This window comes from Ambystoma mexicanum, chromosome 3q (assembly GCF_040938575.1).
Source record: "Ambystoma mexicanum isolate Mex_15411 chromosome 3q, UKY_AmexF1_1, whole genome shotgun sequence".
Lineage (NCBI taxonomy): Eukaryota > Metazoa > Chordata > Amphibia > Caudata > Ambystomatidae > Ambystoma > Ambystoma mexicanum.
Window position 1 is genome coordinate 603,661,701 of NC_090926.1, and position 72,089 is coordinate 603,733,789.

General features: G+C 42.3%; 1 protein-coding gene across 1 annotated transcript; it reads right to left on the reverse strand.

Moving 5' to 3' along the window:
• Positions 1 to 36,291: 36,291 nt before the first annotated feature.
• RCVRN (recoverin) lies at positions 36,292 to 43,656 on the reverse strand. The gene is made up of 3 exons (XM_069654471.1): positions 43,172 to 43,656; positions 37,496 to 37,607; positions 36,292 to 36,795 (listed from the first exon to the last, which is right to left on the reverse strand). Exons 1-3 carry the CDS (start codon positions 43,550 to 43,552, stop codon positions 36,680 to 36,682), a joined length of 609 nt encoding a protein of 202 aa, XP_069510572.1. The 5' UTR covers positions 43,553 to 43,656; the 3' UTR covers positions 36,292 to 36,679.
• Positions 43,657 to 72,089: the final 28,433 nt, after the last annotated feature.

Sequence of the window (72,089 nt, forward strand, 5' to 3'; positions counted from 1 at the left end):
ATTCCCTGCGGATTTAATTGATGCTGTACTTCGCTGGCATTTGATAATTGAGAATTTAAGTTCAAAGCCTGGGGTCCATTTTCTTTTGTCGGTACTATCGCCTTGAGTTCATTTGAACGTTGAAGAAGGTATGCGTCCACAGCAGTTTTAATTTCATCAATCTGGTAATGGTTGTTTTTTATAGCAGCTGCTTGCTGAGTTACAGCCAGCAAAGGGGCAGAATTCATTATATGTATGGGTTCCTCACAAGTTCTTTGTGCATTTGGTTTGGTATGTTGGTCCGGAATGTCTGCCTCAAGTACTGTAATAAGTTGATTTAAAGGAGAGTGACTCATTGGTAATTGAGGCTGTATTTGCGTTTGGTTTGGGAGAACTTGCTTTTCAGACAGTGGTTCGACTCTGCCCGATTGTTCATCAAGACTCTTTGTGGGTTTTGTTAAGTCAACCATAGGAGTATGAGGTGGAGGATTGCTAACTTTAATTATTCTCTTGCTTAGTTGAAAGGGTTTAGTAATAAGATGTCTTGCTTTACCTTTGAGACAAGGACATTTAGTGAAAATTTTGTAAGTTGCTTTGTTAGACTGGTGGTTAGTTATTATAGCATTGTTGTCTACACTTATCCATGAGGAGTTCGGGTCCACTGTTATCGGAGCATCCGATTCAATCGGACAGATAACATGTTCAAAGGCAGGAAGACTTGACGGGAACGTTGAAGGTATTGTCATAATTTCCATACTCCTGGACATGTCATTTGCAGATGTATTCTACTGCAGGGACAGCTCTCTCTTATGAGGATGTGTTTGAATCCATGTGGTAATTTGATCAATCTTTAACGATTGTAAATTGATTTTTAATTCAAGGGTTTCGAAAAGTTTAAATAAACTTTGAATAGTGGAATTTACTGCCACCAACGTAATTTCCAGTAGGCCAGAATTTGCTGAAGTTACAGCTTTTTCTCTCGATGAGGCTCAATGTCTCAGCGTTGGCAGAATATATGAAGCTGCCATGGAAATAGAAGAGTCCATTGAGCAGCGCTGACGGTGACCTGTGGCTGCAGATTGCAGAGGCGAACTGTTTCCTCGAGTTACAGTATGAATCGACAATTCTGAGAACACGTCTTCATTTTCTTCGACATCTGAGATTTCTTCTATTTGATCTAATTGAAGTTGCGGTTGCTTGTCTTGTTCAGAAAGCTTGAGCGTTTGTAACATGGTATTGTCAGATACCAGAAGATTCTTGCCGATTTGGGGTTCCTCATAATTCTTCGCTGGAGCCTCGTACGGTTCGCACTGTGGTAACAGATGGCTGAAAACCATTGCCGTGAGTTTTGGGGGAATTTGTAGTTCTTCATGATTCTGTGAAACTGTCTTGGGAGAGCCAGCTTGAACTGGGGGAAGAGATACGTCTGCTTCAGTAAAACCATTCTGAGGAGTTAGAGTGACAGTGTCTTGTGGCGTGTTCTTCAAAGGAGGACAAAATTGTCTAATATATTTACACGCAGACAGAGTTTTTGTGTGAGATTTAGCTTGCAGTGTTAGTGTGATTGACGTGTATGATGACACTCTTTTTAGATTGCCTTTGGATTTACTCGAATCAGCACACAATGGAGAGCCTATTTGTATAACAGAGTTAGGTATATTAGATTTAAGGGTGTATGGTAACATACTCATGACAAAGGTGCAACTAGTAGGGCTAGTTTTCTGCAAAGGTGATATAAATAATACAGCCAATGATATTAACAAAATGACATAAAATAGCATAAAGTAAATAAAAAACAAAGGGGCATTCAACCCTGCATAACAACAACTAAAGTGTTATAAAAATAAAATCAAAGTCCTCTAGCCCCAAAGCCGCAACTCTGCAGCTAAGCGGCAAAGTGGGACTTGAGGGGACTTGCTTGGGTGCGCGTGCATGGTGTGCATGCAAAGCTGATGTTATATCTCTGCCTCTGCAGGCAGCCAAGCCTTCTGGTAATTGGAGTTCTTTGCAAAGTACATGTACAAAGGATCCTGAAATGCGACCATACGCAGGTAAAACAGCAGCAAAGGTCTCCCGCGGTAAAGCGGGACTTGAGGGGACTTGCTTGGGTGCGCGCCATTGCGTGTGTGCTATTTATTTTTTTAGAGGTGGCAAGGGAGACCCCAGAGGTCGCAAGGGAGATTTCAGAGATCGCAGTTGCCACCTCTGGTGACCCCTAAATGACGTCCCTGGCAGCTAATCCCTAGCACGTTGTCTAAAATCAGGGGTTCGTCTCTGCCGTGGGATTCATTAAGAATGGTGGAGACGTGTTACAGGGGGGCACTTTAATGTGGATTTGGGTATCCAGACTCCCCTAGTTGGAATCACGGTGCCATCTGACTAACACTTTGTGATTCTTGGCAACTTGCTTTGTGACCCTATTTTATCTACCAAAGCCTGTCACACTTACAAAACGCCTGAAGAAACAGCCTACGCACCAAAGGGAAGTTTAAAGGAAAATATAAATGAAGTAAACCACCTTGCTCCCCCGGTCTACATTTGCCCCACGCAGTGGCCTGGTACAGTGCTGTAGGTTTGGTTTGCAGCTGCAGGATGGGGAGAGTGGGGTGCAGAAAGGGACCCCGGGATGGAGAGGGAGATATGACATGATATGAGATTGTGTTTAGATATTTCAACGTTTGTTGGCTTGAAATCCTTTCAAGGGCGATTCTACTGTGCCAATGATATTCTTTGTGCTCAGATCTGCACTCCAAATGACTTTATTGTGGCTGAAACAATAATGTCTAAATATTTTTTCTCATATGTTGTCACTTGCAGTTTGTGCGACTCCTGCACCAAATATAATACAATAGATTCTTAGTTTTTTTATTACATTCCAATCATCTAAGTTTACATGAAAGCACTTTTTCTCCCAACACGTGTTTCTCCACAGCTTTTAGCTGTGGTTCCTCAGGAGAGATTCTGCACAAAAATGAACAGTAGTTTAGTATACTTCTAGAAGTTTAACTCAACCCAACATTAGTTTATAATGATTTCACCATTTACACATTATTTATGCATTTTCCAAAGCTTTTATAACATCTCTGTATATGAAAAGCTAAAGAAGAGGAACTCTATTTTATTACATTAAGTATTTAGGTTAAGTCACCATATTGTGGTGTTCACTTTTTGAAAGATAATTTGTGATTTTTTATGATTTCAGAACTTGAAAGTGGGTTTCCTTTATACCAAATTTGATAAATCTGAAAAGAATTTCAGAAGGACCGGTTATTTTACTATTATCCTGGCACATTTTTTGTTCAATTACCATTTCTTAGCTATTTTCTAAATAAAAAAAATAAAAAAATATATAAATGTTAAGATTTTTACTTCTTTCTCTAACGTGGCTAAGTTTGGGTAATCAAAAAGTAGAAAATAGAAAATAAGGATGAAAAAGTGAAGCTTTACCTTAATCTGCTTTATATTCGCCAGGTCCGATTGCCTAGAACATGCTCGCCAGGATCCGCGATTGTTGTGATGTTCATTTCGTTCCGCTTTTATAATTGAATTTGGCACGTGAAGACGTCATCGCATGCGCGTGCCGCAATGACGTCAGGACGCTCAAAAAGACATGCCGCGGCCATCTTGGTATACGTATTGTTTCCCGCAAGACGTTCTTTTACTGTTAATTACATTGTATTGGATCTATTTTATGGTGATATTGACAGAGCACTCCAAAAACATGCTGCGGCGATCTTGATGATGGTTTTACTTAATGTAAAGCTTACTTTACTAGTAATTACATATTGTTAGATCTGATTTTATGGTGCTGTTGTACCTAATGAGAATGCATCAAAATTTAGATTTTAAATTTTAAAGCTGCTTGCAATTTATCTTGAAAAGACATTTTTTTGAAAGTTACTCAAATTACTCTATTTATGAGTCCTAGTTCACATGATATATGGTTAGAAAAAAAGGAATACATGTATACATTCACATAATGCAAAACCTTAAAGAAGTGGAGTTCAATTCAATGTTTAAACAAACTGAACAAAAACAACATTTTTAAGCAATTTTGAAGTGATGATTTTTTGATTACGTATATATGGTTGTTATAGAGGTTCTTTTGTGTGTCCATTTTCATTGTCCCTGTGTTTTGATGTGATCTTCTTCTTACAACCAATGAACCATCTCATGATCTGTGTTCAAACCTGTGGAGCAGGTAGAAATAGATTCACGGAGGAAATAAAGACGAAAAAACAAAAAGCTTTCATTAGGGTTAAAATAGACTACAAAATTGGAAGGGTATACACATATCAACGGTAATATGACATTAAGAATCAAGCAAGATTCAAACAACAAGCATCTGCAGCAATGAATGTTGGCACACTTACTCAATCATCAGATACAGAGACCAATAGTGAATCAGACGGAGAAACAATTTCAACACCAAGTACCTCCACAAGTATGCAGGATCCATCTTTTTTAGAAGAATTTCGCAGACACAAACAGACTACAAGACTTTATACTCAACAAACCAATTCTTCCAAAGCAAGGCCAAATCTCAATCTCGGCGGAAATATTTCAACCAATTTCACAAAAACAAGAGGGGGAAGAGAGGAGGTGCAACAAAAATAAAGGTCTAGGACAAGGAGGCATGCTAACAAGATCGAAAAACATGAAAACCAGAATGAACCAGTGAAACTGATCCTTAATCTATTGGAACAACATGTGGATAAAACAATACAAACAGCACTTAACAGAGGGCTACATTTTAGCCCGACTAACAAAACAGATTACTTCCACACGCAAGTTGATCTGTTCAAATTTTGCAGGAAGCTTAAGTTGAGAAAATATTTTGCAGAAGCACCACTGAAACCAAAAACATCCAACCTCAAAGACATCTCACCCCTCACTGTGGAACTAGCAGAAGGAACAGTCAATATTATGAATCTGACTGAGACAAGATTCTCTTTAGAAAATTTAATAGAAGAGCAAAACATAGACTCGTTTCAGGCAGAAGAAACTTACCTGAAACCCAAATGTAAATTCATTCCAACTTTGACGGAAAACAACACCATAGATATCTTTCAGAAAGCAGTTAGTCAGGAATTACGAAAAACGTATTTGAAGAACAAACCTTCTAAACTCAAACATAACCTCACTAAGGCAGAAAGAGAGGTCCTAAATCGACTATCCAAGTACCAGCAAGTAGTAATAAAATCAGCAGATAAAGGAGGGAACATAGTCCTTATGCAAAGAACAGATTATGTGGCAGAAGGAATTAAACAACTAAGTGATACAAGATGCCACACCATAATTAAAACCAATCCAATCAAGGATTTACAACCAGAGTGGCACCATATGGTCAAAAACTGGGAGGAAATGGGTCTACTGACAGAAGAAGAATCAGCCTATATGGACATAGCCAAACCAGTAAAGTTCATCATTCACTTCCTGCCTAAGATACATAAGAATTATGAAACTTTTCCACCATGTAGGCCAAAAATAAATGGCATTGGATCTCTTACGGAGAGGATATCACAATATATTGATTTACACCTACAACCTCTTACAACGGGACTTGACTCATTTTTGAGAGATACAAAACACCTAACCTTTTATTTGTGACCCTTGATCTAGTGTCCTTATACACTAGTATACAGCATATCAAAGGACTTGAAACAGTAGAATTTATTTTGAAAACAAGGTCTATTTGATTCTTACAACAAAACAATATGATTTTGGAGATGCTTAACTTTGTTTTAGGTAATAACATCTTTATGTTCAATCAATCAATATACAAACAGAAACAAGGCACAGCCATGGGTGCAACATTTTCACCTCTATATGCCAACTTATTCATGGGGCATTTTGAGTTAAATCATGCTTGGCAACATAAAGCATTCAGTGACAACAACGTGGTATATTGGGGAAGATACATTGATGATGTACTTATGATAAGGAATGGAAACAAGCCTGAACTAGACAAATACATCATGTACCCCAACAATAACGATTACAATATCAAATTCACAGAGAAAGTTAGTGCAACAACAATTGCATTTTTGGACTTAAAACTGTACACAGATGGAGAAAAAATACTAACAGATCTTTACATTAAACCTACAGCAGTGAATAACACATGACATGCACAAAGTACCCATGTGAAGCATATCATCAAAAACATCCCATATGGGCAAATGTTAAGAATCAAAAGAAATTGCAGTGAAGAAGAGAGGTACAATATACACCTAATGGATTTAAAGGAGAAATGCATCCAAAGAGGATATACAGAGGAGACTTTGAACCAAGCCATAAAGAAAGCAGAAAAATTTCCAAGATCGAATCTATTGAAAAATAAACAGAAAACCACAAAAACATATTCGAAAATACACTTTATCACCACATATAGCAGCAAAGTGCATATAGTGAAGAAATTATTAAATAAACATTGGGACATTTTACTGACAGATGCAACCCTACAAGAATATCTAGAAGAAAGACCAACAATGGTATACAGAAAGGCCTCGACATCAAAACAAAGGTTAAGTCCGAGCCACCTCAAAAACCTCAAAACAAGCAATCTCAGTGAATTTGTGAAACAGCCAGTACCAACAGGATCACATAAATGTGGAAACTGCGCAATATGTGTTCATATGTTACATGGAACGAAACAAGTCAATTTACCAACCGGAAAAACACAAGAAATCAGACAATTTATTAATTGCAGAAGCAAATTTGTCATTTATGCAATAATATGTGTTTGTGGAAAAAAATATGTGGGCAGCACAATAAGAGAGATGAGAATTCGTATCATGGAGCTTCTAAGAGCTATCAAAAATCGTGACACGAGATATCCTATGGCCATACGTTTTTCAAATGAGCACAATTCAGAAAACATAAAGGACATAAAGGTTTTGGGCTCAGAAAAAATTGCCCTACCGGAAAGAGGTGGTGATAGAGAACTTCTACTACGAAAAAGAGAATCAAAATGGATCTGTATTTTGGACACATGCTCCACAGGTTTCAACACAAATCATGAGATGGTTTATTGGTTGTAAGAAGAAGATCATATCAAAATACAGGGACAATGAAAATGGACACACAAAAGAACCTCTATAACAACCATATATATGTAATCAAAAAATCATCACTTCAAAATTGCTTAAAAATTTTGTTCAGTTTTTGTTCATTTTGTTTAAACATTGAATTGAACTCCACTGCTTTAAAGTTTTGCATTATGTGAATGTATACATGTATTCCTTTTTTTCTAACCATATATCATGTGAACTAGGACTCATAAATAGAGTAATTTGAGTAACTTTCCAAAAAATGTCTTTACAAGATAAATTGCAAGCAGCTTTAAAATTTAAAATTTAAATTTTGATGCATTCTCATTAGGTACAACAGCACCACAAAATCAGATCTAAAAATATGTAATTACTAGTAAAGTAAGCTTTACATTAAGCAAAACATTCATCAAGATGGCCGCGGCATGTTTTTGGAGCGCTCTGTCAATATCACCATAAAATAGATCCAATACAATGTAATTAACAGTAAAAGAAAGTCATGCGGAAAACAATACGTATACCAAGATGGCCGAGCACGTCTTTTTGAGCGTCCTAACATCATCACGACACGCTATGAGGTCTTCACGCGCCAAATTCAATTATAAAAGCGGAACGAAATGAACATCACAACAATCGCGGATTCTGGCGAGCATGTTCTAGGGAATTGGACCTTGCGAATATAAAGCAGATTAAGGTAAAGCTTCACTTTTTCATCCTTATTTTCTATTTTCTACTTTTTGATTACCCAAACCTAGCCATGTTAGAGAAAGAAGTAAAAATCTTAACATTTATATTTTTTTTTATTTTTTTTTATTCGGAAAATAGCGAAGAAATGGTAATTGAACAAAAACGTGAAAGGATAATAGTAAAATAACTGGTCCTTCTGAAATTCTTTTCAGATTTATCAAATTTGGTATAAAGGAAATCCACTTTCAAGTTCTGAAATCATAAAAAACCACAAATTATCTTTCAAAAAGTGAACACCACAATATGGTGAGTTAACCTAAATACTTAATGTAATAAAATAGAGTCCCTCTTCTTTAGCTTTTCGCATACAGAGATGTTATAAAAGTTTTGGAAAATGCATAAATACTGTGTAAATGGTGAAATCATTATAAACTAATGTTGGGTTGAGTTAAACTTCTAAGAGTATACTAAACTACTGTTAATTTGTTGTGCAGAATCTCTCCTGAGGAACCATGGCTAAAAGCTGTGGAGAAACACGTGTTGGGAGAAAAAGTGCTTGCATGTAAACTTAGATTATTGGAATGTATGAAACTAATACATGAAGAATAAAATCACCTATGAATCAAAAAACTAAGAATCTTCCGTATTATATTTGGTGCAGGAGTCGCACAAACTGCAAGTGACAACATATGAGAAACAATATGATATGAGATGTATAACGGGCCTGTACACAAGTTTTTCAGAGGGTCTTGACCCCCCGAAAGCCTGTTTGGAGCAAAGGATGAATAACAGGGGGGTACTGGACAGGGTAGTAAACAGAAAAGTGAAGTCCGGCCTTTTCCAAAAGACATCTCAAGGCTCAGCTGATGTCTCATTCACACAAACTCCAGAATGTCTGGAATCGACAACCGCTGCCATAAAAATACAGAAGCCTGAGGTCAGTCCTGCGAGCTCTGCGTGTCTGTTAAAAGCCCAGGGTTCAGTGCTCTCAGCTTACAACATGAACTCACACTCAGACACTAGAAAATGTGTGCATTTAGGATGAATATACCTCTGCGTATGTCTAAAGCCCGGAGCTTAATGATACCGCTGCATTGCTGCGGAAAAGGCACAGAAACATAACAATACATTGCAGCTCGTAGCCTTGTTGGATAAAATTGCCTTACTATTGTGCCTGTTTTAGTAACTGAGTCTAGTGAAAACCCCATCTGCTGCAATCAACATGTTCACGTGATCAACATTGGGTCGGAGGAGGGGGGGAGTTGAGGTTGTTGTTCTGTGGTGGAGGCTCGGATTTTTCAGTTTATTACTGAAAGAGGAGGTTGGAGGTAATTTTCTATGATTTCTATGCCGAGTTATGACAGGGGCTGTTCAATTGAATGTTAACTAATTAGTAAAGTTGGCTGTACAGGTTTCGCATTCATTTCAATGCTAATAATAGCACAGTGAATTGCGGGTGTGAGATTGATGAAAAGTGGTACCATAGGACATCTTGGGACAGACTTCCAGCTTTTGGCTGGTAGGTGTCGAGATTGTTTTGAGGGCTCAACGACCATTTGAAAGTAGTTGCAAATTTTGGGGACATGTGCCAAGGACTGGTATCCATGGCTCATATGTGAAAGGCCAGAGACATTTGCGGGGCCCTTGGCGGCAAAAGAGGTGAGGAACCCACTAATTGTCATAAATGGCGACGTTAATGAAATCCAAGAATGAGTCTTTTGTATTCAACTGTATCATGGAAGTTAAATGATGTTTCCATGTGTAAGGTAGTATACAAATACACTGTGACAGCCAGTATATGAAATGTCAGTAGTATCATTTACCTATGTAGCACTATCAGGAGTGGGTAAATATGCAGGACTCGTAGAATGAGAGTGCCTTTTGTGTTTCTTAAATACATTGCCTACAAATAAATGGTCTGTTAAATGGGCCATCAATTGTAAATCGCCCCCACTTTAATGCCTTGGTGGCCATTGGTTAAGATTTAAACTGGTCACACGTTGGTTTGAATGTGAGGAGTGTTCAGATGTGGACAGCACTTTGTTTCTCCTTTCATTTCACCGGTGGCAGGCATCTTTCCTCCCATTGACGTGAGTGGGGCAGCAAAATTGCAACTGCAAAACTAGAAGTACTGTGGGTTAATGCACATGAGGTATACAAAATTAAAAGTGAAAGATATCGAAAATATAAGAACAGACATCAAAAAATGTAAGAGCAAGGAATGCTCTCTCCCGGTGAAAGACACAGACCGGGTTGTGGCAATGTACATCCCATGTTAAAGGAAGAGGAACCATAGACTAGCAGGAGGGAACGCTTGCTTGAACATTTAACCCATGGTAATGAATTGCATTGCAAAGAGAAAGCAACTTAAATATGAAATATGCAGCCTGCAAGCTCTGGCCGGTGAGATAGCTCGGTGGGTGTACTGCCTGCTGCAGAGATCTGTGTGCATTGTCTCGTAAGAGCTGTCCTAGGAGGTTGGTGGGGGAGGAACTGGGAACTGGTTCCTCTCCCTCCAATGCTTTGGCTCATTGAGCCCTTGTGCGGATCTTCGCCTCTGCTTCGCGTGTGGGTTATGAGGAGAGCAGGTCAGTGGGAGAGATTGCATTATCGCTACCCTGCTTAGAGTGCCGTATATATAGAGATACTTTGTAGGTGAAACCTGAGTTTTCCGCTGGGTATAGCCTATTGTTCCTTTAGCTCAAGCTCAAAGTGGGTCTCAGTCCCACGCTTTAATTTGGTGACTAAGATCATTTGGGAACAAGGAAATAAGTCGGCGCAATGGGTCAATGTTTTGTGTGGCTGGTCAAGTGTTTTTTCACCATCGTGAGTGTCAGCGAGATGGAGTGTTTGTGGCGGAATCCCGGAGTCTATCTGAGTTTATTGCACAGCTTATTTTGTTGAGTGTCTTGAATCGCTGGAAGTGCAGGGATTTCAGTAGATTTTCGTGGTTGGCATTGTCTTGCATTCTGGGACTTGAAGATTGCCACTCTGAATGTGACAGTTGAGGCCACAGTGGTGTTCTTTTGGCTTACCATGTTCCTATAGGGATTTTAGCTGTTGTCACGTGCCTTCATTATGCAATTTGTGCTTTTGTGAGTAAACTCTATAAGACATTACTGTAGGCATTGAAATCCAAACTATTTGTACCAAGTAAAGCTTGGAAGGTATGTGGTCAAATTTGAAGAGTAGATTATGATCCCTGCTTCACGGATCTCTGCTTCACTGTTCAGCTAATGTTTGCAATCCCCCCAACCCATGGTGTATACCTAGCAGAGTATTATAGGACAGTGGGCATTTCAGGTAGGTTTCTTCGTGGTTTGCACAGAAAATATTGAATGCGGACAGAATAGATGAGAAAAAGAGGGATGCCTGCCACAGGGAAGTTGAAGTGCCACAGAGCAGTGGAAGTGGCCAAGGTGGTGGGTTTAGGTAACCCTGCACAGCAAGGTTCCAGAAACACAGGAAAAGACGAGTTTGGACATGAGGCTTCATAGCGGTAGAACTGAAGTGTGTCAGATGCAGATATGAATTTGGGGGAGAAAACAATTAGTACCAAGTTGTGTTTAGTGTAGGTTGCTTCAGTTGGATTCTTTTCTCCCCAAGGAAAGTTTGTGCGCGGTAGTAGGGTGTTCTGGTCAGCACAAATAGGTGTGGGGGTCGGGGGTGGCAGGCAGTGGGAACATGCACAGAGTATGAAACTACCAGCACAGGGTTGGGTCAAAAGTGCAGATGATGAGAAGGAAGGTGAACAAAACGGGGAAAAAGGACTGTCAATGGTGCCTGTCAACGGAAGGAAGCAGTGTTAGCTTCCCAATGAGATTAGGAAGTTTCTGGTCAGAGTGAAAAAAGTAAGGGGAGGCAGGTTCACTGCCACAGGGTGCATCTGGCTTGGGGCAAGCAGGTATGGCACCCAAGACGCCCAATGTTCTCCTAAGAGCAGAGGATCAGATGGAAGACACAAATGGGGTAATGTGCTAACAAGGTGGTAATTATGGACTCCATGTGGTATGTAAAACAAAGATCTGAAGGAACAACATCAAAGGGGTGGTCGGCTTAGGCCAAACAGCATGGCTGGCTTGTGGCAATTATGTTGGGCGCACTAGATACCCGATCTTCTCCAAAGAGCAGAGGATCAAAAGAATGACATAAATAGGGTTATATGCTGACAAGGTGCTGATTATGGACTCTGTGTGCTATGTAAAACAAATGATCTGAAGGAATGCCATCACAGGGGTGGTTGGCTTGGGGCAAACAGGAATGGAAAAGAGTAAGAGGTCAAAGTACCTGGGGAAATGAATAACTGTATCATGTCAAAGCACCTGGAAAACAGGGAATGGTGTAAGAGGTCAAAGGACCGGATAAATGAGGAAGAGGTCTAGGCACATGGGCAACAGTGAATGGTGTAAGAGGTCAAGAGACCTGGGAAATGTATAAGAGGTCAACACGCCTGGGAACGGAGAATAGTGCAAGAGGTCAAGAGACCTGGTAAATGTTTAAGAGGTTGAAGCACCTGGGAAATGGAGAATGGTGTAAGAGGTCAAGAGACCTGGGAAATGTGTAAGAGGTCAAAGCACCTGGGAATCTGAGGATGGTGTAAGAGGTCAAATGACCTGGGTAATGTGTAGGAGTTCAAAGCACCTGGGAAACGTGGAATGGTGTAAGAGGTCAAGAGACCTGGGAAATGTATAAGAGGTCAACTCACCTGGAAATGGAGAATAGTGCAAGAGGTCAAGAGACCTGGGAAATGTGTAGGAGGTCAAAGCACCTGGGAAATGGGGAATGGTGTAAGAGGTCAAGCATCCTGCGAAATGTTTAAGTGGTCAAAGCACCTGGGAAACGGAGGATGGTGTAAGAGGTCAAGAGACCTGGTAAATGTGTGGGAGGTCAAAGCACCTAGGAAATGGGGAATGGTGTAAGAGGTCAAGCGCCCTGGGAAATGTGTAACAGGTCAACACACCTGGGTACGGAGAATGGTGCAAGAGGTCAAGAGACCTGGGAAATGGTTGGATGAGTAGGAGGTCAGGGGACCTGGGGGAACTAATACATGTGTAAGCGGTCAAAGCACCTGGGAAACTGGGAATGGTGTAAGAGGTCAAGAGACCTGGGAAATGTGTAAGAGGTCAAAGCACCTGGGAAACAGGGAATGGTGTAAGAGGTCAAGAGACCTGGGAAATGTGTAGGAGGTCAACACACCTGGGGACGGAGAATGGTGCAAGAGGTCAAGAGACCTGGGAAATGTGTACGAGGTCAAAGAACCTGGGAAATGAAGCATGGTGTAAGAGGTCAAGCGACCTGCAAAATGTGTAAGCGGTCAAAGCACCTGGGAAACAGGGAATGGTGTAAGAGGTCAAGAGACCAGAGAAATTAGTAAAAAAGAGTTCTATGCACCTTGGGACATGAGTAAAAGGTCAAGACACGTGGGCAATGGTGAATGGTGTGAAAGGTCAAGAGACCTGGGAAATGATTGTATGAGTGGGAGGTCAGGGGACATGGGGGAAATTAATAAATGTGTAAGAGGTCAAAGCACGTGGGAAACTGGGAATGGTGTAAGAGTGCAAGAGACCTAGGAAATGTGTAACAAGTCAAAGCACCTGGGAAACAGAGAATGGTGTAAGAGGTCAAGAGACCCCGGAAATGTGTAAGAGGTCAAAGCACCTGGGAAACGGAGGATTGTATAAGAGGTCAGGAGACCTGGGAACTTTGTAAGAAGTCAAAGCACCTGGAAAATGGGGAATGGTGTAAGAGGTCAAGAGACCTGATAAATGTGTAAGAGGTCAGGGCACCTTAGAAACAGAATGGCGTAAGAGTTAAAGATGCCTGGGAAATTATTAAGAGGTCAGAACACCTAGGCAATGCATAATTGTGCAAGAGATTAAGAATTATCAGTGGGAATGCCACCACAAGGGGTGGTTGATTTGAGCAACCAGGGCCTGCACACTAAGAGCTCAATGTTCGCAAAGCACAAGAGGATCTTGAAAACACAAAAGGGATAATATCTGGGAGTACGAAGAAGAGGCAGGGTCAAGCCACCTGGGGGACAGTAGTGTTAATAACTGCGTAAAAGGCCAATGCACCTGTTGATAAATAACTGTAAGATGACCAGGAACATGAAGGGTAAATAAGTACCTGCAGGTGAAGACGAGACGCCAGGGAAACATAACTGCGTAGGAGGTAAATGAGCTTGGGAAAAGAACACATGAGGAAAGAGGTCAGGACTGGGGAAATAAATAAATAAAAAGAGGGGCACCAAGGAATTGATCTCTGCATATTTCCCCACCCCCATAACCCCAACAGGAACGTGGGGGAACCCCTGATGCTGGCTGCTGCTGGAGAGTCATGGCGGGGTGGCGACAAGTAAAGCAGGGAGAAACAAGGATTATGGGGAGTTGGGCCTGTAGTGAACAACAGGTAAAACAAATTGGAGAAGAGGGCAGGAAATAGAGCAATTGAAGGAGAGGGCATGGGGTGGGAAGTTGTGGGTGGAGGACGTCAAATAGGCTGGGAAAATAGAAATTGGTAAACTTAAAGTGGTTGGGGGAAACAAGTAGATTGCCAATGATGTCTGGGAAACCAAGTGAGGGTGTTAAAGGTCAGGAGATCTGGGAAACTAAGTCAATATAAGATAAAGGGGCAGGACATCAGAAACCAAGGACTTAGGTAAGAGGGCCAGATACCTCTGAAAGCTAGTATGGTGTAAGAAGCTAGGAGGCTTAAGATACTGGGAATGGCGTAACATGTCCGGAGCCCTGGGAGTATTGGGAAATGGTATAAGGGGTGTAAGACCTGGGAAATAAGCAAGGGCCAAAAGGTGGGGAAGGACTGAGGAAAACTCATTACGTTCGTTATGGGGTGGGTGCGCTGGGAACCCATCAACGGCGTATGAGGTTGGGTGACCTAGGAAACTGAGGAATGGTGCAAGCCATGCAGAAGTGCAGGTAACCTAGGGTGGGGTTACAGTAGTTGTAAGGACCCCATGCTCAGTCTAGAACTCTGAGTATGCTTGATAGAAACGGATCACCTGTAAGTTATCTCCTGCCCAATAAAGCAGCTACGGCCTTTCCTACCCACAAAAATTGTGTGTCCTGTTATTGATTGCAAAATAATGTACAAAGGGGGAGGTGGGTTCGGAGCACCTTGGACGGGAGCTCTCTGGGAAGCCACAGGCCGTACAGAAAAGAGAAAAGGAGGGGATGGGAAAGATAGTAGCACTAGGTGTGTGGAGACAAGTAAATAGGGGTTAAAGAAGGATTATGGGGAGTCAGGCCCGGGGTGAGTGACAGGTAAACAAAAATTGGAGAAGAGGGCAGGAAATCTAGCAAACGAAGGAAAGGACATGGGGCAGGAATTTGTGGATGGAGAAGGTCAGATGGGCTGGGAAAATAGAAATTGGCAAACTTAAAGCGGTTGGGGGAAATGAGTAGACAATCAATGAGGTCTTGGCAACCAAGTGAGGGTGTGAGAGGTCAGGAGACCTGGGAAACTAAGTAAAAGGAAGATAAGGGGCCAGGATATCAGAAACCAAGGACTTAGGTAAGAGGGCCAGAGACCTCGGAAACCTAGTATCGTGTAAGAGGTTGTGAGGCGTAGAAAACTGGGAATGGTGTTGCAGGATGTGAGCCCTGGGAATACTGAACAATGGTGGAAGGGGTGTAACACCTGGGAAATAAGCAAGGACAAAGAAGGGGATGGACTGGGGAAAACTGAGCATGATTGTTAGGGAGTGGGAGAGCTGGTCAACTAGCAATGGCGTAAGAGTTTGGGTGACCTTGGAAAGTGATGAAGGGTACAAGCCATTCAAGTGACCTAGGGTGGGGGTACACTAATTGCAAGGACCCCATGCTCAGTGTAGAACTCAGAGTACGCATGGTAGAATCGGATCACCTGTAAATTACTTCCTGCCTAATAAAGCATCTGCAGCCTTTCGGTCTCACAAATATTGTGTGTCCTGTTATTGATTGCATTATAATGCAAAAAGGGGAGAGGGTTGTATGCTCCGTGGGCAGGAGCTCGGAGGGAGGTTGTGAGGGCTTGTTGGAGGTGGGAATGCAGGGGCAAATTGTGGGCTGTCGCTGCCAAGCAAGCCACTTCTATTTGCGCATCTGAAATATTGAATGGTGTTTACCAATGCTTGGATGCCAAAGCAAAGGAACACGGCATTGATTCTATCTTCCCCTACCCTAAACATGGTGACATTTTTGTGCACTAAGGAATTATGAATAAGCACGTTATAGTTCCATGCTGGCATATATTTGGACACAGACAGAATGAGACAATATTTTACATGTCCAGGTTGACATACATTGTTGACACAAACACCATGGACAGGTACTTTACATTGGCATGCTCATAGGTATTGTGGGCACAACCATAAAGGTTTTTGCAGTGGCAATGCTGGCATATATTTTGAGTACAGGCATGATGAAAATGATACTCTACAGAACCAATTATAAATGGTATGGCTCTTCACCCCGTTTTTCTATGAAAATGCGTGGTAAATGTACAATGTCCTCTGCCAGTCCTGCAGGGAAGATGAGGAAGCCCTGCTTGGAGGAAGACCCTGTGGCAGAGCAGGTTCCCGAGTCACACAGGGTGAGAGACAATGCACTACTCGTGTTGTTTTCATGTTGTCATATTGCCTCATCATCTGTGGCCTGTATCACAACACTATAATTTCTGATTATATGCCTACCTTTCAACGTCTGCAGCCCTGACAACACTGGTCTTCGTGTGTGCACAGCACCGCAACAGCCACAACTCTGTAAATGCAAAATGTCATACCACAACACCTGTACAGACTCACACCACAACATTACCCGCAGACAGAGAGACACATTAAAAACACGAAGACCTACATATCAATGTTCCAGAAGAATGCACTTTACAGGTGCACACATGGCCTTCGAGATCCCAATAATAACAACTGCACACTGACACATCTGAGCCGTGTCTGCACATGATACCAGTGGACAAATTCAAAAGTGTGCTTTACCAATACACACCAACACTACACAAACGCTTCCACTGAAGTAAGGATCCCAACACATTTCTCCTTGACACAGACAGCTTTTTAATACATGTGAGCGCAAACAATTCATCCCAACATTCATGTAAAGGCCACACTAGGCACGTAGCAGAATATATGAAAGGTATCCAAGATCTAGTAGCAACGAGTCAGGCATCATCTTGTATGCAGTATCTCCTTTTGAAACTCTAAACATCCTGTCCCAATGGTGTGATGAAGGTCAGAGGTATCCAAGCGGTATTATCATTCTCATTGTCCTTCATGAATAGAAATCTTGTTTCACTGAAGATAACATGCATGTTTCAATTAATGCTTTTTAACATGTTTATATTACCTACAATACATCTTCACCCACTAATCTATTCAATCTAAGAACCATATTCACCCACTCGACCATCCATCCAACAACCGTAAAACCATACTCAACCATTCATCCATCCACTTATACACAAATATTCTCCCTCTATCCCATAGCCATATTTAACAACACATTTTACTGTATACAACCGTTTCCACCATCCCACCCATCCATCCAGCCATCACTACAACTATATTCATCCACCCGCATAACCATTTTCATCCACTCTCCTGTTGGCAAGCCCTGAACAAGAAAGGAAAACCTATAAACTTTTCTAATGCTTGTCGGCATAGGTACCGCTACTATAAAGGCTCTGGCTTCGGAAGTAACTATGATTGCATCTTTGCTTCAAGCTGGACTGTATGAAGTTCAGAAAGGAGATGAAAGCCTGTTCCCTCTGCATTCAGAACATAGTCTTGTAAGTGGTTTCAATCCGGCACACACCCAAATCAAAGCCCAGCAAGTAGTGCACAACTGAAACCCTTATTTATTTTAGTCTATAAATTCAATATTCTGAACGATATACCACTCATATCAAACCCTTCTTCTGGAACCCCCACCCCACCCCCCGGTCACACTGAACCAGGAATCAAGCTAGTTTGAAAAGGTAAATATTTATTTATGTGTTGGAAATGTACTCACAGTATATTTTAATAGGTACACAACAATCACCAATGGAATGACAGAACACAGAATGATGTATTTAATACACTAAGAATGAGTAATGAGCAAAACAAATGCAGCACAAAAAATAATACTTTTGTGTTGGTTCAGATAAGATAGCGCTATGGTTAGAGGTTCCCCCTGAAACACTGCTCAACCCCCAATAGGCAATGTAAAGAGATAGGAGGAGATAGCAGGTATTCGGGAATAGCACAAATCAAACAGAAAATCAGTCCCACCTTCCCCCCATAAAACACAAGAGAAAAACGGAATTGACTTTTCAGCTGTCAGATGGCTTTTACAATTGTCTTTAGAATTGACTGGGCAAAACACCAAATGCGGTCAAAAGTACTTAAATTGTTATAAATTGTTATAAATTCTTATGGGAGCCACTTTGAACAGTTGCACACAAGCATAAGCAATGATTTAGTCAGCAGAAAACATTTGAAATCTTAAAGTCCAAGATGGAAGTAGTTTAAAGCTTTTTTTACACATGTAAACATTTCAGATTTTTTTAAATGCGGCAAACTTTTTATTGCGCGAGATTCGCGATAACAGGATAATCTCACTGTTTTGAAATGCTTGTGATAGCTATGGATGTTAGGTACAAGTAGGAGTTGAAATCTCGTTTCTATCACAAAAACTGAGGGATTAATAGAGGTTTTAGCAAAGGTCGTTTTTGTAAAATAGGTGCGAGAATGGAAAACAGAAATGCCACACAGGGATCTTACAGTCACTTGATCAGGGTGACCTGCCTACTAAGGAAACTCGACTTCTTCAGGTGAGAAAAGGGTCAGCGCAAAGATAGTTCTAACAATACTGGTTCTGAAGGAAAGATAGGATGGGTTTGAGATAGGGATAAGACAATGCAAAGATACTCCTAACAATACTGGTTTTGAATGAAAGATAGGATGGGTTTGAGATAGGGATAAGACAATGCAATTATACAATGGGACACAGTTCTTCCTATTAATACTCACAGGATAAGTTTTTAAATGTTTTTAAATGGGAGCGTCAGTTCTGGTAATGAATTGGGTCTGGTTTAGGAAAGAGAGCACATCAGGCACGGGACTGGATCCTCTAGGCCGGTCGCCGGATTGGCACAGGATCTGCCCTCCTAGTCTGGGGGTATTTGAATCAGCTGGATGGCACGTTCCTCAGGCAAGACTAGTGTTGGCAAGCCAGAGGATTTCAGGATACTGGTTCACAAGGCCTTCTCACACCACACAGTTCTTTACTGGGCAGGGAGAATACATTTGAGGATTTGGGCCTTGCTGGAAATCTATAGTCTCTATTGCTGGCAAGAGTCTTGCATCTGGATCTGGAAGAATATTAAAGCTGGATGAAGGATGCTGGTGCAGAGTGCTTCACCGGAATCAGGAAAGTGGCTGGATCAGTGAGTCCCTCTGTGTTGACAGCTGTCTCTATTTATCCTTTAAAATGACATCACAAAGGGGGTGTATGGGCCGGTTTAGCTAAGCTTGCCCCTGTGAGCTGGGATAGGCCCACACTTCATCTCCACCTTGCAATTTGAGTGATTGGATCAAGGCCGGATGATGTCACATTTTATGATTTGCTTTACAGACCTCAGAGACCTCCCTTTAGCCACTGGTCTCAAAATCGGATTTGATACTAAATGTACATTTCTACATTGGTCACCTTTATACAAATCACACTCAAAGATGCCATATTTTATGTAGCAGCTATTCCTCAAAACCCCACAGCGGTGGGATCTTGTCTCAACTTTCATAATTCTGCCCTTTTTGCTATGAACACAATTTCCACATTTTATGCAAATATCCACAAATGTGCATGTTTAACATAGGGATATGCATGTAGATTTTCACAATTCTAACAGTAATAAATTTAGCATAAAACCATATATATTGCCATTCCTGTCCAGATCATGTCACACAGTTCTACCTCCTCTTCAGAAGTGCAGCCAGTAATTAAATTAACAACTTTGTCCTTTTTATATTTTTCACCCTTTTGGATGACAAGTTATGAGTCTTAAGACCGGTTCTTTGTTCATGTTTAGCAACAGATGGTACGCCCCTTTTTGTCTCCCTGCAGTCCAGTGCATCCCATCCTTGTTCGTTCCTTCCAGTGACCATTTATGACCCCCTTCACACTTCCAGTTTCCTGGGCTGCAGCTTTGTCATTGTTCCTTCGCTTTCTGTAGACAAGATTCTGTTCTAACGCGCAGTGAGTTTCTGATGAGAGGAAGGCCCTCCTTCTGGGAGAAAAACCTGCTTTTCCAGTTCTTGCCGCTTCAGCCAGGCTAATTAACTTCCTAAATTCAGCAAAAACCAAATGTGTTACATCAAACATAAATACATTTCCTTCTTGGCCATAAAATATGTGTGAAAAAACACAACTAAAATCTGTATTCCTTTTTGGCAACAATCCTTTTTATGTTTGCTAATCCAGCAGAGTTTTTAGGTTTAGGTAATTTTAATGTTTCCTCAGTACTCCTCTAACAGCTGTCTTTCAGGTAGCCCCGGGTACTGCATCCAGATTTTGGCCTATGCTGTCAGTTTTCAGACAATCCAGTTTGTCTGAAGAATGTTTTGCTCTTCACATTGGAACTTTGTATGTTCACAATGTTTCATTAGATACATGAATTTTAGCAACAGGCAAGATTTTGAATGTTGACAAGTGTTGTGTTATGGGCATTTTTGTCAAACTCACAAAGGGAGGATAGGGTACTCGACCCCCTCTCCCGAACCACAGAAGCTAAATAGATCGACCCTCCCACCATGGCTGGCACGGGCGCCTAATAATGAATAACACAGGAAGCCAAGTGGCAGCCTATGGGGGAAGAAAGAGTTAGGGAAAGGGGGTGGAATGACAAAGGGAAGAAGGGGAAAACATAACAAGCAAGCACATGACAATTAGTACAATTTGGGTCAAAAACTCCTATACCTGTACTCTACTTATGAACCCATTAACCTCTCCTCCTAATTCCTGAAAATAACCTCCTGCATACAAGGATAGAAAACCATAGAGTACCTACCATAGCATATCCTTGGCACTGGTCATATAAGACATTACTTTCCAGACAAAGAAAATGGGGTTAAATACTCAGACATGACATAATACTGAAGCAAACAGTGGAATATTCCACTTCACACTGGCAAACAGGCGAAATGGCACAAACAAAGGGATATCCCTTGCATGAAGAGACAAGACTCATGGCCCACGGGTCACAGTGAAGCGACAAACAATGAGTCACAACAACTACACCAAACATGTGCCCTCTTGCTGAGGGACACTTTGTAATGTTTCATAAATCAAATGAACTAAAGATGATTCTCTCCTGGAAATTTCATACTGGGTTAGGAATAATGTTAATCAGTTCGTTGCTTAGTGGCGTGATTCCTCTAACCCTCTCAGCAAGGTAAAAACAGATAAGCAACCAAAAGAACACAGATTTCAGAAACAAGCCAATGAAGAAATGCACTTAACTGGCGGTCCGGATGCCTCACGAGGACATCCGGAACCTGAAGTCAGTTGCCCATCATGAAAAGTAATGCTTATTCACCACGAGGCCCAGCTCCTGCTCTCCTGCAAATAATCACAGCCACGGGCCAGGTGAAGCTTCTTCAGTCCTTCGGCGTCCTAGCGTGGTTTCATCCGCTCACGTCCTCAGCTGCTGCCAGTGCTGATAAACTGTAATTACCTGCACTGAGGCAGGGGCGGCGGTGAACTTTAAGCAGTTCCTAATTAATCACAGCTGGAGGGCCGCGGGAAACCTTTGAACTACACACTCTCAAAGCATGCTGCAAAAAGTAGTTTTTTCCATATTTAACGTCTTTTTGGGTACAGGAAGCGCCATCCTCTACCCCAAACCTTATCCCTGACAGTACCTCCTCTCTCAGGGCCCTTTCCATGTTTTGCTTTCTCCGGATGATGCAAATGAAACTGGCGCACCAACCGAGGTGCATGAACCACACTAGCCGGTTCCCATGAACAATCCTCTGGTCATACCCCACCCATTGAATGAGGTACCACAATTGTTTCTGCCTTCGTCTTGAATCCAGTATCTTTTTCACCTCATATTCCGTCTGCCCATCCTTAATAAGTGCTGGAGGTCTCTGCACTCGTGTCCCCGGAGCTGCGGGTTTAAGCAAAGACACATGGAACACTGGATGTATCTTTAATTTATTTTTGAGGCAACCTCAAGTTAACTGCCACCTTAGATATACATTTCAACACCTCATATGGTCCAATAAACTTAGGGGCAAATTTACAAGGTCCTTTCAATGGAAAATTGTGAGTAGATAGCCATACCTTATCTCCCACCGTGTACTGAGGAGCCTCTCTCATTCTCTTGTCTGCATGCTTTTTATACTCTTCTTTAGCCAGTTCTGAATTGACTTGTGCCTTCTGTATAATGTTGAGAAGTAACTGTTTTCTTTCCTGAAGCATAGGAATATTCTCCATATCCAGTAAATGCTCGGGTAACATATTCTGTACTTGACCATACAAACATTCATTCGGGCCCATACCCAATGATGCGTGTTCTGTATTTTTATACGTGAACTCAGCCAACCATAAGGATTGTACCCAAGATTCTCGGCCATCATTTAAGTAACAGCATAAATATTGTTCCAGCGTCTGATTGACTCTCTCTGTTTGTCCATCCGTTTGTGGGTGGTAACTGGTGGACAAAGCAGAGTCAATTCCCAACATCTGACAGAAAGCTCGCCAGAATTTGGAGGTGAATTGAGGACCTCTATCGGATACAATACTCTGAGGTAGACCATCTAACCTGACCACATGTTGCAAAAACAACTTTGCCAATTCCCCTGCTCCAGGAATACCTTTACATGGTAAAACATGGGCTTGTTTCGATAGATAATCCACCACCACCCACATTGTATCATACTGATCACCAGGAGGCAAATCAGTAATGAAATCCATGGATATATGTGTACAGACCTTTTCCGGAGTTGGTAGGGGCTGGAGCAACCCTGCTTTTTTGGTATGATCTGTTTTACTTCGTACACATCTTTCACACTCTTGAATATATTTAATAGCGTCCTGTCTTAATCCTGGCCAGCAGAAATACTTCTCCAGTATACCTTGTGGCTTTCCTTTGCAAAGCAAGCGTCAGTAAATACAACTTTCCTGCATAATAGGGAAGACCATTGCAAAAAGTTTCTAATGGATTCTCCATTCCCCATTTCACATTTTCCGTTCTTTTCATTTCTTGTTTCACCTGTCTCAGTAACTGAGTCATTACAGCTCCCACTACCTTTTCCACAGGAAGGATAGTTTTAACTTCTGTCATACTGCTTTCAAGATTTTGCGGCAGCTTTTCCATTTTTTTTTCCTGGTCCAAAAGTGACCACAAAATTAAACTCGTTAAAGTATTGTGACCACCGTAATTGCCTGGGACTCAATGTATGAGCTGTCTTAAAACACTGCAAGTTCTTATGATCAGTGACCCCCGTAACCTGATGTTTGGCCCCTAGCAAATAATGTCGCCATTCCAAAAATGCTGCTCTAATGGCCTCCTTGTCACTAATAGAATAATTTTGTTCACAGCTTGTAAGCTTCCGAGAGTAGGAAGCTACTGGATGACACACGCCTTCCTCATCCTTTTGGGACAACACTGCCCCAACTGTCAAATTGGAAGCAACAGTTTCCACTTGGAAAGGTTTTTCCGGATGTGGGTGTTTCAATACCGGTGCTGACATGAATGCTTTCTTTAACTCTTGAAAAGCTTCTTCTGCCTCAGAGTTCCAACAAAACCTAGTGGCCTTCCTCAATAATTTTGTAATGGGTGTGACAATTTGTGAAACATTTTAAATAAATCGTCAATAAAAATTAGCAAAACCCAAAAAGGACTGAATATCCTTGATGCATTGAGGCGCTGGCCATTCAGTAACTGTTTGCACTTTTTTCTTGTCCATCACAATACCAGAGGGAGTCAAAATAAAACCAAGGAATTCCACTTGTGTGGTATGAAAAGCACATTTTTTTAGTTTTACATACAACTGATAATCTTGTAATTACTTCAACAAAGCTCTTAAATGACCTATATGTTGTTCTTCAGTAGATTAATAAATCAAAATGTCATCAATATATACTATAACAAACAAATCTAAGAACTCACTCAACACCTCCTGCATAAAGTATTGAAAGGCTGCAGGAGCGCTGCATAATCCAAAAGGCATGACCAAGTATTCGAATAAACCAAACTTTGTCCTGAAGGCCGTTTTCCACTCATCCCCCTTTTTTACACGAATCAAGTGATAGGCTCCCCTCATATCTAGTTTGGTGTAAACTACTGCCGTCTTAACTTGATCCAATAATACTGACATCAACGGCAAGGGGTACCTGTTTTTCACGGTCACCTTATTCAGAGCCCGATAATCAATACATTTCCTAAGAGTGCCCTCTTTCTTAGGGACAAAGAATAATGGTGACGACACAGGTGAAGTTGAATGTCTAATAAAACCCTTACTCAACATATCATCCCGGTATTCTCGTAAATGCTGTTTCAGTCAAAGCGTATATTCTACTAAAAGGTAATTTAGCTCCTGGTTCCAAATCAATCACGCAATCATAGGATCTCTGAGGTGGTAACCTGTCAGCTCCCCCTTTGTCAAAGACCTTAGACAAATCTTGAAATTAGTTTGGAATACTCACAGCCATTGCTCCCACCATCTGAGATTCTGCCCCTTGCTCTGCCAGAAATAATGCTGGACGCATCTCCTCTTCCATATGATCCTCACATTCCAACCCTGCAAAGACCAGCTTCTGCGTAACGCAATCAATTCTGGGATTGTGTTGAGTTAACCAAGGCATACCCAAAATGAGTCAAACTGAGGAGCTCCTATCAAATCAAATACAATTTCCTCAATATGTCCGGACCCACACCTCATGTGAATGGGCTGAGTCTGTTGACAAATGGGCCCCGAAACCAAGGGTGAATCATCCACCGATTGCACCCCCTCCACCTGTGCTTTCTCCCTCAATGGTAAACTCAACCTTTTAGCCAATCCAATGTCAATGAAGTTACCGGTGACTCCAGAGTCCACCATTGCAGACACGATTTGTTTCGTACAAGCAAAGATTAGTCACCAGAATGTACAAATGTGAATTTCTCTTTCCTGTTGTATAAGCTATGCATGTAGGGAACCTAGTCTTTTCTGGGCCTGTCACCTGAGTTCCCCCTATGGCCGGCCCAATCCTTTTCCCACTTCCACCTTGTTTCAGTCCCCGCCTGCTCCTTTCTTTGGAGTATTTGGACAAGCCCTAATATAATGTCCTGGTTGCCCACAGTATAGGCACAAGTTATTAGCCTTTCGTTGTTCCTTTTCTGCTGTAGACAATGGCCCTATCAGTCCACCAATCTCGATAGGTTCTCCCTCAGTATTCCTATTTCCCTTACCACGATCCAATTTAGCAAAAGGCAACACTTCTGGTCTTTTCTTATCTCCCTTGCGCTCACTTATACGATGATCAAACCTTAATGCTAAATCAATCATAGTTGTGCATGTATTAGGTTGTGGGTCTACCTGAGCAATATCATCCTTCAATTCTTCCTTTAGTCCTTGGTAAAATAACATCTGTTTCAATCACTAACCTGTTGAATAGAGTAACGTATGAAACCAAATCGCGTGTTCCTTGTCTTAAAGCTAACAATTCTTTGTCTTGAGCCAGGGAAACTTCCCGGCAATCAAACAGTCTTCCAAATTCCCCAGCAAACCATCCCAATTATACAGTAGAGGATCATCCTTTTGCACCAAAGCGTTGGCCCAATTGGCCGTATCTCCGGTTAAATATGAAATAACAAATGCAGTTCTAGCCTGTATAGACTCAAAGGCTGTAGGTTTACACAAAAAATGCAAACGGCACTGTGTTAAAAAGGTCATATATTTCCAGGGATCTCCTGCAAACCTTTCTGGTGCCACTAAAGACACCCTACTAGGGGGCTGCAGAATCACCGCAGATGGGACTCTACCACTTTGACCCCCTGTAGAGGTTCCAGCCCCATCCAAAGGGGTTCTTTGTGCTACCAAACCCTGAACCTGGCCTTTCAATGTACTTGATTCTTGTTTGCCTGCACTAACTCCACTTGAATGTCTTGCAGTGTTTTTAGCACGTCCGCTAAAGAGGGAGGATATGTATCCATTTGGCCTGGGTGGTTCAATTACCCCAAAATCGGGGGCAGGTAATTCTGTCAAACTCACAACGGGAGGATAGGGTACTCGACCCCCTCTCCCGAACCACAGAGGAGAAGTTAGGGAATGGGGGTGGAATGACAAAGGGAAGAAGGGGAAAACATAACAAGCAAGCACATGAAAATGACTACAATGTGGGTCAAAAACTCCTATACATGTACTCTACTTCTGAACCCTTTAACCTGTCCTCCTAATACCTAAAAATAACCTCCTGCATACAAGGATAGAAAACCATGGAGTACCTAGCATAGCATATCCTTAGCACTGTTCATATCAGACATTACTTTCCAGACAAAGAACATGGATTTTAATACTGACATAATACTGAAGCAAACGGTGGAATATTCCACTTGACACTGGCAAACAGGCGAAATGGCACAAACAAAGGGATATCCCTTGCATTAAGAGACAAGACTCAGGGCCCACGGGTCACAGTGAAGCGACAAACAATGAGTCAACAACAACTCCACCAAACGCGTGCCCTCTTGCTGTGAGACACTTTGTAATGTTTCATTAATCAAATGAACTAAAGATGATTCTCTCCTAGAAATTGCATACTGGGTTAGGAATAATGTTAATCAGTTTGTCGCTTAGTGGAGTGATTCCTCTAACACTTTCAGCAAGGTAAAAACAGATAAGCAACCAAAAGAACACAGATTTCAGAAACAAGCCAATGAAGAAATGCACTTAACTGGCGGTCCGGATGCCTCACGAGGAGATCCGGACCCTGAAGTCAGTTGCCCATCACGAAAAGTAAAGCTGATTCACTGCTCTCTCCTGCTCCTGCTCTCTCCTGCAAATAATCACCACCACAGCCCGAGGAGAAGCTTCACAGTCCTTCGGCTCCCATGCTGATAAACTGTAATTACCTGCACTGAGGCACGGGTGGCAGCAAACTTTAAGCAGCTCCTAATTAATCCCAGCTGGAGGCCCACGGGAAACCTTCGAACTACACACTCTCCAAGCATGCTGCGAAATGTAGTTTTTTCCATATTTAACGACGTTTTGGGTACAGGAAGTGCCGTCCTCTACCCCAAACCTTATCCCTGACAATTTTGGAGTTTTTGGAAACAAAGCAAATGTCATTTGTAGGCACATTTTGGGGTTTCACTTGCAAAGTGCTGCTTTTCTCTCTGCACTCTGTTTTCTGGTCATGGAGTCCACTGGCACATTTCTGCAGGGTGTGCTCTATTGCACTGCACATGCACCATGGGTGGCAGGTTGTGCATCCTTATGTTTGTGTGCTGAAGTACACGGTTTTTGTAGGTTTTTGGTGCGCACAAGGGTTTTGCCACCATTGTTGCAGTTGCTTTCCCCATAACTGGCAGGGTGATGCTGCATAGCATATCGGAGTGGGTCAGTACATCCCACAGTCTATCAAACAGACCTTCATATGCTTTTCACTTTAATCCACATCACACTACTCTGTTACGCTTTTCTTCCCCAGGACTCTGAGGTGGCCTTTCAGAGGAGTGGTTTAATATCAAATATTATAAATGAAATGCATGCCACCGTCACACTTAAATATAAATACTCAATACCAGCAGTGATATACAACCAATGGCCCTTTAAGCCTCTGCATGTAAAATGCACCCTTGGTCAATTGGATTTACATTCTTTTTCTATGGGTTGTGGCAAGACCGAAGTAGGACTCAGACTCTGGGAGATCATGTTCATGGACTTCTATTATCTTCTCTTACAATTAGTCTGACCTCTTAGTGAGCTTCAAAGAAAATAACAAACTAAAACAATGAAAGTTACCTCCAAGTGATAGCTTCCCTATTCTAAACCTCAAATGCTCAAGGAAAGGATATTCTGGGATGAATAAAAACAAAGTCCCTAGCCTGAATCCTATTATAGCCTACTACATTTATATAAACTAACAGACATACGACTAAAGGATTCAACAACTAAAAATATGCTAGCCCTCTTCTGTTCCAGACTTTCTCCCCAGTATAGGAAGTTCTTCAGTTGCCATTGTGATGGATAAATGTTCCAGAAAAATGTTAAAAATAAAGGCTTATTTGGGATATTTATGTACCTCTTTATCCTGACATGCCTGGGGGCCATTTTCACTTTTCCCTCAATCCGGGCTGTTTCTTTTCCACTATGGGTTTCACACTCTTTCTCTTGATTTAGGTTATTCTCTTTTGTTTCTCTTTCATCGCTGCTCAATAGTATCAATGTTATCTCCCCATTTTCTGGCATTTCTTGATTTCTGTTTCCCTCTATCAGGGTATCCTCACTCTCACACCCTCTCTTGGGGTGTCTTCACTCTCTTGGGTTATCTTCACTCAGAGTGAGGGGATGAATCTCTTACGTGACTCTTTTGAACTGGGCTCAGCGCTTCTTCCCTCTTCACTCGGAACAGGGGGATGAGTCTCTATCATGTCCCCTTTGCTCTGGGTTGAACCCTTCCCACCTCTTCTCTTCCTGGAGTAGTCAGGCTGACCACAGTCACTCCTTCACTGGGGAACTTTAGGTTGCCTATCCCCTTCCATAGGCTAGCACAGGCTTCCTTTCTTCCCTGGGTTCCTGGATTTGTAGGTGTGTAGGCTTCTTCTCCCCCTCTGGGTTTAGCTAAGATTGATCTCAGGTTTCCCTATTCAGCATAGCAGAGTAGCTGCCAGGCACAAGTCAGCCTTCCTTCCCCTGTTTCAGGCTTCTTTTCCATTGTTTTTCCCCCACAGAACCAGTGTGACAGGGAACCAGCTCCCAGCGGAGACAGCATGCAACTGAATTTTATTTTTATTTTTTATTTTTTTATTTTATTTGTGTTTGATTGTGAAACCTTTTACAAAATCGATTACATTAACATTTGAAAGCACAAACAAACGTCAAAACATGCAACTGAATTAGTGAATTTCAGTCCTGTCTCCACTAGCCAACTACTGATTGGCTGAACTCTCTATTGGGGGAAGTAGTGCCTACATCAAAGCCTCCCAGGCTATTTCCTTCCCTGTTCGTCAGTTCAAATATCATTTGAGTCAATTAGGATTTCCAATTAGCTCTCCTATGTAAGGGGGTTGCTCCAGGTTATCTGGTTTGCTCCTCCTGGGAGATGGTAGATGAGGCTCTCTGTGTTCCTCTTGCTTTTTGAAAGTAGGTTTTATTTTATTTCCTTGCGTCTTTGAGGTTTTGTAGATGTCATTTCATCAATTTAGCTTCAGTCCTTAATGGGGAAATGAACCAGGCTATTTTTACATGGGAGGAAATAATTCTACCACTGTGCTATTTCAGCGGTGATGCTAATCAGTGTGGAGGGAGCCGGAAGCCTTTTTGCAGCAGGTGCAAAGTGTTTTTTTCTCTCACTATGCCAGCAGCACATCTCGTTGCCAGTTTGACAAGCCACTCCTCTCCCTTCTCGGAACAGGGATTCAGAGAAATCTTATTTGTGTGAGTCGAGGAACAACCTTGATTCACCACAGCGTTCTCTGCCTAAAGTCAAGACCCCAAAGTGCATCTTTCTCCCTGAGCCGAGAGAGGAAAGGGAAATAGACACGGATTTTATTTAATCCACATACTGCAATTATTTATAAAGGCTAATACACCTTTTCCAGACCTGACACTAATGCCTAGAATGATGATTAAGAATAAGAAAATGGCTGCATGACCTTGGTGATGGAGCACTCAGTAAGTTACAGGGCATCTCAACACCAGAACCAGAGAGGAAAGCTACTGCATGTGTATAGGAGCAGACCCAGGTAGGCCAATCGGCTTCCCGTTATGGCTAGGTTTAGCAAGAGAGACCCCCGCCATTTCAGTCTCCCACTGAGAAGGTATCCAGCATTGTTTTTGTCACAGGTTGTTGGAAGTGGTCGAAAGGAATGGGCTGTCACTGCTAGGATGTTTACAAAATCAAGGAGCCCTCTATGCTTCATGGAGCTTTGTGATGAACATCACACAATGTTACCAAATTATCTGTGGGCAACACCTGGTGGTAATAGGACCCTTGGCGTAAATCACATTCTCTTGATTTAAGACCAGAATGCAATGTCCTGAATTTTAGGAAAGAGTTAAACGTATTTATGTTCTGTTGGTGTGCCTGGTTGAATTAATAGGTGGATGCCTGAAACCGGGAAACCCCGGGACACAGCAGCCAATTCAATCCCAAGACTGTGCTGAAATTCTCATTGAAAAAGCAGACCTCATTTGGTAAAACAATGGTCACCAAAATATACGATACGTTCAATTAGTAAACTGAGTATGCACACATATACATAACACAAATGGTGCAAGGTCATAACCAAGACATAGAGGTTAATTCAAGCATTTATATATCCACCCATCATCAATTCATATGTCCTTCCAAGCTTCCAATCATTTGTCCATCCGACCATCCATCCGTCCATCCATCAATCTAAATAGATCCATCCATCCATCCATCCAACCATCCATCCACCTAACTGCAACACATCCATCCATCTAGTCATTACTCCACCCATCCATCCATTCATCCCCCCAACTGGTACATATCCATTCGTCCATCTAACCAATCATCTCTCCACCCATTCATCCACCCAACCTCCACCCATCCATAATCATCCAATCATCCCTCCACCCCACCTCCACATATCAATTCCATGCATCGATTCACCCGTTACACACACACCCTCATTCACACGGATCAATAGATGATGGTAAATGTATTGCAGTGCATCTAAACTATGAGACTCACTCAAGGGGGAGACATTTGGGGAAGGGGCAGAGATGTACATTTTCACCTGAGAACAAACAAGGGGTGAAGTATAGTCTTAACCCTGCAATAATGCACAATGATAATTTGTGTGTAACATAGAATGCCCAGATTTAAGGTAAGCAGCAGGCAAGGCTGTCCTGTGTGCACGAAGGAGAAGAGATTGCACCAGCGGCCGCTGACGGCATGCCTGCAGCCTGCACCACAGTATTGGGACCAGTCTAGCGTACAGAGGGCTTGGACGAGTGACCTATATGTACAGCTTCGTGTGATATGCAACATAGAGTAATATAGTAAAGAACATACAACTGGCTGCTAAACGTGCTTGTAAGCGCAGTAGGCTCATCTATCATGTGGACAAAGGGACACTTGTATTATTTATAATCATCCAGAGATTCCGAGCAGCCCAATTGTGTCTATTATTCAGGACTCCCAAACCAAAGCACGCGGATAGATCTGCCACGCATTATAAGCGAGCCAAGTGACGAATCCAGATCTAAAGAACATGTTAGATCTTGCTGGGTCACTTTAAATATGTTCCTAATAAAATTCAGGCTGGTAATGCCACTGTAGGGATTTACATGTTTTGTTCAATAAAACATATTTGTATTTCACGTTTTGCATGCATGTCACAATTAGTGTGTATGATCATTTCCTGCAAGAGAACATCTACAGCTTGGGTTGCGCAATTTAACAGGCAAAGCTATCTGTCAGGCTATAGAGATCTTACAGGCTCAGGCCCTGGCGGCACGGTTCTCTGTAAAGTTGGGAGAGATTGCAGGTTTAGGGCCTGTTTACATGGCAATATCTTAGGTTACCGAGATCCTACAGACTCAGGGCCTGTCGGCACGGCTAGGTGTCAGATTACAGAGATTGAATAGATTCAGGGTCTGGCGGCACGGCTATCGCTTAGGTGACAGATGTCGCACAGGTTAAGGGGCTCATGGCATATCTATCTGTCAGGTTACAGAGATATTACAGGCTCACGGCCTGATGACATGGACATCTATGAGTTACCAGGATTTTACAGAGTCATGGACTGTTGGCACGGTTATTTCTGCGATTACAGAAATTATACAGGTTCAAGGCCTGACGGCACGGCTATCTCTCAGGACACATGAAGTGTGGAGGCATCTCTAACAGAGACACTCTTCAGGCTCCTGGTTTTATAGGCTATTCTTTCCGACAGCAGAGTTAAGATCAAAGCCTAGTGCTGGGCTGGGAGGAGCCTACAACGATTTCTCATGGGAATTCAGGAAGCACATAGATACCTTAGCACTTACTAAGTAAGCCCCAAGCTCTCCAAAATGTACAGAACACCTGTGTTTCCATAACGCGCCATGCTTCTCTGAGCGCCCTCATGTCCGCCTGCATTGGAAGAGTCGCTGGCCCTGGGAGAGCTCCACAATGGGGTAGGGGATGTTTTCCAGTGGTCCAGCGCCAGCCAGCTGTTGACTTGCACAGAATGACCAGATGTGTGCTGCTATTAGTGCTGGTGCAATTACTTGAGTTGTACTAGTATTAACTTCCACACAAAAGCAACCACCAGAGCAAGGACTTGCATTGACACAGTCCTAACCTAAGTGAACATCTGGATTTTAGGTCAGTGCTAAGACCGATGCAGACAGGTATCACCAGCAGCAACAATGTTGGCAATTATCAAAATTGCCAACATTATCTGCCCTTGTGCAAAGAATGGATCAAATTAATTTGGCACCAATGTTGTTGCTTGCATAATTGTGTTAAGAGCTAACATTTTGTCTACACATCTATTTCATCTGAAGACGTTTGTACTATTGCAAACATGTAGCAATCCATGTTTTTACTGTTCTTGTTACATAACATAATAAGCATTGGCAAAGCAACCAGTTTGAGTTTGTGTGTAGACAAGGCATAGCCATTTGCTGGGCACTGTAAGCATTGTAATATCAGGCCCTTAAACAGCAACAGCTGAAAAGTAATGTAAATACTTAGGCATATGATAGCAGTGCTTGGCAAATCTAACCCCCATACACACGCCAACACTATTGGCTTTGTTAATGTTTGTTTTACCAGGACCTCAGTGAAATGAACACATATTATCAAGTGGCTGAAGGCACACTTGGCTAATACATTTTCATTACAACATTAGTAGATTTACTGCCACAATTAAGCCTCTGACTCTCAGCAGGCAGCACACAAATAACACTGGCAGCAGATGCCATGGGCAGTCAATAGGTGTGTAACAAACCAAACAATACCTACAAACTGCGTGTCCGTCTTCACATTTCATATTCTTCCCAGCTGTGTTTGAATGAAAAAGTTTCAACTAGGTGGGGCCATAGGTCAACATTTTAAATGAATGCATTGGCTACATTTCTTTTTATGTTTAGCTACAACATTGCAAAAGAAGAGTCTGCTTAACTTTTTCCATAGTGCAAATATTTTTAGATAATTATTGCATCTTACTAAAGCAATAGCACCCGAGGGGGGGCATTACCGGTTTTGGTAATATCCTGGGCTGTCAGTTACAAGCATGAGCAAAGCGAGGGCCTTAATGTAAGCTCTGGGGCATTACCAGACGTGTAACCCCCTCCTCCCCCACAGGGTTCTATTGCACATTGTACCAGGACACTAATAGTAATTTTTCTCGAGTTGTCTAACAGCGTGAAAGCCGTTTCTCAGTGAGAGAAATGGTCGCCAGGGATCGTGGAGAACAGACTACACAGAATCACTTCTCCCTTTCCACGGAGGCTATTAAAAATGCTATAAAAAAGTAAACAGAGAAAATGGGCACCAGGGAACCTGAGAAGGGACTTCATGTAGTCCCTTCTCCCTGTCCATGGTGGCTAATCGCGTGGCAGAGATGCACAGGGACAAGTCCTGTTCCCAGCCCCAGCGAGGGACAGAGAAGCGCAGATAAGTGGATTTGGGGTAGGGAGGAGAGCAGATACGTTGAAAAGGGGGCTGGGGTGGCAGAAAGAGGCAAGGGACGCATGGACCACACTTAACTTCATTACAGCAAGCAAAGATGGCAGTCTCCTGCTCTGAAGAGGCTGGGATCAGGGTCTTTCCCTATGTGGTAAGGACTCCATTCTGAGCCTCCTCATTGGCAGGAGTCCACCACACCCTCCTCCCTTAATACTAATATGCATAATAACATACACTGCAGTCAGACTCAGCAATCGACTGCATGGCACGCATATTTGGATTTCCACCTACCTGGAACTTCAGACACACATCTTCTCCCACCATGCCATCCAGTGTCCACAGCTATGTCACTACAGCCTAAAATGCTGTAATGTTGATGAATGTGATAAAAGTTATAAGTGACATAGAACCATCAGATTGTCAAGATCAGTGAGATGAAACATTACAACTTACTCAACCAGCATGTTCTAATTATTAATAATAAACCATAAATTACAATGTTTAAAAACGTAAATGCCTGTTATTGAATTAAAATATTAGAAGATTTTTGTAAACAAATCGTGAAGACTAGGCCAATCTGCTGATTTGAGAATCACGTTTTCTGTGTTGCATTTCCTTCCTCTTGACTTCTTTCTATACTTTGTTGTGGCTGTTTTGTTTTGCGCTTGAATTTCACTGTGTGGTCATTAGGACCATTTACAGTTGGTCAACTGTTGTTGCAGTGACAGGCCATACCTTGAGAGAAAGTTGCAGTCTGGTGGCATACTTTAAGGGGCTTCTTGGATAGTATGCCTCAAGTTAGTAATATAGGAATGTCCTATAACGATTTTGCTATCCATCTCTCGTTGGATCAGTGTGGTCCCATTGTGGCTGGCTGTACGGAAAGCCTCTGTGAAAAAAAGCAATGTTGAAGGTTCCTCTGAAAGTTGGAGTGGGTTGGTAGGACTCACAGATGGGTGTTCCTAAGGTTGGCAAATTGATATTAACCTATTGGTTCCATCCACCTAAATGTGTTGGACCCATTTGGCGTTGCTGAAGCTGGACGTTGACGTTGCACGGACGTGCCAGCTGATGGTCTAATGGTGAACACACGTCTCTTGCTTGTCTGGTCATCTTCCCTCCTTGACTTGTGTATAGCTCATATCTTTTTTAACTTCATTCTCTCCTCTTCTTGGTTTCATGAGATTCCTTTTAAGGTTGGTGTTACTGGGTTGGTTGAACTCAGGGTCAGGCATTGGTTACTACTAATTTTCTGGGATTATGACCATAATCAATTTTTATGTTGTGCATGTCTTCCATAGGACAGCATTATCAGCATGTAACCGCTCTAATGCTGTTTTCTGTCTTGTCTCCTGTGATAATACATCAATGGTCGGATGCCATGGCAAAGGAACATGGCATGGCATTGCTTCTATCTTCCCCTAGACTAAACATGCCTAAGGCATGAGTAAAAACAGAGAAAATTAAATGTGGTCAAAGTGTCTGATCCTCCCTCAAAAGCAGTGACAGTGCAAGAGCCGTGGCTATGGCTGAGAAGCAGGCGTGTTGACTCCCATGCTCTCAGGCAGCAGAACCACTGCACTTAGTGTCTGTGTCCGAGGTCCACTACTGAACCTGTCCTTCCTTACTCATGTAATTTAGGCCAGGAACCTCTGCCAGACTCACAGCTGCAGCTCCGTCAGCTGTGAAACTGCGCTCCTCGGCTTCAAGGAAAGAGAAAACTGGGCAAAGTGGGGAGGTTGGCAGGACACCAGGTGTTTACTTTTTAATTGACGTGGAAAGGAAGTCGAAGATAATAGAACAGCTGCTTCTCATTTACCTTTTGGGGAGAAAATAGAGTTGATAGGAGGCCAGTTAATTTTGGTTTTAGGGGGAGCATTTAAAGTACAGATATGTCCATCAAAAATGCCTATGGTTCTCGAAAGCTTACCTTTGGATCTCACTCCATTGACGGGCCCTAGGGAACAGCACAGATGGTGGGGAAAGAATGCGGGATGACCTGCCCAACATATAAGGAAAGATAGGTCAACAAATTGGGACTTATTTCAACTTGGGTTTCCAAGGGACATCAAAGACAACTCCAGCTTCCCTCTCGTGGTATATCAGATGGTGATCGGAACATCCCCGCTGTTGATAGGTAATCAAGAGTTCTATATGTCGGTCAGATAGCACAGCGAGTAGAGGGCTCGTTTTGACATCCGTGCAGAGCCTGCCGACGCAGGTTCAAATACCGGCAGGGCCAAACTCAGCCTTTTATCCTTCCCGAGGTCAATAAATGAGCACCACATACCGTGGGTAATAAAAAGCAGTGCTCAGATGCCAGCGGGTCTGTAGTGCTATATAAATGCTAAATTATTATATTATATGCAGAACACATCACACACTGAAGTGTTTCTAGGTACTTTGAATCGCATATTTTCTATGCTGTAATCTAATGATTATGATTTGACCAACCATGGAAGGATGAATGGCTGGATTGTGCACAGGTAGATTAAAATCTGTGATAGGCATTAACCCCTTAGTCTGAGACATATGGTGAGACTGGGTTGTGTGTGATCCATTCATCAATTGGGCACATTCAAGTTATCCTATTATGTTCAGTGCAGCACAATACCGATCTGTTCGCCTACTGGTCTGCTCTCAACTCCTATATAGACAATCCCTGTTCATGCAAAATCGCTGTTCAATATCTGAAAATGAAGTGTAGTTTAACGCATGCCAGCTCTTGAAAGACATATAACATTTATTCCAGCATACCCATTTTACAATACAGCTCAACAGAAAACAAAACGAGATTAAAGTAAATGACCTTGAAGGTTTAAGTAGGCATTAACTTTAATCTTGGGATTAATGCTGTTAGCCTAATGACTGTACACGGAAACATAACACGAGTTTTAAATATACCTTTCCAGGTGAAAATTAAGGACAATAACTGCAGCAGATGAGTTCATGTGAAAGAGCATACGGTGCACACACATGGCTACGGCTTGCAATGATCCTTGTGGTGTAAACAGTGCTGCAGAAAACAGTCTTAGGACACTGAGCCACTGCAGTGCTAGTGCTTCTTCTCTTTCAGTCGCGGGCTAGTGCTTCTTCTCTTTCAGTTGCGGGCTAGTGCTTCTTCTCTTTCAGTCGCTCCTTCACCTTCTGCGGCTCGTACTGGATCAGGCGCAAGATCTCCTTATTCTTCATGATGCCTTGGATGAACTCCCCTTCGGATATTTTTTCTGAAGGGAAATGGCAAATTTAATCAAATCAAGCCAGATTAGCAAGTGTCTCCAAACACAACACTGAAGACCGGCTGACTTTTTTTTCAATAGGGAAATATTATTCAATTTTGTTCGAAAATGTTGCAGTGACCAAAAAGCTACTTGACATGTTTGCCGCAGTCCCAGTCCAATACCCACCTAACATGAATTAACAACCATACCACATGCTTATAAATTGTCACCTTTGCTGTTGCATGTTGTTCATTTGACCAAATGATGTTTAATCCTGATCCACGATCTACTTGGGCTGCATCACAAAGCACCCTCCATACAAGTACCCTTGGCCTTTACTTGCACTATATCCAGTGGGATCCGCTCTTTATTTCAACTGCACCCTTTGTCCCCTTTCACTTAACGCTTCCCTCTCTCTTTCCTTTACAGACTATGTTGTGGCTACCCCAGTTGGGGACACAACACGCCAATGTCCAGGCAAGCCTTTGGGGCTGCGAGACTACTATGATGGTATTTAAGCACAATATAAAAGATTCTTAATGTAACATAACCCATGTCTACTGCATAAGCACCAAAAAGCATGCACCTGGCAGTGGCCAACTATGTCAACACTCGGTAACATAGCAGAACCAAACGTGCTGCAATGTGTGGTTTAGTTTAAAAGAGAAATATGCTTTTCAGTATTGGTTATTACTGCTCTATTTACCATTGTCTTTTTTTCCAAAATACACCCAGATCTTCTCAGTTCTCTTTTCGGGTGTGTTTTCATCATCCGGTAGCTCTTTCTGTTCCTCGGCACTGATCATTTTGAAAATTGCCTGTGTAAAGTAAATCAAAATCAATGTAATTAATTTTTGCTAAATAAGGCAAATGGACGTTTAATATAGCGTTCTTAATTAGAAGCAGATCCAATCGACCGTTCAGCATCAGAACAAAGTCCTTAAAGTAGAAAGCAAATACTGAAGCATAACAGGCTCAAACAGGTGTTATCGGCCTTCTTCTGAGTTATGGGCCCCAGTCCAAGCTGCAAGCACGTAAAGACGGTAACACCCTTAGCCCCCTGGCCTGTAATGCAAATATAATAGGATGGACAAAATCACAAAAGCATGTTACAATTGTTAGACAACCAAAGACAACTCTTGAAGAAACAGCAAATAACCTTGCAATGAACACTGTCCTTGTAGGATTTTGCAATAGCATTGAGGTGGACTGTTAAAACGGAAACATCAAGCTCTGTAATAGTGGTTAAGGCCCTCTACTGCCACAGGGTTTACAATGGCTCGTCACCTCTCCAATGTTACAACGTGGAGTTAATTTCACTATACTCATGTGGGATTGGCTGTTAACCATCTGCCAGACCAAGCCAAAGTCGGCTTACTTGAAGTGAGGGCCTTGGCTGGGCTTAGAGCCGTTCCTGGCCAAGCCTGCCTGAGAATAGCAACATTAATGCGATTAGCATCCCTGGTGTTCAACCAGGATGTAAATTGCGTGTTCATGATTTTTTTTTTTTTTTTTAATGGGGAAACTCCCTTTGCATGATCTATGACTGCCACTGTCCCATAAATTGCGTACAGAAATCGTGGCTGTGAGAGAGTAAAGGGAAATTGTGCCTCAATCCGAGTTTTCCAGTAATTCTAACGAATTAACACCAAAAATGGTTACTGTTACCACTACTTGGTCCGTGGGTTTACCACAGGATAACAAGTGGTGGTATGGCAGTTTTAGTCCAAATTGTTTGAGTCTTTGGAATGCACTGGGTTTTTGGCAGAATTGCAGCAAGTGGTAATTCCGCTGTGGTAATTCTAACATTACCACCCAAAAAGTGGCAGTAACGGAATTACCACCACTTTTTTACTGCTCTGCCCAACTTGGAACGAGGCCCATTGTCCCTTTACTATTTCCATTTTGGGGGGAGCCATGGAGCCGTGCTCGGCTATGAATGGGTAAATGGGGGAATGGGGTTGAGGTATGGAGTGGCAAGGGGTTGAGGAGACAGATGTCCTGGTAGTGTGGCGGAAGAGGAGATTGGGGACTAACGGGAGTGGGGGAAGTAGAGACCCTGAATGATGTCAGTACAAATATTTGTGACAAAAAATGCACCTGTGTGGAGTGGCTCTGGAGCAGTAAAGGAACACAGGCTTATACCAGCAGTTCAAGCTTACATCTATAGCCCCTTAATTGACTGGCATCACTCTACTTGGTGCTAATGGGAGATATGTCATTTTAAAAGTAGATCATTATTGATTAGCACCTGTGATTGATAAATGTGAAAATCAATGTTGCTCAATTTTTTTATAATTTTCAAATAATTCATCCTTCCTATATGGCTCAATGATTCTACTCCACGTTATTGAACTTGCGTTACAAATATGCAGACATCGGGCCTGATTGACGGAGTGTTTTTTCAATGGAATCGTGTCATTATGCAACACTTCTGTGAACCCGGCCCATTATGTCAAATGATATAATCCTACTCATCGGTACTCCCACTCCCTCCTTCCCTGTAGCTCTCTGGCCTGCCTCCCTTGGCCCCCTCCCTGCTCCTACCATCAAGGCAAAAAACCTTGGGGTCATCTTCGACTCCACACTCTCCTTCTCTCCTCATATTTCTGACGTCGCCAAGAGGTCACACTACCAGCTGCACCTCCTCAGAGGTATTCTTCCCTTCCTCTCCTTCCCCCAGAAGCTCACTGTCTCCCGAGCCCTGGTTCTCTCGAAGCTGGACTACTGTAACAGCCTCTATCTTAATCTGCCTGCCTCCACTCTCCGCCCTCTGCAACTCATCCAGAACAGAACTGCGAGACTTGTCCTTGGCCTCAAGCCCAGGGACCGTATCTCTCCAGGACTGAAATCTCTACACTGGCTCCCAGTGGCTGCGAGGATAAAGTTCAAAACCCTCTGCATTGTCCACAAGGCCTTCTGGGGCCTGTGTCCTAAATACCTTCAACTCTCTCTTCCCAAATATCTTCCTTCCCGAGCCCTTCGCTCATCCGCCTCCAATTCCCTCAGGGTTAGCCGCTTCTCGAAGCAACGAGCTGGGGGTAGATCTCTCTCCGCGGCAGGGGCCTCCCTCTGGAACAGCCTTCCTGCCTCCCTGAAACTTGAGGAGAACCATCTCCGGTTCCGGAAGCACCTCAAAACCTTCCTCTTTGCTTCTGCTTTCTCTCTCCCTCTCCCCTGCTGAACAGCTAATTTAATTCCTCACTGAAACTGCACTGATCCTGCAACTGGACCACTCTAAACGGCCTCGGCCCTGGGCCCTGCCACTCTCCACTTGCACTGATGCCCTGGAACCCCTTTGCACTGCGGTACTGTCTCTGTATCCCTACAGCCCCCCCCCCCCAGCACTTGTTCTGCACTTACCTCACACTTGCCACCAGCTGGCCCTATTTATTTATTTATTACGTTACGCCACTTACCTTGTACTGCACTTCCCCCCCTCCCCTTCCCCTTGCACTTTCCCCCTCCCCCACCCCTGCACTTGCGCGATATGAATGACACCTGGCCTAGTAAGATCGTTGTCTGTCTCCCCTTGTCCCCCCCTCCCTGCCTCGTCGCGCCTTGAAACACATGTGTATAGGCGCGTTACAAATACCATATCATATCATATCATGGTCCCAAGACGATATTCTAACTAGACATGCTTTATATATGTGTCATCTGGCGTACACCTGTGTCAGAAACCATGGAAAATGCACATGACATGGACCTTCAAATATCCTATAGAGTGGACAGCAAGAAGGACGTCACAATATGTCTAGAAGCTGAGTCATCTTGTTACATGTTTCACAGCCTAACATTTCAGGAATATTTCAAACCTGGAAGAGCGTGTGATCCACAAAGGCACCACCACCCTGCATAAAAGTGGAAAGTGTTATAACGGGGGTGGCGAGATATATCGTGTCACCTTAAAGTATATTTCCTTGTTAAGCCCTTCCAGACTAGAATATTAGGTACATCATTGCCGCAAAAGTGTTTTATATTTGCCAGGAGTCATTTTGTGAAGTCATACTTGTGTTGTGTGGTATGTGGGTTTCCCTGAGTACCGTGACATGGTGGCAATTCTCAAACTCGATTTCTGCTTTACTCTGCCTGTCATCGCCACACGCTGTCCCCTTTCCTATGTTTGGCTTCTCTGTTGCTCTCTGTCTGTCTCCTTTCCTCAACATCCTTTTCTGTCAGAATTGTTGCTGTCAGTCTGTCTCCTTCCTTAGTCTCTCTTGTTCCTCCATGCCACCTGCCTCTGCTAACCTTGCATGCTGCATGCAACCCTCTGGATGTTTCACCCTTAGATGTGGCTTGGTTTGCTTCACAGCTAAGCGTGTGCTTTATCAATCCAATGCATACATTGCATCTTGCTGTCTATGCCTCTCCTCACAGTCCTCTTTCTACTTCTCTATCTTATGTCAATGTCCCCTCCTGAATCTCTCTTTCGTCTTCTTTCCATGATCTCTGTCTGTTTTTCTCCTGCTAGCAAGATGCCTGTGCCCCTCAAACTCTTGATCTGTAGCTCTGTGTGTATCTCTGCACATCTGCATGTACAATTATAGATAAAAACCAATTGACGAAAATACCTTCAGGAATAAAAGCGCGCGCTCACAGACACACAAGTATTTTCATATAAATAAAGAAGTAACTTAGAATTGACTAAATTCAACTATAATAGAAACAATAGATCTTATATGTATGTCAGGTTTCATCATGTACACATATATGTTTGTCCCACGCAAGGAGACCCAAACACTCATCTTCACCAGCAGATGTATTTGCAAAGTACATCGCAAATAAATGGTCTTGTGTCTAAATGGGTACATTTTTCAAAGCACCCCTTTACATTGACATTTGCAACAATCCCTCACATAATTACTAAGTAAGCAACATTGGGCCATGAAAAGTATTCCTCAGCGAGGCACTGCATGACTCAAGTTCCTCCTCACTTCATACTAACATAAATGCCATATCACATGCCTTCTACGAACTGCAACTTCGAATGCTTTCATTATTGCTCCGAACTGGGAAGTCTTCCCGAGAAGGGGGGCAGGTGAAAAAGAGCGGACGTCAGGGCCCCATTTCTACCGCTCGGCTTGGTTGTAGCTGCCCAGAATACTTTGATACACACGCCAGTCTCTGATCAACTTCAAAAATCACAAAGATTGAAGTATCATTTGGACTGCACGGCCAAATTACGCGTATGCATTTAAAGTGAAATATCCAGCAAGGTGCTGGAGGTACATCCTCTACTTAATTGGCAAAACATGGGGGAATTTCTGTGGGCCGAATTACAATCAATGGCCATTCTGCAAAATCCCCATGGAGTCTTGTGGATTCCAAGAATGAGAGAAATATCTGCCATACTGCCTGCCACCTGCAAACTGGCAGTAATTCCACTGTAATGGGTGGCGGTATTGGTAGCCGAGTATAGTGTCACTTAATTTCTTTTAAGTTATATTCTAGCAAATGTTTTTTTAAGAAACTTTTCAGCGGGCTCTCTAAACTCATTCTTTTTTTTTAACATGAGTAATATTTTTATTTTTATCTAATTCCCTAATGGTGTCTTGCTTGACACCTGATCTTCCCGCCCCCTTTTTCTCCCCCCCAGGTTGGGAAATCCTCCCGTGTTCACTGCCTGAACCTTATGAATTGTGTGTCTCCCGTTGAAATAATGTGACATCTGATGTAAAAATACAGCCACACCGTGATCCTTATTATGAGTTTGGTGGTGCGAGAACAAGTGGCAATACAATGGCAGTATTTCTGTTAAATTGGTGGTGAACATCCAAGAAATGTGGTAGGTGGTGACGAGAGGATACCGCTAGAGTTTAGTTTGAGGTATACCTTCCAAAGGGCACTATTTTCGACCATTAGAATTAGCCCCCATGGTAAATCCTCATAGGGAGTCCTCAGGTCTCCAAGAACAGGCAGCAACCTTACCGTGCCACAATTCACAATCTGGTGCATTTCGGCACAATGTGAGTGGTGGTAACAGTAAGCAGAGTGTGGTGGCAATTCTAGACAAAATACCGGAACACTCATAATGAGCTCCAGTGTTGGATACAACACTCTTCAATGGAAATCTTCACCATGTTTGGGCATGGTTTGGTTACATGTCATGCATTCGCACTGATTGATTACCACTCGTGCATTTTTAGAGGTATTGTCTCTATGAGCAATGCACTTATATGTATTCCTAAAATTATATGCGGGTGTTATTATGTAGCTGAAAGTACTGTATAGCATATATATTTCTCAACATAGTTAATGATAAATATGCAAGTGTTACATTGCATCGACATACACATGTGTACACTGTACGTGTGTGTCTGTGTGTGTGTGTGAGTTATCAAGAATTACATTAACAATAAATACCCAATATTACACTTACTGTGACTATTTCAAGCACTTCTACTTTGTTGATGTTTCCATTCCCATCGACATCGTAGAGTGAAAAAGCCCACTCCAGCTTCTGGTTGGTTTTTCCAGAGGAGGTCATGTGTAGGGCGATGATGTACTCTTTAAAGTCCAGGGTGCCGTCGTTGTTGGCGTCGAAGCTCCGGAAGACATGGTGTGCATAGAGTTTTGGATCCGCATCGGGGAAGAACTTAGCGTAGATGCTCTCAAACTGCTGCTTGGAGATCCGCCCAGTGGGGCATTCATTTAAGAAAGTCCGGTACCAAGTGCAGAGTTCGTCCTGTGAATACTTGGTGTTCAACGCGAGTTCTTCCAATATCTCTTTTGAGAGTGCTCCACTCTTGCTGTTTCCCATCCTTCCGGAAGCTTCAGTATGGACCAACGTGCACACCCCGCCTTAGTGTTAACAAACAATGCAAAGCGTGTGTCTCAACCCTTTGGAAAATGGCTTGGAGGGAGGACTTTTAAATCCAGATAAGGCTTTTAAAAGGATTAAGATGGCTTAAACGTCACCCAAGAGTCGCCTCTCCACTTTGTATTATTGCGTGTCTACAGCATGTTAATCAGCTAATTGCATCTTACATGTGAACTTGTGTATTTTACCTAATTTCAACCATAATATCAACTATGTCAAAAACATGTAACATGTGTATTCATGAATGATTCAAAACACACACATTTGTATTCAGGTTAAAAAGACAAGGTTCCACCTTTTATTGTTTTTCATTTTACAATATACGTGTAGCCGTTATTATAGCATGTACTTGGTGTACTAGCTTTTTTCCCTAAACATTTTATCACTCAACAGTCACAAGTTGTATGTTATAAAAATTGGTAAAATGTATCTAATATCTAAAACCTGTTTTGCATAATAATATTTTGCAAAGAAAACAGAAAAGGAAAGTGCACCAAGATCATGAACGCATTTATATTAATTATTGAATTGTTTTTTTAATAACGCGTTTAATACCCGAGTTCGGTTTCAAGGATTCTGTATTCGAACCTTGGTTGCTCTGCGTGGGCTTGCTTCCAAGACCAGCACGTTGCCCCTGTGCTATCCTCCTTGTTAATACCTATCGTAATATGATGAGATTGACTGCTCCTCTGGAGTGATGAAGGCATACCCTCAGCCTGTATTTCGGTAGAGCAATATTGAAGGGTTCTGGTGTCCTATGCAAAGTGGGTGGGTTTATGCTTGGAGCTAAGCAGGTTCGTAGCTATATTTAAGCAATAAACCTCTCCAGGCAGGGCGTTACCAGGTCAGGTTATGCCTTGGGCAGAGCTGGGACTGGGAGTCCTTCTATGCAAGAAACCTTTCTTATCCATGATGCCAACAGGAATCATGCATTGCCCTTGTCAATTGCTTGTACAGGCTACTCCTCATTATTTTGTCCTTGGTGTAAAAGAACAATATTTCGTACATCTTTGTTGAACTTGATAAAGGGGCTAGGTGGCAATAACAACATTATGTGGTGCCAGTTTAATTAAAACTGCCTTAAGCAGATATTTACTTTGCTCCAATATCCGGGCTCCCCAGAGAGCATCTTCTCTTCTATTGATAGTCAGTTAATGTCAGAGTGTTCGAGGGGTACTGAGAATTGTCCCTACACGGAAGCAGCCAAGCTACATGATTTCAACTCGATAGCAAGTGGGCCTGAAGTATACCTTAAACCTGAAGGGACATTGATATGGGATCTGTGCTGGCAATTTACCAACATCCACGCCACAACCTCCACATCAGAGTTTTCATTTGGCAGCAGTTCATTTTACAGCACACATATTTGAATATTATGCACTCTTTCAACAATGTATCTGTATATTAGATCAGTTTTGAACGTTAATGGATTCTCTGAACAAACAATGTAAAACTTGACACTTTTTAGGATTATGGGTGGTGCCACTTGTGCCAAAACTATTGGTATGGACAGCAGAGATGAAAGACAGCATTCAATCCACCTTCTCCTCATACCTGGCCCTGTGATTTGTGGCTAGGTGTGTGCGCTCCAGTTATTTTTGGCATTCACTGGTATGACGCTATTCTGTCCTTGAGAGACGGTTATTAATTGTTTAATGCTTCACAAACTATTAGAGTACTGCTTGCCACATTAACCTGATTCGTGCAAGTTAATCAGCTGCCGAGGAGGGGTTTTTGCATCCTGCTGTTGGCCTTGTTTTTTCAATGTTTAAGGATGTGATTGTATGAGAAAGATATACATGGCAATTAATAAACATTACACATGATGACACATTGAGTAACTAACACAAGGACAAGAAATCACATCCATGAAAGGATAGGAGGTAGAGGGAGAATAGAATGCATAATAATAAAGTCAGATAATGCACAATTTGGTGTCAATGTTAACATTAGGGGGTGTCAGTGTTGGATAAATAGTCAACAAATGGCTGCCATTTCAGTTGGTGTTTGCATAACAAATCAGGAGATGACAAGGTACAGCTTTCTAATCTGTGAATATTGCAAATTCTGTTCCATCATATTTTATAATGGATATGGTTTAGGTTCCTCCAATTGCTAGTGATGGTTTGGATTGCAACTATTAAGCCTAGATGAAAAAGAAAGAGTATATGTTTGTTAACTTGATTAGCTTGTAAAATGGAACTTCCAAAGAGTAGAAAGTCAAAACAGAAATCTTGACGAAATTTAAAAATAGACTCAATAGTACACCATACAGAATTCCAAAAGGGCTTAACATATTAGCATTCTACAAAAATATGTCTAAAAGAGCCTTGAGCAAGAGAACAGCTCCAACAAAGATCGTTAGGTAAAAGTCCATATTTAAATATGGTAGTAGGGGTAACAAAGGCTCTATGATGAAAGAAAAAGAGGGTTTGGGTTAAGCTTGCTGATGGAGTAATTTTAGAGATACATTTCCATTGCACTGACCAGCATAGTTGAGGGTTCAATGCTGAGCAATCATTATTCCAATCACTATAAAGCTGGTCCAGATTCGATGTAGACAATATTGATATTAGCATTTTGTAATACGCCGAGGCTGTAGTGCTAGGGTTCAGCATGTGTAGAAGTCTTTGTGCATCGTGAACATTGGACTTACACATGAATAGTTCATAGTTCTCAAAAATAGCTACAATGATGACCAAATATTGTGTCTGAAAAGAAACTGGCACATGGTATGTGATGGCCCAGTCATTAAAAACAATAGGAGCATTCCTAAAAAAAAAACTGATTATAGGATCGTATACCCCTAGAGAGCCATGGTCTTCACAAAACCAATCTACCTTTAATTTCAATAAGGAGTTGAGCCAAATATAAGGGGAGATGAAAAGGGACCCTTTAGTTAAGAATGGGAGCATGTAGCATCTTAAATAAGGCGTAGATTGATGAATACAGGAGTAATTGGTCAATTTACTTTTACCTTTATTCAGGTAAATATCTGCTAGGGAGATGGGGGAGACCATGACACTCTCCAGGCAAACCCAATTCGGAACATGCAGCAGTTCTTCCTGAATAACCCACATTTGTTTGTTTAATGACAAAGGCTGCATGATAATTTCTGAAATCTGGGAAGTTAACACCTCCTAAAGAGCAGGGCTTTTTTAATTTACTTAGCGCAATTCTAAGCTTTTTCTTTCACCATAGAAACTTAATTAGACAAGAGTCAATGGATTTGAAAAATGATAGAGGGAAACAAATAGGGAGCATGTAAAGGAAGTAAAGGATAATAGGGGAGATCATCAATTTTATTACTTCTAGGCAGTACCACCAAAAGATAAAAAGGGGTGACCATGAGGTTGTTAGTTCTTTAATTCTAGTCAATATTTTTTTCTGAGTTCTGTTTGTGAACATTGCTAGTGGATGCTGAGATGTGAACTCCTCGATATCTGAAACCTTTAGGGCACCTCTTCATTCCAAGGGATGATGTATGATATGATGTACAATGAACATTAAGGGGAAGAATTTCAGATTTATCTATCTTAAGTTTATAGCCAGATGCCTTGGAGAAATCTGCAATGATATAGATGACAAGTACATGTTGGGCACTATGTTCTGGATTTTTGAGAAATGGGAGAACATTGTCTGCATATGCTGCAGCTTTCATACGGCAATGCTTATGATGTAGTCCTGTGATTTTTTCATTTTGTCTAATGGTTTCAAGTAAGGGTTCAATAGTATAATATAATCAAAATTGGGAGAGGGGACAAACCTGGCATGTTCCTCTTGAAAGAGGGAAAAAGGAGGACATCTGTCCATAACACAAATCGCAGTCCTAGGCCTAGAGTAGAGGATTTTTATCTTAGAGAGAAAAGGGGGCTAAAACCATGCCACCTGATGGCCTTAAATAAAAAGTTCCATTCTACTGTATCAAATACCTTTTCCACATCTAGAGCTATAGCAGCATGGGGATGTTTGAAATTGCGAATTAGATCTATGACATCTGAGAAAAGTTTGATATTTGAAGAGGAAACTCTACCTTTGACATATCCAACTTGATCTTATTTTAGGAGATTAGGTAAGAAAGGGAGGAGTCTGTTAGCCAAAACCTTTGCATAGATCTTACAATCGGTGTAGATTAGAGAAATGTGATGATCATTTTGGGGGAGTTAAGGGTCTTTGGTGGGTGTGGGAAAAACAATAAGTATGGCCTCTAGAAATGAGCCGTGGGCTTCCCCTTTTGATATAAAGTGAGAATAAAGTTCACTAAGTTTAGGAAGTAACAGGTTGGAAAAGTGGGCAAAAGAATCAGTAGAAAAAACATCAGGGCCTGGAGCCTTACCCTTGTCAATATGCTTAACAGCTAACAGTATTTCGGAGGGGGTAATAGGAGCATTAAGTGCCTGAAGATCTAATGGAGTGTATGAGATCCTGGGAATATTGTCTAGAAATGTATCAACCTGGGCATTATTAAGAGAGCTTCAGAAGTGTATAATTTAGAGAAGAATTTGGAAAAAATATTAATAATATCTTTATCCGAGACTTTCCTGTTAACCAAATTGAGCCTTATATGCTGACAAGCTTGTAGCGAGTATTGATGCTTCAAAAATAGTTTTCTTAAATATTGATTAAGTGGTGCAGCATGCTGAAGTGTTGAGGCTCCCAAGGCTGCATGGAGCTGAACAATATATCCAAATAATGACAAACACTTGTTAGTATGCACTACCAAATTAATTTAATTCTTTCCAGTTTGTTTGGAATGTATAGGTTTGCTATAATGATGCAATTTATTTCAAAACCTCGATACCATTGATTTCAAAACCTTGGCACGTGTTTCTCTCTTGATTTCACAATGGTTCATCAGGAGGTTGTATTAAACAGTTACTTTATTTGTTTGTATGCTTTTGGTGTTCTTTCAACTTAATTAGTTTACAATTTCAGCTTCCTAATCAGTTTCTACATTCAAAGGACCATAAGTGTCACGGTGAAATTTCATTTGAACTCTTTCGTACCTTACGATTGGTACCTTAATTCTTTGTCTGATTACATGGTAAAAATCTTGATCTAGTTTCGCTTTCGCGAAGCGGCTCAGTTACAAATGTGAAACGAAGAGTATAAGTCGGGGGAGGAGGAGCATCAAGGGAAGAGAGCTAGTCTCGCATTCTGCTCCAAGACGAGGAGTAGTGACCGGTGATTAGTAATAGGCGGAAGAAAAAAGGATCTTGATAATGTATTTCAGGTAGGGGCCTTTGATGTATCCATATTTCATGTCAGGAATAGGGGAAGGAGAAGGGGTATTGAGACATGAACTACATTACCCAGCAGTCATGGGACCGTGGGTAGTTCTTGCTGTGCGCGCGTGTGGCCAGCTGACTATCATTAGCACTTCTTATCAAGGGTCAACGGCGCACGGCAGGTGTATCTTATTCTATCTTCTGGGGCGAAGCCATGCGGGAGGATTTAAGGAGACTGGTCGTCCCTGCATTGATTCTCTGATAAACGGGCACCGTGAACTTGCGGCATCAACCGACGGATAGATTCAAGGTCAGTGTTCATGTGCGAGGAGCAGGCACGGGATGCGCAGCTGTGAAGGAAAGACACACGCGTCTTGTACGGCTACTCAAGATTGCGTCCGGGAAGGCTTTTGAGCTTCCCGGATGGAAAGATAAGTGCTGCATTGAATTTTGAACGCTCGTATTATACAAGCTATGTTGGATGTTTGCTTGTAGGATATAATATTGACTTCTGATAGGGATTTGCTTGAGAGCGCGTAATGTGGCAATCTTCATCTATTATGTTGGAGGGATACACGTTGCTCTCCCCACATGGTTTTCACGATGATGTTTTTGCTATCATGTAAGGGGCATTAGCTCTGAGAAGTAGCACTGGTGGTATTTGGGTATCAGTGCTGTAACTAGAGTACCCATACGATATTCTGGGAAAACATCCATGTGGTGATGTCAGTTTCATGTCCATGCCAAGTTATGTCCCATGTTTATATGTGTGGTAATGCTTGCCCGTAGGGCCATGTGTTACGTTCTTCATGCTGGGAAAACCTCCCAATGTGTATGTTCCATTTTTGTGCTTTCTTATATGTTTGTCAGACAAGTGTATTACCATCATTGCCTGTAACAAGAGGTACTAGATAAGAAGTAATCAAGAGAAGGGTTCCAGGAACCGTATTAAGGGGTTTTGCTGGACCTTGAATTGTATTGATGTTATATGGTATACTAAAAGTATTAGGTAGTGTAGTTTTTTTTCCCTGTTTCTTCCCCAGTCCTACCCAAACTAGGTTTTCCTTAACCCTCTTATCCCTCTATCCGGTGTTCCTAAAATTTCCCTTCCCGTCTACAACCTCTTCCTAACCCTCTTCCCCCCACTGGCTGCCACGTGGTATCCTGTAATTTGCAAATCAGGTATCTGTGCCAACCACGGGTGGAGGGTCGACTTAATTCTGTTTCTGTGGTTCGGGGGAGAGTGTCGACATATCTCACCCCATTATTGTGTTCTGGTTTTCTGAAACTTCCTTTCTTTGATTTTGAATAAACTGTCTCAGGGCGCTGGGATCCTGAAAAGAAGTAGTATGACCATTTAGAGTTACTTTTAGAATAGCTGGATGTATCATGCCATATCTTGCATTGAGTTGTTTGAGAGCAGGTCTGAAAGTAAGGAGCTCTTTCCTTCTTGTAGCTGTGGTATTAGAAACATCTTGGGTAATAAAAATCTTTTTGCCATTCCATGTTAGGTGTGTTTTCATTTTGGCTTTCTCTAGGATCATAAGTACATGGGTTTATTCTAACAATGCAAGTATCATAGTTCTTGATGAATTATTTTTTTTTTTTTTTAATTTTTAATTTGATTGAGGAATTTAGTTCCAGAAGCTTGGTCAGACGATTATTTGTAAACAGAATAGGGTTATCACCTTTGACTCCATCCAGTAACCTAATAATTTGCAAATTGTTTCTTCAGTTGTGATTTTCTAAATGTTCAGTATGCTTCTGCAGTGCTTTAACCGTGTTTTCAATTCTTGAAACTCTGTCTGTCATGTCCTCAGCATTACTAATCCTTTGTTCAAACTCAGATATTCTAGCTTCAAAATTAGACAATTGTTCATCCATTTGCTGCAATTTAACATTTGTAGCTTCCATAAAGGGCTTTAGCGCTTTAACTTCTGCAAGTATGGCTTGCATAGTATCATCATATGCTTCTCAATTCGGTGTTGGTGACTTGCTTTTAGACCTTTTATTGGAAGTAGAAATGGGTTTTTCCTTAGATAGAACTTTCTTGGATGCCATATTAGTTTTTATTAATACTGCGTTTAACTACACACTGGGCAAGTAATTTCTATATTTTTTAGCTTGGACAATAGTACAGCCCAAGGGTATGCTTCTTATGCAGCAGTTTGCAGCACTAACTTATTGAGTTTTCTAATATGAAAAATAGATAGTGCTAGTTATCAAGGGTCTCTATAGATTTTTAGAGTGAACTAATACATCTTGCAGGCAAGTTAAAAAAATCATTTACTTCACCACTTAAGAGTTCCAGCAAACATTTAGTTCTAGCTGTCAAACCTCAAAATTGACCTCCCTTTGTGATGAATATTGTTATTATGCAAGCACAATTATGTGCAGTATCCACCATTGCTTTGTTCTGTGTAATAGAGGAGGCGAGTATGGTCTGCAAGCTAATATTGGCTGTGATTCACCTCAGATTGCAAGATGTCTTTTAAATGGACTACAAAAAACTCTGGATGAAAACACGTTATTGTTTTTGGAGATCTTCTTCAAATAACATGTCATACTCACCTGTGTCTCTGCAGGAGCGATGGATGAGCCTCCCTTGACCCCAAGTCTTCACTTCCCCTGTTTCACCCAGAGGAATACCTTGATCTTTAGTAGGGTGTGCACTCCATCCTGCATTTGCAGGGGTGCGATTCACTCATGTGATTGGTGCCAATGACTGTAGGGTGAATTCAGATGCCAAACACTGTTTTATGCCTTCACAGCGAGGCCGAGAGTTCAAGGCGCCAGTTTCTTCACTGGCTTGAAAGTCCTTCCCACAAGTGAACGTTGCGCGGAGAATGTTGAGTGTCCAAAAAGGTCTATATTGTCTTTGTTTGCTGGTATTTTTGTGGGTGAGTAGTGCTGCGTGTAGAAGCTAGCTGCTGGTAGGTTTGCACACCGCCTTCAATTCGAGCACGTCTGGTAATGTCTCTCCCTTTCCCTTGCAGGAGAAATTAATGGTATTAGTGCCTCGAGACCGGGTTCAGCGCTACTGGAGACTTGGTGGTTAGGTAAGTTTGCATGGAGGCTGCGCAGTGAAATAAGTGTCTGTGTTATTGGGGCAAGCGCAATTGTTTGTTCTTACAGGTGCCAGTGTAGATGTCCCCTCTTGACTGGAGATAGCTGCGGCGTGGAGTAAGAACCAGGTAAGCTGAAGCAGAATGATGCGCAGCGGGCAAACTGAAGCAGAATGATGCGGAGCGGGTAAGCAGAAGTAGGATGATCCGGAGCAGGAAAGCAGAAGCAGGATGATCCAGAGCAGGTAAGCAAGATGGTCCAGAGCACGTAAACAGAAACAGGATGATCCGGAGCAGGTAAGCAGATGCTGGCTGAACCAGAGCACGGCAAGTGTGTTGCTGATACAGCTCACAGTAAGCAACATGAAGCACTGGAAGAATATTGGGTGTGGCTTATATAGCCAGCCACACCCAAACACTAGAGAGCTCATGAATTATCATGCACTTCCTGTTTGGTATTCTTGAGTGCATGGCCGTATTATGCTGCTGTGATTGTGGCCAGGCCCTAGACTCTTGGTTGTATGGATTACGGCCTATGGATATGCACCCAAGAGTCTAGGGCCTGGCCACAATCACAGCAGTACAATATGGCCATGTCCCCAAAAACCTGACCACTGACCACAACCCACACACGTAAAGCAGCCGCCTGAGGCCCTATCCACTTCAGCTCACATACTATTACACTACTTTCACCCACTGCACGGACACATACACCCAAGAATCCCGGGACAGTCCAATAAGCCAGCTGCCTCACACCCTGTCCACTTCTGTACACATACTATTACAGTAGATGCGCCCAAGAGACTAGTAGCTGGCCTCAATCACCACAGCATAATGTAGACATGCACCCGACAATCTGCACACTGGCCACAACCCACACACATAAGCCAACCGCCCGAGGCCCTGTCCACTTCTGTACACATACAATTGCAGTACTTGCAACCAATCACATTCCACTCCACTACCCTAAACCACCTGTAGCCCCGTATACTTCTCTACACATACTATTACAGTACTTCAATCAGTGGGCACACTCTTGGGTGCATGGCCTGTGGCCATGCACCCAAGAGTCTAGTAGCTGGCCACAAACACCAAAGCATAATACAGCCTATACAAACATCCTCATATCATCTACATTCCACACCCCTACCCTAATGAAGCCTACCTGCAGTCACCACATAAATTGCTCGCCTGAGGACCTACCCACGAACTGCTGCAGTGTCAGCCGACACAGCAAACACAACACAGTCTTCTTCCACCTAAACAAAAACATTGTATATACCATCTTTCACTCCCCCACTCTTTCCAGCAACTCTACAAGATGCCCCAAAACATGTTTTCCAGCCCTGTTCGCCACCACGCTATCCGCAAATATCTGCGGGCGATTCGGAAAAATGTGATGCACATCGCGCTTCCCTCCAGCCAAACAGCCGTTTTTTTGGATGTCCGCAGACATGACGCAGTCCTCTGGACCAAATCGAGTCCTATCCGCAAAGTGAACTGGGAAATGGGTCTGCAGAGGTTTGGCACCTACATTTTGCCTGTTTTTAAAAAACCTACTAGATGGATTTTCACCAAATTTACAAAAGCACGCTTTTGGGACCAAGCCGCCGCTCCTCCTGCAGATTTGGTGAAAATCCGTTTGGGCTGTAGGCATGAGCAAAGTTTTTTTCCTTTCAGACTATGGTAGTAAAAAAAAAGTAAAATGTGACCCCCCTATAACTTTACTCCTCCTTAACGAAACCTCACCACACTTACCGAGAAAATTCAAAGCAGGCCACATACTTTTTTTGCAAAGTTTGGTGAGGATTCGTAAAAGGGGGAGCAAAGTTATAAGCCGCCCAAAAAATGCTCTTCCTATGGGTTTAGCAACTAAACCATAACTACTCAGCAGGCCGTGTAATATATATATATATATATATTTATATATATGTGTGTGTTTGTTTGTGGCAGGATTTGTGGCGAAGCATTATTTCTCATACAATTCCAAACTGTTTCACCAATCTGCACCAAATTTTGCATAGTTGCCTCTTAGGACACGCCAGACATTGATAGGTACATAACATTTGGAAACCCCATCCCTTCCCCCGGATTATAGCAAATGTCAACATTTGTTTGTGGGTTTGTGGCTCGGTGAAGCATTATTCCTTATACAATTTCACACTGTTTTACCAATCTGCATCACATTTTGCATAGTTACCTGTTAGGATCCTCTGGACATTACTGGCTCCATGACATTTATGATATGATATGATATACCATTTATAAAATGCATATACACAAGTGTAGTCGCGGAGCAGTCATTGGGGGGAGGTGAGAGTTGGTGTTCCAAGGACACCCCACCCCTTCCCCTGGATTACAGCAAAAGTCAACATTTGTTTGTTGGTTTGTAGCTTGGCGAAGCATTATTCCTTATACAATTCCACACCGTTTCACCAATCTGCATCACATTTTACATAGTTACCTATTAGGACATTACTGGCTACCTGACATTTGGACACCCCACCCGTTTTCCAGATTTGAGCACCTTCACACATGAGACAGTTGCCTGAAACTGGGGGAACATCAATGTGGTCGTAGATGGACTGGTCCTGACATAAGGAACATAACCCAAGGTCCAGGCCCTAGTACCCACGGTTTCCAGGATATTTGCACTGCAATGCACCACAATGAACTGCACCACGCCAGAGTGAGGTGACATGTGCGGAGAGAGCTCAGATGGCCCCGTATACAGCAGCACACCAACTCTCGCCTCCCCCTTATGACTGCTCCGGGGTATGTCAGCCAGCCACACGTGTCCATTCTCTGTGCAGTTTAATTCAGGTTACAAAGCACAACAAGCGATAAGCGAATTGGAACAGCAATCTACAGGATCACTGTTATGTCTGTCTACAGAACCTGTTTGGGGAACAATACCCGAGGTCCGATAGGGACTTCTAAAACCATGTTTCAAGGCCCTAGGATGCATGGTTTCTGAAATAATTTCACAGGAATTAACCACAACGAACTGCACCATGCCAGGGTGCAGCAACAGGTGGGGAAAGAGCACATAAGGTTCCAGTATGCAACAGCACACCAACTCTCGCCTCCCCCCAACATCTGCTCCAGTCCATTGTAGCCAGCCACATGTGCCCATTCTCAGTGCAGTTTACTGCAGAGTGCAATGCACATCAAGCGATAAGCGAATTGAAACAGCAACCTACTAGATCATTGATTTTCAACAAATGATGAGTGTCACCATGTCTGTCTACAGAACCTGTTCAGAGAACGGGTACTTTTTGCTAGTAGTTAATAAAGTAAAGTGAACCTACCCGCACTTCCTGGTGATATTGCAGAGAGGGTTAGAAGTACTCCTAGCGACAACACAATATCTGAAGAAATATGTCATCACAAGGTGAAAGACACATAAAAATCAAGGAACATGGATCATCTTGCCAAATGGTAGTCCAACAAGAGCATGATACCCATTGTCAGCAGCAACAAAGCCCATATGTAGATTTCAGGAACTTAGCCAAGGGGCCACAACATCTTCCCCTCTCTCCCAGGTGTCAACTCACCATTGGTCTCTGTATTTAAAACCTTGCATACACAAAGTTGTCTTATACTGGACTGCACGTGCCTACTACCCTCTGGGAGTACTTTGACATTTCGACACCTGCAGGCTTCAAGGGGAAAGGAATGTCTCCCAGTGTGTGGGCATAATCATTTAGTCAATCTGTCCACTGCTCTATTTTTCCATGTTGTACCACAAAATGTTCCCATTGACAAATTCTGGTGAACCCCATTGTGAATAGTGCCTGACAGGTGCAGCTTTGCATGAAAAATAAAGTCAATTCAGAATTTACCAGTGCTGGTCTACTTTACACATAAACCAACTGCAGCCACGGTTTCCCAAAAAAGTGTACAGCAAGAGGATCATAGACACAATTTTCAACAAGATACCATTGAGCAAACAACCAGAGATTTATGTTGTCCATGCTGAATATTTGCACCAGATAATTTGGATCTGGTGCAAAGGGATATCTTTGGTGGTAACTGAGCTGGCGCTCAGTGTCTGGATAATGTTCTCAAAGCAGCAATGATTTCTGGGATGACAAATAAATGCTATATATTCTATGGGGATAGGGGATTGGTGGCAGGGCTGTTGAGGTCTTGTGAGTTTACGCAGCCCTGTTTGTGGGGCCGCAACATATGGGACAACAGAGACGTAAGATTATTCCAGCGCTCCCATGCACAATGCTTTCTTATGCAGGTGGTGACATTTTGTGGTGTAAGTTAAAAACAAATCATCATTTTTTATTTGTGTGGTGTGCTAAAACATGTCATACTATGTATATATGAGGAACAATAAAAAGAGACTGTGGGCTATTTTAATGAAACAAAGGTTCTGCCCGTAAAATATTCAAAAAGTCAAAACCAAAGAACCAGTGTGTCTTCTCCTTGGAACCTTTTTTTCTCACAGACTACCTCCTTCCTCTCTTATTCTAGGAATCTTCCAGACCATGGACCAAATAGGTGCTGGGTATCACAGAAATGTAATTGTACAAAACATTTTTTTTTATATATATACCTCAATTAACAATTTTACATTTTTCACAAGTAAACACATATATATCTAAAACACAATTTGTACAACCCGGTGTGATTAAAAACATTCACAATACAATGTAAACAATCAAAAAGAATACATATTGTTGACTGTACCTTAAATAAGTACCTCAGTATGGTTGATTCCTCCACAGTGGCCAATTGTCCACTATGAATGGATCAACCTCAAAGTGCAAAGTGCAAAGTGCAAAACTGCAAAATTGAACAATGGTATCAAAAAATGTAGTGCAAACTTTTCGTTGGTTTTGTACAGTTTTATTATATATAAAATAGGAGCCCTTTTGTTTAGACTAGGAACGTTTAAACATTTTTTATTAGGGTACAATATCTTACTCCTCTCTTCTGAAAGGTATCTCCTAATAAATCACTTCAGTCTTATAACACTGCACTACATACCCAACATGTTTTGTTCTATTGGAGCAATTTTGCTCTAAGTATGAGAACTTCTTCAGGGGAACCAACGTAATCCCACTACACACGTGAAACTCAGAACTTGAACTATTCAAATCCAAATTAATATTGTATTCTACAGGACTGACTTTAGCACACAAATGTGACTCCTTGAGCCCCGTCTGGAAATGTGGTTCTCAGGTCAATTTTCTTTGAAATCTTGAAATCGGGGAGGGGATAGCAAAGTCATACTAGGAGAAAGTGAGAGACAGGAGAAAAGGAGAAAACGTAGCAATTACCAGTTTGTATGTATGGTTTGGCTACAAAAAAAGTTTCAAAAGCATGTTATTATGCTTTTTACACACTTACCATGCACTGGTTGGATTATTCGTCCTGCGCATGGGAATATCCAGGTGTCCTTTCACTGGACTGCTCCCTGTGAAAACACCATAGAGGTCTTAGTATAAACATGCCATATGTAATTTAGCTGCAGCTAACTTTAGCTTCCTAAACATCCTGTGTAGTTTTTGACAATTCCCCACCCTAAACTGGGGTGTACGACAGTGGGGCCACATATACAAATCATCTAACGTATTTATCACAAGCCCTTAACAGTTAGTAACTGTTCATGGGTAGCAACTCAGTCGCATAATTCCTTAGCCACTGTTTACCTTGTATCCACAAGGGGTTAAATCTGCACGTGATGTAAAATCCTCTGCCAACATTTAATAGATGTTAGTGTCAACAGCCCGCGGGGATCTCTTCGTTCAAGATTGGCGGCTGTGGTTACTGGCACTGCTTGTCACCCCTAGAAAACAATAATAGGCGGTTTTAACAAATGGTAACGTTTGCCCTTGTTCCGTCATTTGTTAATCTACAATAGTCTGCTTCTGTCTATAATAGAACTCGCTTTGACTCACCGTCACTATCTCTGTGTGAGATGCGTGCTTGGAGTAGTCTGTCTGCTCCTCGCCGTTGGATTTTGTAGCGTACTGCTCATTCCTTTCCGTGGGCTCTATTACTTTGAAAGCGGCAGCTTACTGTCACATGACCTTGCGTGACTGGGGCGGGACTACGTGGTGGAAGTCCTTCTTGTCTCTAGACTGGGGATGTGCGAGCAGATACAAGCAGCTGACATTAGCTGAGTACTCATGCCATGATAACGCCCACTCAGCGTCCAACCACAGTGCTTGAAAAAAAGTTAATAAACAACTTATCACGATGCGTGGACCCTCAAACTTGCAGGCGTAATCATTCGCCCTCTTCAGGTAACATACTCATGGGGATCCGGGGCGGCACAAAAAGAATGTTAATTTTTATAAAAAGGTATTTGTGTGCGGAGTGACACTGGAGTAGTATTCATCGTGTGTCACGTCTGTCACACAGAAGGGCTCTCTTTTATGCCCAAGGTCATCTGTGCAAAGTAGGCACAAGCCTCATCTCTAGCTATTAATGGGGGCAGATGAATACACTCGTAGTTGATCTACTGAATGGTGACCGCTATTCCGGATATGATCCTTTCTGAAGTTCAGTACCTGAACTCTCAACAACACTTTATCCAGTCTACCTGTTCATTGAGACCTACCTCGGATGAATTGGTTAAAAAGATCAGCCATTGTTCCCGGCTAAATAATCTTTTATTGGGACTCAATTCAGGGGAAATATTCTTAACTTGAATTAGAACAGTCCAACGCAATGTGTCATGTCCATGATCCCTTGAAAGGAAATGTCCTATCATTGGTGCTGTGATTACTTTGTTCTTGATATTGCTCCGATATTCACTTATCCTTATCTTCACCTTCCGCTCTGTCCTCCCGAGGTATATTTTCGAGCAGGGGCACCAAATAGCATATACCACATTTGATGAGTTGAAGTTTGTAAAGTACTTTTGAGACCAGGGTTTGGCAAGACCTATGTCAACCTCTGATGATCTCGAAGTGAACTTGCAGTTCACACATCCTCGGCAGGTGAGTGTCCTTTTGACACTAGAAGTCCCCAACTTGTTTAGGTGCTCGTATTGAGATGTCCTTTCTTGTTAATAGTTCTCTCAGGTTAGACGTGCGTTTGAAGGCAAAAAAAGTGGTTTTTCCAGGGGACATTCTCCTCTTTGTAAAATGTGCCAGTTTTTTTTGATAATTCCAATTATTTTATTGGATTTGGGAGAGAAGGTACTGACAAACACCATTTTGGAGTTATTTTATTCTCTGATTTTGCATTCCAAAAGTGCCTCCCGATTATTGTGTTTAGATCTTTTGAATGCTCTTTTCACAATCTTCCTCATTTTCTAGCAAGCAGTTTAGAACAGAGTGTTTCTCCTTCTGTCAGGAAAGTGCTTGTCTGTGTGCTGTTGCGTTTAAGACGCAAAAAAAAGCCCAAAAGGTCAATTTTCTCTTGTATGACGGGGATGAAAACTCTCATAACACAACAGTGCATTTTTGTCTGTTGGTTTATGGAACGGCCGAACTTGGAGCATTTTCTTTTCAGTGTTCACATTGATAGTAATATCTAAGTAATTTACCTCTGTATTGTCACAAGTAGAGGTACATTTCAAATATGCCTTCTGTTTATTGATCCATTCCATGAATGAAGAGAAAGATGACTCTGTTCCATCCCAAATCATTAGAATGTCATCTATAAACCTTCTCCACAAGGAGATCTGGTCGAAAAAAAGGGTTGGTTTGTTGGTAGATCATCTGGGTTTCGAAATACTCTACATAGAGGTTGGCCGCTGTCGGAGCCACCAATGAGCTCATTGCCGTTTCATGGATTTGGTGGTACAAATCTTGATTGAACATAAAGTAATTCACCATCAAGGCTATCTCTGCACACCACAGAATACAGCTATTAGGAGTAATTCCTGTGGTCCCCTTTGTTAATAGTGTCTCTTCAAGCACAGACAAGGTGTCTTTTTGGGGGATGCAGGTATACAAGGAGACAATATCCAGACTTACCAATAGCTGTTTATCCTTGTCGAATTTTAACCCTTCGATCAGATTGATAACTTCTGATGCATCTTGGATATAGGAGAACATTGTTTCCACGTATGGTTTCAGAAATTTGTCTGCATATTTAGACAGAGGCTCTAGTAGGGAACCGTTACCCGATACAATAGGACGGCCTGGTGGATTCCTTAGGGCCTTGTGAATTTTTGGGAGAGTGTAAAATTTCGGTATTGCTGGTTTCTCTACTTTCAAAAATTCAAATTCTTTTTGACAAATCCATTCTCTCTCTAGTGCTTTGCACAGTTTATCCTTGATTATGTTCTGTAGCCGATTGGTTGGGTCATCTATGATCAACTGGTAAAAGGTCTTGTCTGCGAGCTGTCTGGTACATTCATCAACATATGCTACTCTATTTTGAATTACCACAGCTCCACCTTTATCCGCTTTCCGTATAACAGTATCTGAATTCTGGACAAGACTTTTCACTGGCTTTTTTTCCAAATTGCTAAAATTCTGAAATATAACGGCATCTGTCTCTTGCTCTAGTTTGTGGAGATCTTCCCCACAGGGTTTGCAGTTGGGTACAGAGGGTATGGCTTCCTGATGCTGATTTATTTATTTATTTGTTTATTTTACATTTTTAAAGCGTTCACACAGCCCACAGGCATCGAGGCGCTGTTACAGGAATTGTTTGTATTTTTTGGTTGCGTAATTGTTTTTGTCTTAGTTGCATATTTATAACGCGCTTAAACACCTAGAGGTTTCTAAGCGCAGACCCGGGGATCAAACCTGTGTTGCTTCGTGTCATCTTGCTTCCAAGGCGCACACATTGCCGCTGAGCTATCATCCCGGGATGTTTTGCAGATTCAGATCTTACAGGCTGCCTTTAAAATACACTGGACACAGGTGGAGGACTAGCATTGTATTTCCCTCCCATCTCTTGAACTGTGGAATTGTCCTCTTCATGTACTTGCTCCTTCTTGGTACATGCTGTTTCTAGAATGAAGTGTTACAGCCTGCATTCAGAAGGGTGGTAATCTTTATCTCATAATAATCATCATTCTCAGACTCAAGGGATGTAGCTGGTGGTGGAGACCTGCATTTCCCATAGCCTGCATTGTTTCTCCTAGTTTCTCATGCCACTCTACGCTGTGTGATGTTTCTCTCAGATCATAAGTGAACGCAATCTGTACCTCTCCCTATTCTGTCTAGAAACAAGGGACGGATGTTCCCATTCCCCAACTCCAAATCACCACATACATTTCTGGCATTCCCACTGCATACAACAACTGCTAGGAGCTTGACACATGTTGTCATTCAAGATGCCTATTTCTCCTCCCATTAACAAGGAATGCCATGTGTGTGAATATTGCACAATGTGGTCACTGGTATACTGAGTACTAGTATAGCGAAAATGAAGGCACAGGTTTTGCCCAAAACTAGTATGTTGTCCCATCCGATGCAAAACGCTGGAAATCTCATTTACAACTAATGTATTGGCACGCATCCAAAGTTGCAGTCACTGAATGTACTCTTTTGCCTGCTCCCAAAAAAGTTTTCTTCTCACTGACAATACATTTCACATGGTGTATCTGAGCAAGGTTGTTTTGGGGATTTTCTCCTCTACCAGTCAGAGGAAGTTTTATATTCTATTTTGGACTCTGGACTAAATCCTATTGAAATGTTCTACCTCTTCCTCAACTGAAACCGTTTTAGTTTTCAACCCCACCTTCAAATAAATCCTACATGAATTTTCTAACTCTGCCTCAAAACAATCTTATTTCAATGTCTACCTCTCCGTCACATACATATTATTTTAACTTTCTAACTTTTTCTTTTTCAGTGCTGTACATCTCCCTACACAGCTCTAGCAACCACCAGCCTCTGCCAACAGGACTAATCACAAACACCAACTTCACCTGCATTATATGATCTTTGAGGTTTTCATTCTTGAACAACTTTGGCCAAAACCACGACGCCTTTTGGATAGTCTGACCTGTCGGATTTGCCAGAAATGCGGGTGATTTGGTATCTGGCTCAATACGTTTGCCCGGGCTTCATGTACATATGCAGACAAACACTACACCCCTGCTACCTCCATGAACATGTCCTCAATGTATGAAAGAACTGAAGGGATAAACCTGCCTCAGGAAGATGCCTAAAAGGTAGCTTTAGTAACCAGGTGTATGTGAGAGCAGTACAACCTGGGGAGCTGCACCACCCCCTTCTCCCTGCTAAAAAAGCAGCACCCAAGCCTGAATGTGTCCAGGTCAGGTGGGACATTGTAGAAAATAAAAATATAATTGTTCACTATAAATATAGATGAGAAAATACTCATTGTCCAGTTCAATTCTAATACCTGGGGCTCAGCTGCCAGCTCTTTAATTGCAATAAGTCACCAAATAAGATCTTTTTATTCTCCAGACTTAAGGGCCTCATCACGAGTTTGGCGGTAACCCTTAAATCCGGCAGTAGCGCTGTTACTGCCGGATTTAAGGGTCCGCCAAATCAGGGCTTCGGTAGATTTCTCCCCACCTCTGAGCTGGGGGGAAATCCGCTGAAAATTCACGCTCCTAAGTATGAGCGCGAAATTTCTCCATTGAGCCCAATGGGGAATGGGGCATTCCCAAATGGGCTCAATGGGGAATGGGGATTTCCAAATCCGCCAAGCCCGTGATCTGGCGCTAATAGCGCCGGTGGGTTTGGCGGTAGGGCAGATAGAGCCAGCGTTACCGCCTAACTCGTGATGAGGCCCTTAGTTATTAGAGGTTCAGGGACTTGTAAGCACCATCTTAACTGTGGCACTGTATGCCAGGCAAAGCGACGAGACGGAATCAAAAGATCGATTGAATAGCAACGCAAGCATTCTTTAATTCCTGCATCAAAGCACACACAGCAAACCTTGCGTTGCCTTCAACCCCACCTGCGAGTGTCATTATTCCTGTTGTTATTAGCAACTCTTATTTAGATGAACCCCACACAAGGTCAACCTTGATTTGCAAAGGTTTCCAGAGCGTCAGAGATTAAGAGCTTGATTCGTGGAGGCTCTGCTGCCCTAACGCGATGGAGAATAATCTTCCAGTTTTAATTCCCGCTACCTGTGTAGTGATGGACTTTGCCGCTGCCGCAGAGCGGCTAAAGGTCCACTGTCCAAAAAGAAAGCGCTTCCAGTAGTACAGGAGACCCTTTTGTGATCCTAACCCAGTTGCAGTCTTCATTGAAGAAGCCAATGGGACCAATTGGTTATTTCTTTGTCTCTATGAATGTTGAAAAAAATCCCACCTCTGTTGTGACATCCATTCTAATTGAATTCATTAATACTGCTTAACTGCTAAGGGCTCCAGAAGCAAGCGCTGGCTGGCTAATCAGCTTGGACTCCTTGGTGAATTAGGGTATAATTCTAGTGGCACTAATGAAAAGAACTGTGTGTGGGATTAACTCACCATCTGTGCCTTTAGCTCACATAAAATACAGTACTTTACACTTGTTGAAAAATGCAACACCGCCAGCATATTAGCAGGTATGATTTATACATTGTGGTTAGGGAAAAGAGCATCAGTGCTTGAGTTAAATATGATAAATCAGACATTTGCATTAAATAACATTAGGAGGCAGATGATCCTGATTTAAAATGTAACACAGCATTTTGCCGCCTTGAGATGTGAAACATAATTATAATGTAATGGGGTCTTTGTTTTCTACCCCCGAAAGCCAGGGTGGACTCATCCAGCGACTGATGGATTCCTTGGACGGCTATTCTAGCACCCCGTACCTGTAGAGATGGTGTCACCCCTCTGCACTGCTCTCCAGCTTCACGGTTGAAGTCTTTGCTTGGGGTTCACTACGTTCCTCACTTTACTTTCCATCATGGCTGTCGCTGATGCTCCAGGCTATCCCCTGTGCCTGGGTGCACTGCCCAGGACCATCTCCATCACTGTGCATAGCCTCTGATTCGGAAGTTACTGTGGAATTTGGGGTCTTTATTGTCCACCCAAGTGCAATGGGCAACCTATCCAGTGCCTACTGCCTCTTTGGCGAGTAGTTTGAGCCACTGGTATTACAAAGGTTCTGGTCCCCCACTCACACGCTTCAGGGTTTGATTGCCTTGCCTGGAAACCTCTTAGTTCCTCATCTGGGCCTCAAAATATACCCTTTGCTGATGCTCTGCAGTAATGCATTGGCCTGGACCAACTGTGCAGCCCAGCCTCAACTATCTGGTGGTGTGTCTAATTGGGGCTGTGGGACCATATGACAAGTTGAACATGCCCAGGTGGTCCGAAAAGGGAGCCAAGTGTCAAGCCTCTTAGCTTTGTTGCCAAGTTCACCATCCACTCTGCCTGGCACATGCCCTCTTGTCTCTTCTGTTCTGCCAGCTGTTCACCTCCTACAGTGAGCACAACTCTCACATTGTTGACATGGTCTGACATATTCATGCATATGTTGGTTGTTTTGTTTACGACCCTTCTTTCTTGTCCCTCTGACCCTTCTTCCACCTCCTTCACTTGTTCCCCCTCCAACCCTACTTATATCACGCTCACATGTGACATCACTCGATCCTGATAGCACTGATTACTCATCGCTCTCCTTACATCATTCACTATCCTCCCTCCCCCTCCGCCCGCAATAGTCATGAAGCAGTATGCAGCTTTAGTTTCAGTGATGAATGCCTGGCGAGTACTGTGTTTAAGTAGAGGGGGTATTGTGAATTTACATTTGTATTCATTCCAAGAACAGGGATGTTAATTTGTATCGTAAGTAACTTACAATAACACATTTACAGACAGCTGAAGCATTCGCATAAAGGCTGCCTTTATAATAGCATAAAGATGAGAACAAGTAGTGAGCCAGTTTATGAGGGTGCAAAAAGCTAGGACATATACCAGGCACAACACAAACCAAAGAGAAACAAAATGTATATAACAAAGCAGGTGACTTACAAATGTACCATTAACCAGAGGGGGTAAGTGCTTCAAACTAAAGAGGAGTGCTAATTAAATATACAAACTGGCATTATTAAGCATCACTGGATTCAGTGGTGGGGGCAGGCAGGGAGGATGGGGGAGAAGTTTAAACTGAACTTTGAATATATCCACAGTGAACTGGCTTTGATTTGTATGGTCAGCGGGTTCCAGTGCAGCTGGCCGAGTAGAGAGAAAGTGCAGAAGCAAGAAGATGCACAGGTAGGGTATCAGGCAGAAAGGTTAAGTTCAGAGGAGATTGGAGGGAACAAGATTTTGAGTAAACAGAGATACCATCAGACAGGCAGTGAGGAATAAAACCATTGATAGCTTTGTAGACCAGGAGAAGAAACTTGAAAACAGAACAGTTGTGCATGGAGAGCCAACCAGCATGTTGTCGTTAGATAGATGTTGGGGAGGATCTGGGTAGGTTGTAGAGAGGTTGGGTAGCAATGTTGAGGACTTTAGATTTTGTATCTGTACTGTATTTAATGTCTAAAGGGCCTTACACCAAAATGTTGTACACAATTAATGAGAAAAATAAAAAAGGAAGACTTTTAAAGATGGGTCCGTTTAGGTGTAAAGATGAAAGTCGCGCAAAATAAAGCAAACTTTTCCAGACAAATGCATTTGAGTTACAATGCATAGAAAGGAGGACAAGGGAGACGTTGGAGGTGAAGATGGAACTACTATCACAAAAGCGAAAGCAATGACACCAGAAGATGAGTGGCAGATGTTAGAAAGTCAGTCTGAACAGCAGTAAAGTAGAAAAGACAGAGAAGGGAGGACAACTTCACCAGGAAGCCCAGCACCATCATAAGTCATCAAGGCACTGTCTTTAACTGTTCCATACACACCACTACTCCCCAGAGTCCAATATGGTTACAAGTCAGACAGGGTCGCAGCAACTGATGCCAAACTTGACTACGACCTAGTCCCAGACAGGCTCCAAGTGGCAAAGGCCATAACTCCAAGAACTTCACGAGGCCCCACAGTCATTAACAGCTGACAAGCCAATGGACAGCACATCCTGTCCCAAACAGCAGCAGTAGCCATGGTTGGGCACACCAGCAGAGATACAGATACCAACCCACTAGGCCCCGGTTCCGCCCATGTCTTGCACAGGACTGGGGCGCTGCAGTGCCCATGGCTGCACTGGTCCAACTCCATCCATGCCGCCAAACCAGTGGTTCTGCTGCAGTTGCAGCCAGCAGCGCTTGTCAACCTCACCTTAGCTGACATTGCTGCATCATGCAAGTCTGTTTTGTCATGAAGGAGGAAATTGTAGAGAGGAAGGCCAAGGAGTAGACTTCAGCCGTATTCAAGTTTGATGAGCACAAGAGTGGAGATTAGAGTTTTTGCAGATAGCAGATTAATAAGAGTAGCAGAGGCAGTGGCAGTTATGAAGTGTTGCACTCATAAGTCATTATCAAAGAGGACCAAAGATTGCACACCTTGGGTAAGGGAGCAAGATGATCAGGAAGGACAGAGATAGGAGAGGGGAGTGGAAGTATGGTATTGGAAGATGGGAGGAAGATGACTTCCTTGTTTGAAGAGTTATGCATGAAGCAGCAGAGAGCCTTTCAGTGACGAATTGCAGTGAGACATTTTGTAATATGTTCCGAGATGGCTTGGGTGAATTTTTGCATTAGTGTTTTTTCTGTGTTAATTGTCTGTCAGTTCTTCAGAATATCGAGAGTGGAGGGTTGAGCTCTGGTCTGACATTGTCTTATTGGTGTCAACCATGTCTACCAGTTCCTTGAAGGTTTGTTTGAAGGTTGACAATAAAGCATCAATATTTGAGTTTGCTGGCTGGCTAGCCTTGCAAGACTGTGGTCTAGTGTTTCCAAAGGGGACATTCTAAATGAGGCAGTGGTAAGACATATCAGGCTTTCCCTGTTTCCTGTTAGTTGGGAGGATAAGCGTAAGGAGGATAGGGATGGCAAACTTGTCTGTCCAATCTGGATCAGGTTGAAGCATTGCAGCAGAGGCGATAATTAAAAGACATAGGGCCTCATTACGAGGTAGGTGGTAAGGGATACCAGCACCGGTAAGGTCACCGGTGCCAGTAATCCCTTACCACCCTCTTCCAAGGTCCCTTAGCGGGTCCCTTCCTTTTACCAGGCGTTATGGATGGGACCCGTTAAGGGACTACAGAGCTAATAACGGTACAGCAAATTGCGGTACCATTATTAGCTTCATCCCCATTCCCATTGAGCCCTATGGGGGCTTGAATGGGAATGGGGAATGGTTTCCGGAATGGGGAAAGGTTAGAATGACCCGGTAAGTCCCTATTTCAGGAACCCATACCCGGAATGCAGCAAGGGGGTAGCCATGGCGCTAATAGCACCATGGCTACCTCCTACCTCGTAATGAGGCCCATAGTCCAGTTTGTTTCTCTTGATGTGGACAAGGTTCAGTACCTGCTGTTTTATGTTCATAGTTTCCGAAAGATAATAATGTGCATTTCTGATGCTATGGATGGCATGGGGTCCTGCCAAGTTGAGATCACCATGGAGGATGTTCTTAAGTGTGCAATTAACGATGTTGTGATGAGATCAAAGAAAGCTTCATGGATTTCATAGGCACCCCGTTAAGCAGGGTTCCAGCATAGTTGGATTTGTTCATGACTGCCACACCTCAGGTCAGATGAGGACATCAAAGATATGGGAGGATGTGGGGGAGAGACATTTGTCGGTGATAAAGATGGCATTAATTCCATGTGTAGAACAAGAACAACAATGTTGGCACAATGACGGACGGCCAAATGATCATTGTTTAGCATCAGGCAGAATGGGTTCTGGTGATGACGGTGATGTGGAGAAGGTTGTGAGGATTCATGGAGAGCAGGTTCTGTAATTGCTGATGGCCTAGGTCCTTGTAACCGTGGGAATGCGATGGGGTTGTGGGAGACTCATTGCAATGTCTATCTGATGATGACAAAGAGATAGAGTTTACAGCTTTGGTCCTAATCAGACTTTAACCGGTACGAACAGGCAATGTCCTTGTCTTCGCCCTTATGTAAGGACTTATGCATGGTATGTAAAGTTCCCAAGATAATGATTCATTCAAAACCTTCTATACATCACTGTTTAGTTTTGGAGAAAAGCAGAGAAGCAATTTTCAAGCCTGTGTATTGCCATTACTTTCCTGCAATGTCATATCATATGATGTCAATTCCCATGATACAACTTGGGACAACGATTATGCCATAATGTTTACCCTCCCCTGTATATTTAAAAGTCAGCACCCTTGCTGTCTACTGTCGTTCTGGAGACTCTTTGAAGCGGAGTGGGCTAACTATATGTCAAATCTACAGAAAACATTAACTCAATCTGTGGCTGGACATTGCCTACAATAAACGCACTGAGCATTCTCCAGCAATTGCAAAGCGCTGTCCTTAAAAGTCTGGCCTATTGGTTCAACAAATATGTGAGGTCAGACTTTGGATGCCATTTTATCTTTAATAGACATTTAGCTCCTTGCAATTCAAGTGACCCCCTTTCCATGGGCAGGTCAACACTTCCTTCTGACTGATCTGGCTAAAACATGGACATTCCATAACAACTCTTCTCCTCTGAAGTGGGGTATCATGCAAGTTAGACACATAAATAGGTAGCTCCTGATCTCTTTACAGACACTTTCCAAGAACCAACATCCCCTAGCTCTCCCAGATACCATATCTCAATCATGTACAATTAACTCAACTGAACACTACACATCTAAAAAACAACTACCAACAAAAAGCCCAAATCACCCTGCATAAACGATTTCATAGTTTTACCCTGAAATTGAAAATCACAGGTGAAAAACCACAGATTCCGTTGATAAAACGTTGTGTATACTTCACTTGAAAGGTTGCTATGACATGAAATTTAGAAAGAGGAAATCATTCCCAGAGGGCTACATAGCCATGGCAAAGAACCTAGAGGATGAAAGTTTCAAGATCTGCCAGGGCATTGAGGCCACCAATCCAATGTATATCTACCCCTGCTCCTTCGCAGGGCGCAGCTCACAGCTTTTCTGAATTGTTTTATGAAAAGTTTTGACACATACAAAACCCCATCACAACAGTGAGCCAAAGCTCAACACCCATTGAACCAGAATCTACCATTGAGGCCTCCTTCTAATACTCCAAACCTGTTGCTAAATTAGACATCACTGAGATAGTGAAAGAATATAAGCCTCTTTAGAGCAAGCCTGCCCAAAACCAGCCAAAACATTCAAAGAGAAAAGCTCTTCTTTAGAAATCGCCTTATCTATCCTGGTTAACAGCTATTTCTTTTTCACCAACTACCCTGCCTTCTTCAAGTAGACCAATATCTCATCGCTCCAGAAATAAGCTAATGCTGTTGCTAGCATCCTGGCTTACATCTGAACAATTCTAAATACCCTCTTCATCGACAAAACCTTAGATAAGACAGGCATCCAAAAGTTGATGGCATGCATTTAATCCAACAACATGAACATTGATCTGGGTTAGGGCCTTTCAGAGACACTAATTCAGATCACCTTCAAACTCACTGGCTCCTCTCATGATGTCAGTTACATTTCAGCCTGTCTATTAAAATGTCATTCACTTTAGCCCCTCTATTCCTGCCTCTTAACCATCCTTTTGACCTCCAAATTTGGGTGCTTCCCTGACTTTAGTCCGGCAAACAAAATTTATTTTGTATTTGAAGGTCGACTGTCCTACTCCCAGCAGATGATCTATTACTAATTGAGACTCTAGGGTGAAAATTGTTGGACATCCCCAGATCATACAGAATGTTTAACTACAAGATCCACCCACCGAAACATGCCTTATCACAACCCTTTACTAAAAAAACAGAACATATTTTATAATTCTGAAACAATGTCAGCCATTTTTATGTGATGTAATACTTAGGGACATTACATACTCCTTTTTGGAGGCGGATCTGGAATATATTAAACATTGCACAACTCCCTAAACAGCCTGAAACAATGTATCATGAAATAAATAACAAGCAGTGTGGTATATAACCCTCTTGTCAACATCTCCTATACCGTGTCGGGATCTATCTGCTACTTATACACATCTTTAAAAATAAACACGAACCCAACATGTTTCGTTCCTCTTTCACGCTACCACTTAATGTAGGGAACTTTGTCAGGGGGAAAACATCAATAAGGCTCATGTAATGTAGAGATCCTTTAGGTAAAGTCCCTTCTGGACTACAAAACAGGTTCAACCTGATTTCCTTTTAAATGTATGAATAGCCTCACAGTGTCAATTGTGGACATCAACTGCTGTGCACTCTGTTGTGCCTCACACTGTACTTAAATAATATCGTGGAGCATCGTCTAAAGTGTCTTATTTAAAAATATTGCTTCTCTAATCAAATGATAAATTCTTTACATATCATAAAATGAATCTTTCTATTTGGTAGGAGACAGCAGATCTGGAAGTGTACGCAGTTACAACTCATTTGCTGTATAACTAACTAGACAGCCTCACTCTATTCACAATTCTACACTTCCCAATTAAATGTTAATTATCTCGTGTGTGGGCCGCCATGTTTTCTGTTACATAAATAAACCATAAATTGAGATCTATCTTCAGATTATCTTCATAGTTGAACCATTCTTGCTTACTGGAGTGCCTAAAGAGTCATATATACAAAACAGGATAAAAATAGTAGTCAATAAAGCACACCACGTAACACAAAAACTAATAATTCGAATTCTGTTTCTTTTTCAGTGTCCCAATACCTTATATGCTTTAAATGTGTCATGTACTCAAATGTGGGCCGCATGGTAACAGTCCTTCTGAGTAGGAGCGTATTACATCCTACGGTTGTAATGACACAACAAAACATGTTTGGCATTGTCAACCCGTAACATTCTTTAACAATAGACTGATGCTAGCAAGTGCTGATGCCAAATGTTTGTACTCATTTAATCACCGCTTACAGTAGAATATGTAAAGCGTATTCTTTCTAGACCTGCATGCACCGCGCTCGACTAAAGGTATGTGCTGGCCCTACTCACCCTATTAAAGCTCCAGTACATGTTACAATGTTATGTGAAGCATTGTCGTCACGTTACTGGCTCATTTTTCTCCAATAGTACCTTCTGAATGAATATGCACAGCTCTAAAACCTAGCTGGTTAGCTGGTTACTTCTTAATCTGGAACCTGGACAGTACTTATAGTATACTAGAGGAATATATATATATTTATATATTGTGAGCAAGCGTCGAGTAACGCAGCGAAACGCGTCAACTTTTTGTTGGGAAAGCCGAAATGCAAGGCATACTATATACGTGGATGCCAACTTTTAACCAATAAAGAGGTTATAAAAGACATGCTGAGAGTGATGCAAATCTCTGAAGTAACATCCGAAGGCGAGTGCTCCTCGAATGACTGATGGCAAGTCAGTTACATGGATGACATATATATATATATATATATATATATATATATATATATATATATATATATATATATATATATATCAATTATATTTGTGATGTCATCTTTGATGTCCTCGGTGTTAGTCTTACCAGTGCACAGTGGTGGCGCGAGTTATGGTTGCTTAGCTGACCATAACTGGCGAATTTCAGGGGTTTTTCAATTTTGCTTGTAACCATAACGTCCCCTTAACAACATTTTTTTTACGGAATTGCATAGGTTTTTAGTAGTTCAACTTAACCATAACGTCCCTTTAACAAAGGATTTTTTTACTGAACTTCATAGGTTTTTATTAGTGCAACGTAACCATAACGTCCTTTAAAATGGATGAAGACCATTATCACCCTAGGTTCCCTAAGCGGGAATCCGGGGTGCTAAAAAAAATATTTTTCTAAAGTTTTTTTTTTACTGAATTTCATAGGTTTTTATTAGTGCAATGTAACCATAACATCCTTTTAAATGGATGAAGACCATTACCACCGTAGGTTCCCAAAGCGGGAACCCGGAGTGCTAAAAAAAAGAGTTTTCTTCCCAAACCGGTACGCCTGCGGCGTCCCGGTGTAGGAAGGAAAATCCTTTAACAAGATGGCCACCATGGAAAGGGAAGGCTGGGTTCCATACAGGGCCCCTCTTCACTTCACAACACATGTGCGCGGTCTCCACAGCTATGTGTTTTCTACAGCGCATGTGCATGTTCAAATGAGGCGCGTGTGAGCTTTGATTCATGTAATTACTGCGTGTTTTTCTTCAATGCGTGTGCGTGGTCTTCTCATCAACGTGTTATGTACCACGCGTGTGTGTGGTCTTCGCAGCTACGTGTTATGTACAGCGCGTGTGTGTGGTCTTCGCAGC

What these genes read in the sequence shown, in the direction of transcription:
- RCVRN (XM_069654471.1), bottom strand. Translation starts at nt 43,552, where the DNA reads ATGGGAAACAGCAAGAGTGGAGCACTCTCAAAAGAGATATTGGAAGAA. An exon ending in AAGTGCTTGAAATAGTCACA is followed by an intron (nt 37,608 to 43,171) that starts GTAAGTGTAATA and finishes TACTTTACACAG; the next exon opens with GCAATTTTCAAAATGATCAG. An exon ending in TTTTGGAAAAAAAGACAATG is followed by an intron (nt 36,796 to 37,495) that starts GTAAATAGAGCA and finishes ATTTCCCTTCAG; the next exon opens with AAAAAATATCCGAAGGGGAG.